General features: G+C 27.8%; 6 protein-coding genes and 1 non-coding gene across 8 annotated transcripts in view; 3 read left to right on the plus strand and 4 right to left on the minus strand.

The window, feature by feature from the left end:
• The window catches only part of LOC101506008 (long chain acyl-CoA synthetase 9, chloroplastic-like), a 7909-nt gene extending 2222 nt beyond the window's left edge, over positions 1-5687 (plus strand). The window contains exons 3-11 of the mRNA XM_004502408.4: positions 10-273; positions 457-588; positions 705-878; positions 986-1215; positions 1992-2109; positions 2671-2802; positions 4237-4371; positions 4445-4651; positions 5325-5687. Of these exons, the coding sequence (XP_004502465.1) occupies positions 10-273; positions 457-588; positions 705-878; positions 986-1215; positions 1992-2109; positions 2671-2802; positions 4237-4371; positions 4445-4651; positions 5325-5492 (1560 nt within the window). The 3' untranslated portion in view covers positions 5493-5687. The remainder of the gene's footprint in view (positions 1-9; positions 274-456; positions 589-704; positions 879-985; positions 1216-1991; positions 2110-2670; positions 2803-4236; positions 4372-4444; positions 4652-5324) is intronic.
• Positions 5688-13356: 7669 nt separating this feature from the next.
• Positions 13357-15700, plus strand: LOC101506327 (uncharacterized). The gene is made up of 2 exons (XM_004502409.4): positions 13357-13803; positions 15132-15700. The coding sequence occupies exons 1-2, from the start codon at positions 13473-13475 to the stop codon at positions 15485-15487; spliced, it is 687 nt and encodes a 228-aa protein (XP_004502466.1). The 5' UTR covers positions 13357-13472; the 3' UTR covers positions 15488-15700.
• A 4090-nt stretch (positions 15701-19790) lies between these two features.
• LOC101506646 (uncharacterized protein At4g08330, chloroplastic-like) lies at positions 19791-21376 on the minus strand. The gene is made up of 2 exons (XM_004502410.4): positions 21112-21376; positions 19791-20427 (listed from the first exon to the last, which is right to left on the minus strand). Exons 1-2 carry the CDS (start codon positions 21234-21236, stop codon positions 20037-20039), a joined length of 516 nt encoding a protein of 171 aa, XP_004502467.1. The 5' UTR covers positions 21237-21376; the 3' UTR covers positions 19791-20036.
• Positions 21377-23812: 2436 nt separating this feature from the next.
• On the minus strand, positions 23813-25418 carry LOC101506978 (photosystem II 22 kDa protein, chloroplastic). Its single transcript, XM_004502411.4, has 4 exons — positions 25036-25418; positions 24851-24964; positions 24233-24470; positions 23813-24154 (listed from the first exon to the last, which is right to left on the minus strand). Exons 1-4 carry the CDS (start codon positions 25246-25248, stop codon positions 23910-23912), a joined length of 810 nt encoding a protein of 269 aa, XP_004502468.1. The 5' UTR covers positions 25249-25418; the 3' UTR covers positions 23813-23909.
• Positions 25419-27230: 1812 nt separating this feature from the next.
• On the minus strand, positions 27231-27315 carry TRNAM-CAU (transfer RNA methionine (anticodon CAU)). Its single transcript is given in 2 exon segments — positions 27231-27266; positions 27278-27315. It is a non-coding gene; the product is annotated as a tRNA-Met (tRNA).
• A 6330-nt stretch (positions 27316-33645) lies between these two features.
• On the plus strand, positions 33646-35663 carry LOC101507308 (uncharacterized). 2 transcript variants are annotated; one of them, XM_004502412.4, is made up of 4 exons: positions 33646-33804; positions 34012-34142; positions 34721-34821; positions 34968-35663. In XM_004502412.4, the coding sequence occupies exons 2-4, from the start codon at positions 34045-34047 to the stop codon at positions 35510-35512; spliced, it is 744 nt and encodes a 247-aa protein (XP_004502469.1). In that variant the 5' UTR covers positions 33646-33804; positions 34012-34044; the 3' UTR covers positions 35513-35663. The 2 variants fall into 2 exon arrangements, with proteins under 2 accessions (XP_004502469.1, XP_073225446.1); XM_073369345.1 differs by lacking the exon at positions 33646-33804 and adding an exon at positions 33835-33921.
• A 297-nt stretch (positions 35664-35960) lies between these two features.
• Positions 35961-38312, minus strand: LOC101507617 (uncharacterized). The gene is made up of 3 exons (XM_004502413.4): positions 37970-38312; positions 36933-37210; positions 35961-36530 (listed from the first exon to the last, which is right to left on the minus strand). The coding sequence occupies exons 1-3, from the start codon at positions 38217-38219 to the stop codon at positions 36213-36215; spliced, it is 846 nt and encodes a 281-aa protein (XP_004502470.1). The 5' UTR covers positions 38220-38312; the 3' UTR covers positions 35961-36212.
• Between the last annotated feature and the right edge of the window lie 33777 nt (positions 38313-72089).

A 72089-nucleotide genomic window follows, 5' to 3' on the forward strand; every position in this document is an offset into this window, starting at 1 on the left:
CTGTGCCAGACGGAGGCTGCAACTGTGATTTGTGGGCGCAAAGAATTGAAATCACTTACAAATATTGCCGGACAACTTGACTCCGTGAAACGTGTGATATGTATTGACAATGATATCCCGTCTGATGCCTCATCTTCTCAGCATGGGTGGACAATCACTTCCTTCTCTGATGTTGAGAAGCTTGGTAGAGAAAATCCTGTTGAGGCTGATTTACCCCTTTCAGCTGATGTTGCAGTTATAATGTACACCAGTGGCAGTACAGGCCTGCCTAAGGTTAGAAGCATCTTTGGGATATGCAGTTTTTCCAGTGGCAACTTTTCTATCCTTTCACTGGATTGAATTTTCCTAAACAGCAGTCTAAATGGGGCTGTGATATTTTTTCTTCCTTTTCCTGATCCCATTTTCTTTATTTATTTTTTCATTGTACTGTAATTTGAATCTCTTTCTTTCACACAGGGTGTGATGTTGACACATGGCAATATCTTAGCAACTGTCTCTGCTGTAATGACAATTGTTCCTAACCTTGGGACAAAGGATGTATATCTAGCATACTTACCAATGGCTCATATCCTGGAGTTAGTTGCTGAGGTATGGGTATCCGGTAATACAAATAATTTGAATAAATATTTCAGCTTAAAAAGCGCTTCGTATGCATTTTATTTTCCTATCTGGCATGTTTTGACAAACTCAACTACTTGTTTTAGAATTTGATTGCATCTGTTGGAGGCTGCATAGGATATGGAACTCCTTTGACTCTAACCGATTCATCAAACAAGGTAAAAAGGGGGACAAAGGGGGACTCCACTGCATTGATGCCAACTGTGATGGCAGCTGTACCAGCAATTCTTGATCGTGTACGGGAGGGAGTTTTCAAGAAGGTATCTTATTTTTGACACATTTGAGAAAAGAATGCACGTACATATTATTCATTTTAGTGTGTGACTGTGAGTGAGCTTGCTGAATGAACCTTCTGATGGTCGTACAGGTAAATGCAAAGGGAGGATTATCAAAGAAGTTGTTTGGTATAGCCTATGCACGAAGATTGCAGGCAATTAATGGAAGCTGGTTTGGTGCTTGGGGCTTGGAAAAAGCTCTATGGAATTTTCTTGTGTTCAAAAAGGTCCAAGCAGTTTTGGGTGGTCGTATTCGTTTTATTCTATGTGGTGGTGCACCCCTTTCTGGTGACTCACAAAGATTTATCAATATTTGTCTTGGGTAAGTACTATAAATCCTTTTTTTTATAAAAAAAAAGACTAAAATATGTTTTTGGTCACTTATCTTTTACGTAATATTCATTTTGATCCTTTATGTTTTATAAAGATTCATTTTAGTCCTTTACGATTTGCATGTTATACAAATGAGTTTGTTTGGCGAAGGCAGGACAAGCATAAGAGTGACATGAGAAATTAATAACATTTGTTCTTTTGATGGTGAATAGGTGGTAATATAAGTTGGCAGATTCCTAGGGAATTAAATTTCTTACAATTTCATAATAGCAGTCTAGTGTAATTCAAGACAGAAGAACTTGCGTCATTCAATTACAAACTTGTGAATAATATGCTTCAAGAGTTCAATTGACCTTGACAATTGATATTAACAATAAATCTCACTTAGGGGATATAAGGTTGGCTTGGTGGTTGAAGTGGAAGAGTTAAGGAGTGGAGTGATAAGGAGGCTGAGGGCTCTATCCCCACCCACAACACAACATCTATCAATTTACTAATATTTACCTTTCAAAAAAAGAAACAATAAATCTTAATTTCTATGGGTTTGCTTACTTCTCTTGGAAAATTCAACTCTGATACCTGTTGCCGGTAGATTGGTCTTCTGAATAACATAATACTAGATTTACTCTGGAATGGTATTTGCTAAAGGAAATATTAATAGGCTACAGCCTTCTAGTTTTACTGATGTACTTATTTTTCTATTTTACTTTCAGATGCCATGTATTTTTTTTTTCTTTCACATTAATATCTGGTTGTAATTTTCAGTGCTCCAATAGGTCAAGGATATGGTCTCACAGAAACGTGTGCTGGTGGGACATTCTCTGATTTTGACGATCCATCTGTTGGCCGTGTTGGACCACCTCTTCCTTGCACATATATTAAGGTAGTGATTGATCTATTTCACCTTCATAGATTTTAAATTCAAGGATTATTTTTCAAACACATGCTACTTATTTTATCAATTTTTTTCTTTTATTTATATTTTGCGGTTTAATGGAATTACCGTACTTAAATAGATATGAAGCAATTACTCCATGCAGTTTATAACATCTCATTTATAGGCACCATTTATATGTAATTCCCCACTAAACATTCCACAAACTTACACCTGATTAATTACAAAAATGCATTGCTCTCTTTTTATTTAGGCTTTTGGAGTAGCTGCTAGTATCATTAATAGTTTTGTAGTCCCGATCTCCAAATTTATTTATTGTAATTTGGTTTTGTGCATAAACATTGTGCCTTTTCTTCTTGATCCTTCAGAATTATGCCTGGTACGAGATAATTGTCGCTGTCTTGTTTCCTTATATAATAGAGCAATATAATAAAAACCTAAGATCAAGTCATAAACTCTACTGTGCCTATCTTATAATGGTGATTTACTTTCCATATCTGCATTTGGAAAAAAGATTTCTTATGCAAGGATTTGACACTCTTTTCTCAGTTAATCGACTGGCCCGAAGGTGGATATTCAACTACTGACACACCAATGCCTCGTGGTGAAATTGTAATTGGTGGTCCAAATGTCACTCTTGGGTACTTCAAAAATGAAGAAAAGACAAGAGAATCTTACAAGGTATAGCTACATCTGTTTTTGTATTCTTTTTCTTGTGTAGCAGAAGGCAATGTGCAATAAGATAGTTCTTTCAATGATTTGATAGTTCTTGTTAGATGTAAATTCATTCACGAATCTTCACCTAATAACTTAAGCTTTTAGGAGAGTTGGTCCTTGACGTGGTATCAAAGCCTCTTTAACCAAATAGTCAGGGGAGTTTGCTCCCGCACCCCCTCCATTCTTTGAAACAAAAGTCAAATTTTAACACAACATTAGATGGGATTGTGCATTATCCATGCTGGGGAGGGTTGTTATATATAAACCATTCATGAACCTTATTGTAACATGTTTATCTTTTAGAGCAGTTGGACTTTTACAGTTCTTGATGTAGATTGGATTGTTTATTTTATTTAGGCTTTTAATTTGGTAATTATGGTTTTTTATTTGGGGTTATTTATTTTGCTATTTTGAGATTTTATTCTATTTTGGATTATCTTATTCCAACTTTTAACAGAAATAGCTATTAGGGTGTTTGTTTTTTTACGTCGATATATAGGCCTTTAGTGTGAATGTTTGAGGTGCTTATGAATTAATAATTATGATTACTAAATGATATTGAGCTTTCTTCATTAAGAGAGTATCGAATATTTGAATTGGAGGAGTACTTCACCCTAGATGAGTATTCTAGGTTTATCAGTGCCTTGTTGAGAGAAGTACCATTAGACTTTATATCCAGGGTGCATTTGGTTATACAACTTGAGTGCTTGTGTACAAGCATTTCTATAACCAAAGAAGGAATATGGTTAAGTTGTTTCATATAAGCTGTAATGTAAGGTATTTTTGAAACTATCCTAGAGAGCTTATTGAAATAAGCTATTTTCATAAACACTCCCATCCCAAACACTTAAACAAGGGTTATGTCATAAGATAAGTCCAAATAAAATTGTAAATAAGATCTTCTGAAAGCACCCCAAATTTGATATAAAAATTTATTTTGATTCACTTACACGTCCCATCCCTTTTTTCGGCTTTCAAAATTTAATCTCACTACTGTGCACTATTCACCACATTAATTTTTATACCTGCTACAAATTCCAAAGTTTCTATGCTGCTTTTTGTCAAATTGGAAATGAGAAAATTTAATAGTCTTCTTGCACAAGCTCTCTGGATGAGTATAATGTATTTGGGTTATAAGCAGTCTTTAGGTGCCCTTATGTAATTTAGACTTTTGGATTATAATATTGCAATTTTCACTTCGTTAGAGAGTATCTGAAACTTGAGTTAAGAGAAGCATCCTACAATTCATTAAGGGAGAGTACTGTGCCAAAAGGAGATTGTTCTTGCTTTGTTTATAAGGATATTTACCCTTCCAAAAGGAGTTTGGTATTAGAGCCGGATGATTCTACATCAAATTCTATTTACTGATATTCACTTTTGCATCTTTTTCTAATAAAGGTTGATGAACGGGGAGTGAGGTGGTTCTGCACCGGTGACATTGGGAGATTTCATGCAGACGGTTGCCTTGAGATCATTGATAGGAAAAAGGACATAGTTAAACTGCAGCATGGAGAATATGTGTCTTTGGGAAAGGTGTGAACGTAGTTTTGTGATATTTCCCATTCTCAATAACTGAAGACTAATTAATTAATTAAATTAAATACAGGTTGAGGCAGCACTTCTTGGCAGCCCCTTTGTGGACAACATTATGTTGCATGCTGATCCTTTTCAGACTTACTGTGTTGCACTTGTGGTTGTTTCTCATCCAGCTTTGGATGAATGGGCTTCAAAGCAAGGAATTGCTTATTCTGATCTCTCAGAACTTTGCAGAAAAGAAGAAACACTGAAGGAGGTGCATGCATCACTTGTAAAGGTATGCCTTTTCTATTGAAGTCGGTTTAGAACTTTGTTGTAATCTTTTGGATTTTTTTTTTTGTTATTAGTTTTTTTTTTTTTTAGTTTGTTTTATTAGAAGGTATATTTGTCTAAATCAAAGTAGAATTTAAACTTGAGGCGTACTTAGTCAAATTTTGTAGTTCTTATCGGTTTTTCATCTAAATTACACTGGAATATACTTGGTTGGCAGTAAGAAAATGGGGAGGTGTAAAATTTTGGAATGAAAATCATTTGATATTTGCTTTGTATACAACAAAATGTGGGATGATGGAAAGCCTACTTCAACTCATTGGCAATCCACCCCTCAAATTTTGGTTACTTCTATTGTATGAATTATTAATCAATGGTGAAAGTGATTTTTCATTCAGAATCTTAGTTTCCATCCCATCTTTTTTTAAAAAAAAAATCCCCATTGTCCATTTTTCACATTGTCGAACTATCATGAATTAACTTAATATAGTGAATACAAATTCATATCGTACCTGGAGGCTGGAGGTGGAGTAGGGAAGTAATTCTTTGGCATGTTAGTATGATAACTTTGGTTCATTGCCTTGTAAATCTAAACATAAGAAAAGCTTTTCTACTGCGAATGATATAAGTATTATTACTTTTCTTACTATTCTTACTACGATAATTTTATGAAATTGCAGGAAGCAAAGAAGGCTCGTCTGGAAAAATTTGAGATTCCTGCAAAAATTAAATTGCTTTCCGATCCATGGACTCCTGAGAGTGGCTTAGTCACTGCAGCTCTTAAGATCAAGAGAGAAATCATTAGAAAAACTTTTCAAGAAGACCTCTTAAAGTTATATGCCTCATAGACAAAGACCAAACGTGGAATGGTTACTCATCCTAGTGAAAGAAGCTATTTCTGTAGTTCTTTTAAATTTTCCTCTGGGAGGGTTCTGTATTTTTGTTTGATTTTTCCATTAGAATTTTTATTTATAATGCATAGTGACGCCAATTTAGTAGATTACCAAATTGTTAAATAATAATAACTTGAGTTTGCTTATGCATATCGGTGAAATTTATCAGACCTTTTCACTATTTTAATAAATTTATCTCAAATAAAAACTTTGATTGTTTGCCAATCCCATGTATGAACAATTCATTTTAACAAATTAAATAATTTTTTCTGAAATAATATTTACCTAGAAATAGACTACACTTGGATGTGTCTCTCAAACATATATATCATCCAACTCTGACTGCAAATGTATAACTTATTAATTAATTTTTACCCATTTTCTTATTTAGCTCAATTCTCTTGACTGTGGTTATATGAATGAAAGGAAACTAATTAGCTGTGATATTCATCACCCACCATATTAGTTTTCTCTATTCTTTTATACTTTGGGGAGTATCAACATCTATCTAAGAAACAATTCACGGGTGCTTAAAATCTAAGTTGCATATTCGGATTTAATTTGGCAAATATTTAGATATAGTTATTTATTCCTTCAAGCCTTCAAAAAGTGGAATAATTACGGATAAGTAATTCATCAATAAAGGCTATGAATTAGGATAAGTATCTTTTTACATACTAGTGTTTGAATTCCAAGTGTTTATACTTTATAATTAGTTGTGACTTATGAGACACTAGTTTAAGTAGGATGTGACTTAAAATGAATGAGGCAATGTAGAATGAATGAGACCCACATCTAACTTTGGTCCATGATGTGAGCATGACTTGAACTTGAAGCCAACCAAATCAGAAAAAGTCCCCACCTCTTCCCATGTGCCCTTTAGTTTGTTTGTTTCCATCACCTTTAAACCTTTTCGGATGTTTCATGGAGACACTCCAAATAGTGTCTATCTAATGCTACTTTCCTTTTTCTTCAATGTAATTTTATGCCTATACTTTTCTTTCCTTTCCACAAAGTACTGATAAATAAAGGGTTACGTTGTTTACCCACTACATGTTGCATTATTTCTTACATACTATTTTATTTGAGGAATGAAAAATAAGAATATATGTTTTTTTCAAAAGAATAAGAATATGTATTTTAAATTCCTTTTTCATTCATCTATTGGAAAAACAGCACAATAATAATAATAATAATAATAACAATAATAATAATAATAATAATAATAATAATAATAATAATAATATTTTCTTTTTAAATAATCTATCAATAAAATTCACACACACTAAATAAAAAGAACTAAGATATTACGAGTTCAAACTTGCCTCTTAGCATATCAAATTTCTCTACCATAGTATTTATCATATGAAGTGCACTTCCAAAATAATACATTAATAACGTTATAAAAATAATCTCACTTTTTCATAATAAATGTTACATTAACAAAAGAAAAAATATATTAAACAAGTATTGTTTTATTTATTTTATTTCAATCTTCTCTCAAATTAATATTATATGCTACATTTTCAAATAGTTAATAAACGTAAATTTGTTTTTTATTTTAATTTATTCACAACTTTTTTAATTTCGTTGTAATAATCGAAAATAACACTCAAATCGACACATAATAATTTGAGACAGATCTATATTATTTTAAATGAAACATATATATGAAAAAGAGAGTACATAACATGTGATGTTAGAGGAAGCAAATGGTCTACGTTGATGTTCTTGAATCTTATGTGCGTGTTATTTATTTCCTAAGTCCTTCAATGTTTTGTTGACTTATCGGACACATATGTTCACCCGGAAGACACGCTATTGGATGAAAGAATTTTCCAAAACTATATGAGGTATATATCAATATGGTAGTAATCGACATGCTATTTTTTTAATTGCTATGCTCTTTTGGTGTAAAAATATTTATACTACTTATTTGAAAATAAATAATTAAATGAAATATTAATAGTTCCACAAGTATTAGCTTGACTACTAGCATATCTTTAACCTTTTGTGATGAAGAAGAATTGAAGATACATGATATTCCTGCTCTTTGACAAGTAGTACTAATATACTAATTTTGTATTACATAAAGTACTAATACCAATTAATTTCATCTACCATTTGACTACTGTCCGTACTTCCCACCTTTAAGTGAAGCAAAAATTGGGTGTACTTATATATTTATAATAGTTTTTCAAACTTCTAGAGTCATCACGTTATAAAATAGCTTGCCTATATTAGTTTCTAGACTAGACTAGACTATAGGGCTTGATAAAACTAATTGTCATTCCATAATAATATCAAATGCATTCTGCCAAGCAACTTTTGTTCTTATAATTGAAGGAAATTTCTTCTTTAATATTTTCTTGTTTGTGAATTTGATTATTGTGGGATGTATCCATGAATCTCATATATATCTTGTTAACATCTCACTAGTTAGTGTCATTGATTTGATGAATGAATAGAAGTTTGTACAAAAAAGAGAAAGCAAAGCAAGCAAAAGAAACCAAATCGGTTAGTAATACTAATTTGAAGAAAAATTATGATAAGATATTTTGGATAGAGTATATCAAAATATAAAGTAAAATAATGATATAGAATGATAGTAATAAGATAAATATTATTTTAAAATATATTTTAACGTGTATAAAAATAAATATGATAATATTCTTTTATTCTATTTTATATTTGGTACATACTTTATGTTAATATAATATATTATATTTAAATAATAAAATTATTAAAAAATAATAATTATTTTTTAAAAATTTATGTACAATATTTTAAAATATTGTAAATTAACAACAACAAAATCCATTACAACTATTGAATAAGCAAAAATTTCAAACTTTTTAAAAATTATGAATAATAAAATAATTTTATTTTATTTGTTAAATAAACAAAATAAATATATAATATATATTATATGTATATAGAATAATTACCCTTATATTACATTTATTTTTAAAATTTAGTTTGATACTCATAGTTCTTTAAATTTTAGATAATAATTTATTAAATTATATAAAATAATAAATGTATCTTTATCATAAAATCATACATATTTGACTCAAAAAAAAAAATAATGAAATCATAAATAATTTTTAAAATTAATTATTAATATTTTATTTTTAAATTTAATATTAAATTTATCATTTTTTAATTTATATTTTAATATTATATATTTTATAAAAGTAATTAAAAAAATTACTATTTCTATCATATATGTGAAGTTATAATTTAAATCATTATTCAGAATAAAAATTATAACTAGAGGAACATAATATATATTCATCAGTAATTTATCTTATTATAATAAATTAATAAATAATAAATTGAGACCTAATATATTTATATCATATTATATATTTTATCATATCTTTTAAACGGATACACAATTTTTTTGCCATGGTAAAATTACAGTTCTTGGTGTTCTTGACTCTTGTAATGTTAATGTGACGGGCCATAGCCCATGAATCCTTTTAGTTTTGATATTTTCAAAGTTCTGAATACCCAAATCAAGTGGCAGTTGCAAATATTGACCTTAGCCAATAGGTCTTAATAACTAAAGAACAGTCTGTCAAAAAAGGGAATAGGTATTGATTTGGAAACTACGATGCTCCAAATTTTTGTTTTCTAATAAGGCACTAATTTGCACACATCTAATTCCAACATTTCAATTTTTTTTCTTTTCAAATAGCCTAGTTATTCAATCTATTATGAACTTGATATAGTCGATTGATTGTTCAATATGAAAGCATTAAAATTAAGGAGGATTTAGAATATGGGGTCTGTTTTCTATAACATAAAAAATTGCATTTAACTACTAGTAAACAATTCTTTAAAAACTAAAACTGCTAGTAGTAAACAATTAATCTTGTTTTTCATGTAAAAGGAATTATTGTTACAATAAGTTTCAAGTAGCATTTAAAAAAAAATTGAAGTAACTTATATTACATATTTTAACTTATATTTGTTTGATCAAGTGTTCAGTAGATAATTGGTAAGTAAACAAACATTACTTTTATGAATCAATATATTTTGGTAAGCAGATCTGAAAACTAATTATTCAAGATAATCGAAATCTATTAATAATCACGGGACTAAAATATTTACTTAAAAAATAGTAAAGTTGTTTTGAAAACAATAAAAATTTAAAGAGGTTAGAATTTAAAAAGATGAATTTGTAAATAAATTCACAAAATATCGATTAATAGTATAAACAACAAAATATTTATAGATGTAACGAAGTTTATAAATATAATAAAATAGAAGTGTTCGGAATAATTATGTCTTTGAAGTAATAACGTTTAAGACACAAAATTTATGGATTAAATCTGTACTGAAACGAAGTTTATATATTAATATGAACTAATCAAACACCGCAATAAGATACGAAAAATCAAAACAATATTATACCAAAACGATCAATAATTTATTTAGATAAAAGAATAGAAACAATTTTAGAGGGGTAATTCCAAACCAAAATTGATCCTAAAGGAAAGATAGGAAGCAACAACTAGGTTTTTAGAAGAAAACACTAGATTAATAACTTTAATTTTGGAGAAAAAGATTATGCCATTTCAGTGTAAATGAATTTTACAGAGTTAATAGAAATCAGGTTTAATTACAATTTAGTTTCTTTATTTTTATTAATTTATGAAATTGGTATATTTATTTTAAAATTTAACAATTTTGGTTAATCTCTCTTATTTTTAAATTAAAAAATAGTAATTTAACATATTTTAAATAACGTAAAATATAATTTTATGATATAAAATTATTTAGATGTATTAATTATTTATATATTATTAATTACATTACAAATATAAAAAATTTATGAAATTGAAAATTAAATTTTTATGGTGTTTTATTTCAATTTTATAAATGATAATCATTTTGCACCATATTATATATAACGTTAAAAAAAAACTAAAATTATTGACTTTTAAAATAAAAAAATTAATTTTATAAATAAATAAGAAAACTAAACCTACAGTTAAATTTATAAACTATTGATTGTTAAATGTAACATTTTTAGAACCAGGCTGTGGTCGTTAAACCTTTATTTATTTATTTTGTAAGTGAGTATAATTTTAGATTAAAAAAATTGAAAAAGGTTAGCCTATTAAACGCGTGTTTAACCTCTCGCACGTAGCTAATAAAAAAGGAACACACAAACTACACGCAATAGATTACAGTTAAACATTCCTTTCACTTTTGGATAATACGGTTTATTAAAACAATAGAGTTTTTTGTACCGAAAATAAAATATAGAGTTCAACTTCAAAATAATAACCGAATAGATACTCAACCCAAAATTGTTTCGATAAGAGTCTTTATTTAATATATTAGTTTGTTTGTTGGGTAGTATAAAAATAACTATATCAAATTATGTTTTAATTTAATATTTGATGAAATAATAGAAAATGATAAATTAATTTTAAAATTTATTATATTTTATGTTTCTAGTTAAAAATGCCATTAAGTTAAAAAAATATTAATAATGATTTTAAAATATATATATTATTTTATCATATAGGTTAAAATTTTAATTATATATTTTAAGATATTAAAAACCAATTGATATAGAATATATAAATAAAAATAAAATTATTATAAAAAATAAAAAGTACAAAATTATGAATATTGATTTAAATTTAATAACAACAAATATAATTTTCTTGTTAGGATAATTTTGTCATTTATATATATATATATATATATATATATATATATATATTAAATAATATTATCATATTTATTATCATACGCGCCTCAAGAACATGCTATAATAAGTGTATCTTGTCATATTATGCCATATCCTTATTAAGTTTCTTGCACTATATTGTCTCTATGATATCCTTGTATATCAAATGGGCCTTTAGTGGTCTCAATTTTGAATTCTAAGTCTTGGTATAAGAAATCTAATTCATGGTTGAACATAAAGTACTTATAAAATATATTGTTCAACTCATTCAAACAATTACACGATAATATACTTAATCTTTGACTCTCGATGATGATGAGAATCAAAAACTGTTCAACTCTTTCTAGTGAAGTTATAATAATAGAGAATGAAAAGGTGTCAAATTATTGAATCAAGATAAACTATCTATGCGAAAGAAGTTATGTGTCATGGCTTTTCGAAATCTATATGCGTTCAATATAAAGGTGTTTGGTAAATAAGGTTGAAAATTCATTACTCGACATGATATTTTGGTGACAAAGTTGTTTAAGGCTAAGTATTTTCTTAAGTATAACTTTTTTAGTGTCTCGATTGATCATAATCTCTCTTACTTGTGGAAAAGCGTGTATTCCACACAAGCTCCGTTGGAGGCACGTGGTCCATGGACTATTGGTAATGAATGTCACAATCCAATATGAGATGAGACCTGGATATATATGACATTATTTTTTCTTGTCCATTGAATATGAACTCTATCGTAGAAAATTTAAAATTAAGAAATTCGTTGAACCTAAGTTGAAGCAATGAAATGAGGAACTAATCGTTATGATTTTCCTCTCAAATATAGCCTAATTTTTTTATCTCTGCCCACTTTTGCAAGGAGTTCACTCGTGATTGTGGAGTTTGAAAAACAACTTCAATCAATTAAAAGTGTCTACCATATACTAATGAATTATCTCGTCATGGACTAAACGAGGAGGGTAGTTGAGTGCATATTTGGAAGTTGAAAATTCCACCAAGACTAAAGATTTTCATTTGGAGGGATTGTAGATATTGCTTACCTTCAAGCCTTCAGTTGCAATGTAAAGGTATTATTTGTCCCACTACTTGTGTCAATGATGATAGTGAAATGAAAAGTTTGTGGCGCCTCTTTATTATGTGTTCACTTAGTGAAGGGTGTTGACAAAGATCAAGCTTGTGAGATCGTAACCATCCCCTTATTTATACAATTGATTCTTTTAAATATCTTTGCTTTGTCTTCCTAGAAAGTAATTAATCCGATATTATAGCTCATTTTTCCTTTACTATTTGGAATAGTTGGCATGCTAGAAATGAAAAATATTTAGAACATAATAGTTTGTCTTCTTATTAAATTGTGAGAATATCTTTGTTATTGAATCAAGGAGAAGAAATAAGTTGATGTCGTGGAATCTTGAGCTCAAAATGATTATTTGGATAGTTGACAATCTCATTTCATTAGTTTTTGTTAATGTAATGTTGATGCAAGTTTCTTCAAATAGTTTGATAAAACATGTTTTAGTACGTGCACATGTGATCACTACGAAAATTTTGTTCAAACTAAAACGATTTGAATTTTTTATTGTTTATCTATTCTTTGAGAATAAACTACATGTTTTATTCATCCTCTTGTTAATTATTTATACAAATTTCTTGATAAGATCTTTAAGTTTTGTGTTATCGTAAGATCTTACAAACTCCCCCTCAATTTGAGTTTTGTGTTATTATTAGATTAGAAAATAGTGTAACTCACTCCTAAATAAAGGCAGCAACATCTATCGTTTAATCCTAATATTTTTACCAAAGTTGATTTTGAATAAAATGAATTGATTTATTAATCTTAAAAAAAGTAGTGTTGATTTCAAACGAGACATATAATATGATCAAATAAAATGGGTTAAATTTATTGTATTTATTACGAGTTAAACCTAGAAACATGTTGTTGTGCCGTATAAATCCACAACCCAAAAAGTAAATTGCACTACACAACACAAAACTTACATATTCTTCTGACTCATACATCTTGAGCTGGTGGGGCCACACACATGATCTTCCATTTAGTTTCACTTATCCACCGTATATATATATACACACATTCTCAATAATATACTTTTCATTCATTTAAATTAGTTCACATCACATTTGGTTAATTTTAAAAACTTCCCTTCCTTTCCCCTTTTCACTTCACCTTGCTCATAGTACCAAAACAAAAAAGCCTAAAAAAAATGAATAGAAATGGATACAAAGATGAAAAATCATGTTGCTATTTCCACCCAAAACAAGTAGTTGTTGGGGTATGTCCTTTATGTTTGAATGAGAGACTCCTCCTATTGGCTGCAAAACAAGGGCGGCGCCACCACCACAACCACCGTTCTAATTCTTCTTCTTCTTCTTCTAATTCACACAAGCTTCAAAGTTCCATAAACAGAAAGCCACCCACTTCTTCTTCTATTCACAAGATCTTTGCTTTTGGTTCTCTCTTCACTCGCCTTGAATCTCGCCAATGCAAATCTCATCACAACTATGATTATGATGATGTCTCTCCAAGTCCAGAAGGTAAAATCATTAATATTACTAATCTATTTTACTTATAGCTAGATAATACTATAGTGTTAAATATTTTTTTTAATAGACAAGTATTATTGATTAATTTGTTGTACAACAAGGAAAATGTTGAGAGCAGTGATCCAATCATAAACCTTTACATAATAGAATTATATTATTTTTTTTGTCCCAACCTAAATACTAATTAAGCTAATCCTTAATTTGGAGAAGATTAAACACTCATAGTTATTTTTAACGAAAAAAATGCATACAAATAATATATTTTTAACACTCATAATTATTGTTTATGAAAAGGATTTAAGGTTAGTTGAAAGTTAAAGATTGAAAAATTAAAAATTGAATGATAAGAAAATGGTATGTTCAATCTTTATTTTCAACAAAATATTATAATATTATTAAGTTTATTAATTACTAATATTAACTTTCACAGAAAAAGAAATTACTGATATTGACTGTTTGAAAAAAAATTATTGTTTATGAAAAAAATGCTTATATTACATTTGTTCATTTTCCAAATTTAATAAAAAATAATTAATTAAAAAAAAGGGGGAAAGGGGAGATTTCCTTTTTTGCGTGTGATTATAATTGTTAGCATTAGTTGGGATATTTTGATGGTTAGGTTGGGTAGGGGGTTGGTGTGTCCATTAATTTGTTTCATTATTGGAGAAGAATTATGAATTACGAGTGCATGTTTGTGTGTCTTCATGTGGAAGATTAAGTTGTGATGATGACGAAATTAAGGTCAAAAAAGTGTAAAGCTTTCGGTTGTGTCATTCTATTCTTCTTGGCGTGGCCTATGAGTGTCAGATGCAAACGCCAAGACCATTATTATTATCACACTGGAAAATTATATTGATTATATGTTCTTAGGATTTGGTAGGGAATTAGGGTACACAACTAATTCGCCAAAAATGTCGTTCATGTTTATCAAAGTTATATGATGCCATTATTAAAAACACATTTATCATATTTTTACTTATATGTCCTTGTGTCAGCGTCTAATATACAATTTCGATACAAAAAATGTGTCTAATTTAATTTAATTCGTCGGCAGCATAGTAGCTACGCAGAAAAATTAGGTGTGTAATTAATTAATTTTCCAAAAAAAATTTATTCTTCAATATATCCAAATTAAATTAGTAGTTTAAGTAAAGGGTACATAAATTAAAAGCAAAAAGTAAAATTAAAAGCAAAAAGTAAAATTAAAAGTATTTTCTTCTTTTCTCTACCTTTACCAAGAAATTTCATTACATTTTGGTTCGATTATTTTTGTACCTAGGAATGAGAAATGAGAACAACTTTTGATTTAAACTTTGCAGAAGAGTCATTCATATCAATCAAGTTTGAAGAGAATGGGGTAGCCTCGTGGGAAAAAAGCACGGTCTCAAAGGTGTCCCTAGAGAATTGCAAAAACAACAACAATGTGTCATGGAAACATCAAAGCATGATCTCAAACATCAAAGACAACAAAGAGACCAAGAGTGTGATAGAGCATGGAAAGTCACGTGACACATTCAGGTGGCGAAAGAGGATTGGTCACATGTTCCAGCTCATACGTTGGAAGAAAAATGTTGGTGTGTGCCACGTAGGCAACAAAGTTGAAGGAGGAGCAGTGAAAGTCAGAAAAGGTTGGATGAGGACTCTGACAAAGAGGAAGTCGACGACCATGGAATAATAAAAGTAGTAGTAGTACCATTAAAGAAAAAGTCACATTATAATTTGGTTTTGGAATTCACAACAAATATTTTTTTCTCTTAAGGATGGATATCTCTCGGTCAAAATTCAAACATCAATTTATTATATTGTGTAAAAATTAAGACGCAATATCTGTGAGTGAATGAAGATGAAGATAATTATTATAAGAATTTGTTTGTACCTTTGGTTCTAATCACTTTGCATTGTGACTAAAGTTATTATAAAAGTACTATTTATATGGTACAGTCAAATATAGCTTTGTTACTTTTTATATAAAAAGAAAATTGGTTACTATCTTAAAAATGTGCTTTAGATTGCAAAAAAGAAAAGAAAAAGAAAAGGGTAGTGCTTTACATGCTTTGAGAACTTGGGGTTGTAATTTTATTTTTAAGATTTCTCCATCGTTATAGACATTACAGGCTGTAAAAGGGTTTGTAGAAAAATACTTAATAAATAAAATGAGCATATGAGTATTCATTTTCAAAGTGAAGAATGAAGGCACTGCCAAAACTGCCCATGTTAGGTACTACTAGTAGTGGGAAACAATGAAGCAAAAGGGACCCCTATTGAATAATGCTACAAGACTTGTCTTATAGTTGTCTTAGTGGGAGAATGTCTAGTTTCAAATTTTCAAATTGCTACTCAAATGGATTTTATGTTTCTTCTTTTTTAAATATAATAAAAAAAGTTGCTAACAAATTTAAGGGGAAAAAAATAGTTTGCTAATTATTTGTTCAATAATGATGAAACCCAAGTTATATTTTTGCTGCATGTGTGATTGTCCGATTAGAGGTTTGTAAGTTGGTTAATTGTTTGATTGGTGTCCTACACATGGCCATTTTGTCACTAAGTTATGGATGGCATTAGGGGGTAGGACATAGAGGTTGCCACCATCATTAGGACCACAGTGAAAGATGCTGAGATAGAGAAAAGTTATATTCGGAGCAGACGAAAATGACATGATATAATCGAATCTTCAACCAATTAAAATCAACAAGTGCATCAAATTAGGGATATGGAGAAAATGTGGCATCATTTGGATCATGAGAAATTATACGATTGAATTAGTACAATATATATTTTGCTTTATGACTACGTTTAGAATATACATGGGCCTATTACCATCATTTTGTACCCAATAAAAACATACATGGATCTCGAGTTATGTACCATACACCTCTCATATATACCTCACACCCTCATCTCTATGGAAAATATCATACTGCCCTTTTTTTACTATGCATAAAACCATCAAAAAAAATTATCACTCAATTTCTCACCCCCACTTTCGAAAATTACAAAATATTCCTAAACATAAAAAATTTCAAACTTTCGAAATATAATTTTCCACAATTTTATGAAAGTTTCGAAACTTTGGATAAATTTGAAAGTTTCGAAGTGTGTTTTTCCAAAAATCATCAAAACTTTCAAAAGTTTTAATAAATTTGAAACCTTTGAAACGTAAAGCTCGAAACTTCCAAATTTTTAAAACACGTAACTTTCGAAACTTTTAAATTTTTGAAGTAATTCAATTTCAAAAATTTCAAAAAATTCGAAACTTTTAATTTATGATAAATTTTCAAAATGTACTTAATTATTTTAATAATAATTAAAATTTTATTTTGAAAAATAAATTTATAATATTATTATTAATTAAATTAATTACTATTTTTGAAATTAGGTATGAGTAAATTTTAGGTTCATGCTTCAAGAACGGTTATAGATTATACATAAAAATTCACCACCGATCAGGTATTATTACTGATAATCCAGCATCGATCAAAATTTTATTATAAATATATATTTGATGTTTTATTTGAAACATGTTTTGTAGGTATTTCCCTATCGAGAGGTTGTATTTGAATGAGCAAAAAACATTGGAAGACAAAATGAAATTTTAATTGTTACTATTCGATCTGATAAAACAACCGGAAATAGGAGAATAAAAGACAAATTAATTTTGGGATGCAAAAGAGGTGAGAGATATAAATCAAAATCAAAATCAACAGTAACTTGTGAATATGACATTCTTTCCGCTAAACAAAGCACCATCAAAAGAGTCTTCTCTTATCTCTTTACTAGCAATTGGATTCGTCAATGAAAATCATTGGATACAGGTAAAATTTATGATTAGTATTATTTAATAAACTAATATTTAATATTTTATTGTTCAGATAAATTAATATTTAATATTTTCTTGTTCAGATCAAATTGAAGTCTCATTGTCCTTTGCCACCTATCTCACAAAAATGGAGAGACTTTTGTAGTGAGTATGCAAAGACATGGGAAATAGCTTATGCAAGATGTATGAAGCATTGGGAACACATTGATCCATCATTTTATCAAATCATCTTGTATTTCATTAAATGAAGATTAGAATATATATTTGAACATTTTATCATTTATCATTTACGTTTTATCATTTATGGATTAACTCAAAATAAATGCGGATTAACTCAAAATAAAAATTCATAAATAACACAAAATATTAAAAATTCATTTACGTTTAGAATTCGGGCTGCTGATCCTGCTCATTGGTATCATGAATATCATCAGCATGTGCAACATACTGCTCCTCAGTCTGCTCCATCTGTGGAGGCTCAGAGACATCATTCTCCATCTGTGCAGGCTCAGTAAGCTCAGCGACATCATCTTGGACATCATGTCTATGGCGACACTGTTTAATTGGACGATTTGCTTCGTTACGTCGTCTGTTTGATGTCGTTGGTGAAATTCTCTCTGCGCCATCACATCTATCACCTATCTCATTGCGAATAATGTGGTCAAATGCACCTCTCATTCTAGGCACTGCAATATATCAATAATTAAAAAAAAATGGAAAAAAAACTAAAAAAGTAAAAATGCATTTCGGAAGTTTCATTGAAGGTCAAACTTTTGAAACAATTTCAGAACTTTCCATGAATTTCAAAGTTTCGAAACTGAAAACTTCATGTTTCTGAATTTTACATTTTCAAACTGTGAGATTGTTAAAAAGTTTCGAAGATTTCTGCATTTCAAAAGTTTCATGTTCATGAAAACTTTCGAAGATTTTAAAAATTTCAAAGTTTCGAATGTTATCTTACTTTTGAGTTTTGAAGGTTTCAAAGAGGGAAATTTTTTGGGGTTTTTTATAGATAGCAATAGGGACAATATGATATTTTTCATGGAAATGGGAGTGTGAGGTACATGTGGAGGTGCACGGTACAAAACTCATGGGTCTGATGTGAAAATATACATGGCCTTGGCCCAAGCCTGATATGAGTAGCTCTATCCAAAATTGGGCTTAGATACTTCAATTTCTTATTTTTCAAATAAGGTTGGGCTTAGATACTTGCAATTGAGAAACTATTTCCATTCCATTCATAAAAAATAAGGTGGCTTCTTTTGCCACCTCCAATACTCTCCAAATTAGACAATCTAAATGTGTATTTCAGAGACTCTCGACAACATCGAGGATAGGAATAGAAGTTACCACAAATAAAGCATTTCCATTCAAGGAAAGAAAGAGAAACCATAAAATATACACATAACATTTTCAAATTTTACTTTGTACGTGGGTAGTTGAAATAACATTTTATTATGGATTTTTCTTTTTAATTGTGAGAGAGAAGATAAAAGCTATAACTAGAGAGAATGTATTTCTTAAAACACTGAAAATAATATTTTTGACAATTTTTAAAATTTTTCAGAAATATTCACTATAATTTTAAAATGCAATTTCAAAAACTTTCATGATACTGTCTCCGATATTAATTTTATAAATAAAAATAGAAAATGGAAATAACGGAAGTAAATGGACTCTTATATTGCTTGGATTTTTGTTTTTGCCAAACTACTGGTACCCTTTTTTGGTTGTAAATGTCCATGAGATGATGATTTTAATTTGACCAAGGTCCAAAAAGTGGGAATCAGCCCAAAGTAAGTAAACCAACTTTTTTTATTTTATTTTATTTTTATATGTAGATGAAAACATAAAGAAATTCGCAGGTGCGAAGTTACGAGTTTGAACCGCAAGATAACAATCTCATCTATGTTGTATTATTTCTCAGTTGACAAAAAAACAAATGTATCATTATGACTTGATACCAAAACATAATTTCTTATTGACTAGGATTGAGTTTTAAATTCTTCGTATAATTAGCAATTTTAATTATTAGTACAATAATTTTAGTCTTAGATTGAATATTAGGAGCACAGAATTCAAAACAAACATACAATTAAATAAAACTTTAGTTGATTGAATTTGAGAGAGACATGAGAATTGAGAAGGGGAAACACAAAAATCCAGGCATAAACAGAGGTTTATGTATATATAATGAACTCAAACATTTTTTTTTTCAAAAGCCAAAATGAATATTTATTCAAGTAATTGTTAAATGGCAGAAGTTATGCCCACACAAATATTGTAAAACAGTGGAAACATCTTACTTTGGTAAAAAAAAAAAAGAAAATCCTTGTTGGTAGTGATTCTTATAATTTAGTATATATAAAGGAAGAAACAATGCAATATCTAGCATGTAAGTAAAATTTCAAGGCAACAGAGAGATTCCATTTCCATATTGTTGGGAAAATATAGGCTGCAAGGCAGAAATGCGAATGCTGTATTGCTTTTCAGTGGAAGGAGATGGTTCTGCTCCATTTGATACTAGAATAAATGATGAATTGTAACCATTGTATGAATAACCGATATGATTGCAACACTTGCGGCAAAGGAGCTTGGATTTTGGACGGAATAAACTCCATGATTTCTTAGAAAAATGAGGAGCACAATGAATTTCATCAGCTTGGGTGAATCTTGTGTCATCAATGTTGGAGAATGATATGATACCTCTCTTTATTGATTTTTTGTATTTTGAATCTATCACTGATATGTTTCGGTTGGATGAGGAAAGGTTGAGGTCATACCCGCACGAACCACAGCTGCAAAAATCATAGTACATGTTTTGATATTGTAATTGTAAAGAGAAAGAGAAAAAAAAAAAAAACAGAATTTGAAGAACAAAGTAACTATTTAATGTAAGTTATATGATGTGATGACATGAACAACATAGGAATTATGAATATGTGATCACACTGTGGCTCCTTTTCAATGCTAATGAAATGGAATGAATTCCTTCCCATTTCAATTTCAATGTTGATGAAAATAATTCTCTCGATTCAAGTGTGCCAGATGTCTAACACACATCGGTGTCTCTGATAAAGACAAACTGTTAAGCACGAATTCTAATACGGACATGACACTAATGCATCCACACCAATAATTTGATAAATTAATTAATTGAATATAACACAATATCAACTAATGCTACCTTTGATCACTTTTATTTATTTTTTTAGACTATTACCGGTGTTTATGTGTAACGTATCTGGTATTGATGTCTTTGTTGGTGGTTCATAGATCAAAATCGTCATCAAATACTGAAAAGTAATCGTTTCATTAACTTAAAGATGTTTTCTTACTTCGCTTACTTTCACAATTAGTGTATTACTCACCCTTCAACATACTGGTTTTAGACACATTAAAAAATGAAGATGGTATTCCTATTTCAAAGGGTCTAGCAACAAAAGAAACACGGAAAAGAGAGAGAGAGAGAGAGAGAGAACCTGTAGCGGACATCCCTTTGACTACGAGTAGAAGAAGAAGAAGAAGAAGAAGAAGAAGAAGAAAAAGAGGATGTTGAAGTGTGGTGAACATCGACGTTGTGATTGTGAAGCACAGAATTTTCCATTATGAGTGTGTGATGAGAATGAGAAAGAACCACACACAAATTATTGTTACAGGGAGCGAAGAAGAAAAGGAAACTGGCAAGTTATTATTGTGAGGGAGCGAATGAAAGTGGCCCATGACACCACACGGGACGACTTTGACTCCACCTAATCCATATCACCTCACTAAATTACTCGGATACGTTCACTCAAGTACCACTCCTACTTTAATTACTATTTTTAATATCTCTTTCTAAATATTATATTTTATTCATTCAAACTGTTAAATCAATCATTTTTATTGAATAAATTAAAAATATTAATTTTTATAAAATTTTGATAGTATTTTATTTTATTTTTTATAAAAAATAAATTAAGAGATACATCAAATGAAATACATTGCTCTACTAAGATGAAACAATAAATTAGAAGGTGAAGTATGTACATCAACAATACTAAAATCTCCACTAAAGTTAAGATTAGTTACTTTGTCAAGATACCAATTTATCTCAGGATAGACGTGATTAATCCCTCATCTTAATTCATCATGATCCACAAGAAAGATAACTTCTTGAAAAAGAGATATGGGACAGAGGTTATCCGCCATCTTCTTTTACCGAATCATGTTGAGCACATTAAAAGAGTCATTTTCCACCAATATAGTAGTAAAACCCAAATTGTAGGCTATTTTGAAACCATGAATTAGCCCTAAAGTTTAATTAGTGCAGAGGTAACTCAACCAAGATTACATGAGAACCATAAATAAAAACTCTTTTATGGTTTATGATGAGAACCAGAGTCGTTTTCATCTCAGGACCACATGCATGAAAACATTGCATTATGTCACTAGATCATTGCAAGACATCTAATAATTTGTAAACATTAATAATGTATATGTAATATTTTGGTGCCCTTAAAATTTTGAGGTCCTATGAAGTATTCTAGTTTGCACGGGCTATGGCCCGGTTCTGATAAGACATCCACAAGCAACAATGTCTCTTGTGTCGTGATAAGAATCATCAATATTAAACTTGAAAGAACCATCAATATTTGATATTTTGTCAAATTAATTCAATTCTATGATATATTTTTCAAAATACAAAAACTAAAATTTTCACTACAAGACTATAATTACTCACTCGTATTCAGTTTTTAAAAAGTTTTGGTATGCATTTTTTATTTGAAACCTAAGTTTTGGTATGCATGATCATTAAATATAAAAATATTGAAAAGTTGTATAAGGGAAATTTAATTTGTCTAAAAAGTTATTAAGTGATGATAACCATCAATTCTGGTCCTTCATTATTTTATTTTATTTTATTTAAATGTGGCAAATTTCCTTTCATATCAGTTTAGCTAAATCTATTTTCATATAATATTTAATGTTTTCAGTCAATTGAAAAATATTTAATGAACTAAAATCGATTAAGTTTATTAAAAGAGAGTAGATTTTTACAATATAATGAATTCACACACACAAACAAAAATAAAACTTTTTAATGTGTTTAATCGTAATTTTTTTTTCACATATAGATCTAAACTCATCTCATTACTTAGACATATAATTAGATATTTAAAAATATGATGGTTGCAGGGCTAAAATTAGAAGTGGAAAAATAAATTCATTGGATGAATATGAATTTTGATTGTACTACAAAAAAAAATTATCTATTGTGACACTCAACTTTTAATATTGTCAGTATAATTACTTTTAGCTACATATTAAGTGCCACCAATTATCATTTAAAAAAAATTGACATATAACTGCGTTCACTGACCGTAGATAAAGGACCTAAGAGAAAAATTCATTCACCCTTATCCCTCATTTCTTTTTCATTTGAGTTCTCACTTTCCCCAAATCAAAATCTCTTTGCTTTTCATTTTTATCAAAATCAAAATCTCTTCTACTTCTACCATTGTTTTACCCCTATTATAGAATCCCAAGCTAATCCCAATCAAACCCTAATCGAGCAATAGAACCCTAGCCATGTCAATTTGAAAATTACAGTGAGGCTGCATGTGGTAGTATGAGCAGTGGAGCTCACGAAGTTGCGGTTGATTCGTGGATAGTGCAATCACCGGAATTGGATGCGAAAACATCGGCGTGATGAGGGTTGCAAACGGAGGAATAGACACAATAAGCATGTTCTTTGAAAGTGCGAATGGAAGTGGGACGATCGAGAGTCCATAATTTGACAGTGTCATCCATGAAGCAAAGAGGAAAGAGTCACGAAAAACGGGATTGAGCGGTGCTAACTAAAACTTTTTTACACTTGAAGAATATCTCAATTAAATCAAATAAAAATTGCAACATATATCATGAAAATGTTCCTTGAATATGCAGGTTGCATATTCCAACCCTCACCAATGTTATCAGAGAAATGTACATGTAACTCCTTTAAATTGTTTATTGAATTTTAAAGTTTTATCTACTTAAAAAGAGACACAATACTCCCAGCATAAATTTATACTCCCTATGATCTTAAATTTAGTCCACACTTATAAAAATAATGAACATAAACTCAGTGAGACATTGGTGTAGCCCAATTCTTTAGTCAGTGTGAGTGGTGTGATAGAATAATCTTATTGTAAGATCCAATTAGAGATGATGAACTGAATGCATTAATGATAGATGAAAAAACATACTAGAAGAAGTTTTGTTTTAAGTACAAAGAAAGTGGTTAGTATATTCTAATCTAATCATCGTCTTCATCTTTTACAAATTGGCCAGTTCCAGGATTCAAAGCAGCAACGAAGAAGAAAGCAACATTGAACAACACTAATGGTTCAATTTCATTGATTGGTACCCCTGTCTCAATGTTGAGTTGTGCTAGAGCTCCCTTTCCAGTAATAATTTCTCCAATCAAAGAGAAAGCAAATCCCAATTGAGCCAATCTTCCAACAAACAACTCGTTCGATTTTGTGAATCCAAATAAAGGACCTGATTAATTAATTCAACAAAATTAGAATTAGAATTGCAAGCAATGGTAAATATGAATGAAATAATTGTAAAAGTTACCTCCTTCACTGAGACCAAGAGCTGATCTAAAGCCTTTACCGGGAGGAATAACACCTCCAGTATTAGGCTCATCATCAACAAATTTACCACGATCACCTAGAGCACCAATGGCTCCTAGCAATGTGAAAATAATGAAAAATAGAAGAAGTGGCTCAGCTTCATAAATTGGAATTCCAGTTTCCAGATTCAATTGTGCTAGAATTCCTTTCCCAGTTACTGCTTCTCCCAATATTGATGCCTGCAATATGTAACAATCACTCGCTTAACTTCTAATCTATTACTTACTTTTCTAATTTTCTCAAACTCTATTTTTAAACGCTATTCTCAAATCTCAACAACCTTTTGTGCATGACTTCTCATCTCAATGATTTAATATCATTTTTGCACGTCATTCTTTTTTTAAAAACTAATTAATATTGTTTCAATGAAAGATGCCTTCAATATTTTGAGCATCATTTAAAAAAATAATAATAATATTAAATTGGACATTACGTTCCCGAGTTTGGTATAATAATTATATCATGACATCTATAAACAAATTATATGAATTGCATTGAAAATAAGACAAGTTAATGTATCAAGAAACAAATATGATATAGAGAGGTAAAATTTACTCACTGCAAAACCGATCATAGCAACACGACCCACAAAGAGTTCGTTCTGCTTAGTGAAACCAAATCCTCCAGAAGTTCCAAACACACCATCTTCAACCTTTGGTTTTGGCTTTACAACCTAAATGAAGCTTTGGATTAGACAAATTTGTATTAGAAATTATAAAATATATAAATATAGAAAATGAGTACCTTAGGAGGGGCTTTGGCCTTTGATTTAAAGAGAGCGAGAGTTGTGAATGTGCGTGACGAAAAAGACTTAGAATTAGAATTAAGTGGGTTGAAAGAAATATCAGAGAATTTAGGCCTCAATCTTTGACACTGTAATTGGAGCAAAGGGTCTTTCTTCAAATCGACGGAATAGGTACTAGAGACACTAGACATGAGCAACATGGTTTGAGCCATTGCTATGCTAGCAGAGTTGTGTGTTGTGGTATGAAATATCTTTTACTAAAACATTAGAAGAATTGAAACACTTATCTATAATAAAGGGAGTGGATGTGTAAGAAAGGTTCAATGACAGGCAAATAGCGTGCCCACGTCTCGTCTATAGTACTATATGTGGTTTTTGTGGTACATTTTCATTTATCAATTATGAATTATGAACATCCTTTTCTTCTCTGCCTCAAGTGAACAGATAACTTATCATAGTTCATTTCACATAAATCACGCAATTACCCAATTATTACATACATTAAAAAATTCAGTAAATAAGCTAATTATTTCATTAAATTGGAGAATGCTCATAGTTTATATTGGCCATTTTATTGTAATTTTTTAAACTGTTTTTTTTTTGTTCTTAAAAGTAAACAAATTACAAACTTTGTTTTTTTAAACAGAAAACTATTTTTGATAAGTTAATCAAACATTCTTTCAATATATTTCTAAATTATAGAGATTAAATAATTTATATTATTTTTTAAGTTTGTGCTTTGAAAGATAATTAATTTATCTTTCTACCATAACATTTATTGCTAGTTACAATAATAATAATAATAATAATAATAATAATAATAATAATAATAATAATAATTAAGAATATTTTTGTAAAAAATAATTAACGTGGTAGAAAAATTGAAAGATGTTCTGTAAAAATAGACAAAGAAAATTCTTAAAATGTCATATATTTAGAGACATAATTGGTAATATTTTAAAATAGTCTCTAAAATAAAATAAAAATATCTGAACATATTAATTTTTTGCATCTCATTAATCTAATGCGTAAAATTGTATGAATGGACTAATATAATTAAGTATTTTTATGACACAGTATAATTCTGAATTATTAAATTTAAATATCATACTTTAATCGGTTTACAATTTTACTTACAAAAAACAACTTAAAATTTTAGAAATTAAATTAATTATCGTTAAAAAAAGTTACACACAATTAAATGTGAATGAAAATGTGTTTAATAAAATTTAATTAAAAATCAAAAGATTAAGCAAAAAAAAAAAGTTAAGTAAAAAGACAAAACAAATATGTAGCCAATTTCAATAAATTATTGTCTAAAAAAATATTCCTTAAATATAGAACTAGCTTGAGATTTTGTGTCTTTTATAAGATTTATTTTCATTTTTCTATTGTATTAATTTATTTTTTACTTATCTATCCTTAACTATATTACATTTTTTTACGTAATATATTATAAAAGAATATAATAACAATGTAAATTAATTCTCTCTTTTTAAAGGAAAATTAATTAAATAGTTTAAATTATTAATAAATTTAATACTAAATTAATTTTTTTAATTATCGTAATTTTAACATTAAACTCTTATATATAACGAGAGAAGTATAAGTATAATTTTTGTGTCAAAAAATGAACAAAATTTAATTCTGGCAGTAATTTTTTTTCTTCTTGCGTGCATACATATTTTTTGTTTGTACCTCGGAAAGGCGACGGTGCTTAGGAGTTAGGACAAAGATACGTGTCCTATACCACACACCTTTTACTATCGATAGGGAAATCTCATGTCGACAAATACTGGTTTGACACGTCCTCCAAGTGCAGTGGATATTCCAAATACATAAAAAATAATATTTTACGATGAAAAATATAAAAAAACTCTTAGAACAAAAAAAAAAATAGTGGGTGTTGATTGAATTTGGATTCTATGTAGTGTAGATACATGTATTTTGAATCGCCCTGTTAGGATTTTATGTTTTTTTTTTAAATAATTAATATTAATAATTAATAGTTAATTTTGTTTTATGAAAAAATTGAACTTATGAGACTCATCAATAAATGAAAAAAAGGTTCGTATTGTTTATTAGACGGAGGATTTGACTGGGAAAGCCTACGTCAGCTGAAAAGACAAAAAAGGAATGAATTGAAGGAAGACAAAGAAAGCAAGTATAAGAATACAACAAAAGCAAAAAAGAATGGGGTGAGAGAGGCTCGAACTCTCGACCTCAGGATTACTCAGAAGCTATGAGACCTACGCGCTAGCCAACTGCGCCACCACCCCTTTGTTGCTATGGATCATTGCACGACATAAATACTTTCTCGTAATTTAATATTAATTCTGTTCAAGATATAGATGGATCGTAAGTGATAAAAGACAAAATCAGTTTTCTTAATGAGAAAATGGACTGCATAGTGTTAGTGTAAACAGCTAACAAGAGCCATTGATTTTGCTATATCATAATATTATTATAATTGCACGATAAAATAATCATACAATCAATAGTTTTTGACTGTTAATGTAAAACTATTTGATACTAATAATGTATATCCATTAAACTTTTTTTAATATTAATATTGATATATTTTGATTGAAAATATACATATTTTTCTACAACAATTGAGAAGATATGAACAGAGTTGAACTGATTTTTATTAAGAATTTTGAATTTCATATATATATATATATATATATATATATATATACATGTAAATAGTTTATACTATCTAGCATATCTAATAATAATTTGTAACATAATACCCAAAAATAATACAATTTTTTATACTAATTGTGCATCAAATATATTTTTCGATACTCTAAAGAATCATCCTTTAACTTTAGAACTAATTATAAAAGATAAAATTTTAATTTTTTTAAGTATTTTTTATCAATCCTACATTACATCTAGTACTTATGAACACAAAACGGGCGAAAAACTTTGTTTTTAAGTAGCAATTTGCAGAGATATATAATGGACATGTCCAACCAAGCACTGCATATGGGATATTACATCATTTTTACAATCTTTTTCTTTCAGTAAAGAGGGAGTGGCGAAAAGAATAGTACGTGAAGCTTCTCTTCTATATCATTCATGATGTTGATGATAATTAGCTTGCTGGGGCTTCCATTCTCTCTTAAAAGCTTTTAAGAGATCAATGCCAAGACCAATGTTCAGAAAATTCATTCCAGCCATGCCAAATAGAGCCAGTGGTAATATGTATAGTTCCTATAATAAATTATATGTGGTCTTTTTTCAAATGTGGTCTTTTTTAATATGTATAGTTCCTATAATAAATTATAATTGTTGTATCAATTTTTTTACACAAGTTATTTTAAATATGTTACATAACTTATTTTAAATAAACATATTTTAACGTAAATGATGAGAGTGAGAAAGAAAAATAGTAAAAAAAGATGAAAGAGGGTGAAATAGAGAGATAACTAAGTAAATAATGAAAAATGAATAAAGAAATAGAGTAGAAAGGAATGAGACACGAAAGAAAATGTGATAAATGATGCAATAGAAACGGTCAATTTTTGCGAAGAAGTTATTCACAATTTTGATGAGATAATACAAAAAAAAAATCAATACATGTTAAAATGAAGTTTTTGCTAGCTATTTATGATTCTATATATATCAAAAAAAAAAATATGTGCATCATGGGTTACAAGTAGAGCTGTCAATTTGACAAGGAAAAATTTACCTTATACCTCTAAAAAGTTTTCAAAATATCATAAATACAATAATTTTATTTTTACTATTTTACACAATTTAAAGTAAGTTTTTTTTTTACCATTTTCTCATTTTTGGAGCTGTAAAAAAGTTTTTCAGTAACTTCTAAAATACTTTTAATAAGATTTTTGGGACACAATATATTTTCGAAAAACTTAAAACGAAGTTTTCGAGTACAAAAGAGAAAAGTTGTGTACTGAAAAACTTAATTGGCAAGCTCTCCAATACATAATTGGCTTTTGGAAAACTTCATATACAAGTTTTCCAAAACAAAACAATATTTTAAAATTTATTTTTTAAGTTTTTTGAATTTTATTAATTTTTTAAAATATTAATAAATATAAATAAACCACTACGATTAATAGATAAAACATATATCGATACTACAAATATTTTTTATACATATCAAGTATAATATTATTGTGATTAATTACAATTTAGTTAAAATGAATTAAATTTAAAAAAGTGGTGTGACATTAAATTATTTGAAGTTGGGTGGCATGCCCAACAAAACACAAGGTTGTCAAAAGTGATCACCTTTATTTAATAATATGTACAATAACTCAATATATGTGGTTAATTAATATAAAAATTTAATGATATTACCATTCAAATAATTCTTTACAAAAAATTTCTGATTAGAGGATGCATGAAATTATTTGTGCTATGACGTGATTATGGCGCTTATCAACACTTGTTTCTTCGTCCATCTTCAAAAGGATTAACCACAATTATATATATATTAAAAATTAGATCTGAAAAATTCTACAGATAAACACAAATAAAAAATACATCTCTTAAAAAGTATAACTCAGAATATTATATAATTAATTTATTTTTATATAAATAGACTTTAAGATTATATATGTTATGATTATATATATATATATATATATTATGTCTTATGGTCGTTGGAAAAAAGTAAAAATTAAAAAGAATGATTACTTTTTAACTCAATTGTTAACAACAACTCATTTAAAAAGTATAATTTTTAAATTATGCTTAACCTACAAACCAGACTTTAAAGTGTCTTTGCAAAGATTAAAGATATGTGTAATACAACTTTTTTTCAGAGTCAATCAAACACATTATGAGATCTAAAGCGAAACTATTAGAGAGGACCTTTTCAAAAATTAATAAATAAATTATTAATATTTTATTTAATAACTATAGAAATTTTCTGTAGTATATTAATAGCATTTTTAAATCTATTTTCTCTATATTTTTCAAAAAGTAAAATAAGACATTTCAACTGTTCTACAACAACATCAAGAACTCATGTAAAATTTTTCATCTTTTAGTTGAAGAAGAAAATAGTGTGTACACTATCACTTCAATAATTCATGTTAGCAATATGTTCACTATTTGTCTCGTAATTTCTCACTTTATAGCTAATATTTCTCATGAGCAATATGTGTTCACTATTTGTCTCAAAATTTATCAATTTATAATTAATTTGCAACAAAAACATTTTTATTTAATTTATATAAGATTTTAAGACGAATGTTTCACTATGATATTTTACAAGACTGAAAAACAATACTGACTTTAATACAAGATGCTTTAAAAAATGGTGTCTTTACTATCAAAATATGTTTCTAACGCCGCTAAATACTATATCAATTCAAATGAAGAATGATTCTGCCAAAAATTTAAAATTAAATTTTTTTTAGGTCTTTTTTATTGACACGTGTAGGAAAATATTTTTTATAATATATTATTAGACTTTAAAAATTAAAGTAAAAAATAGGTTTTGGCGATACCAAAGGTGCATCTCTCTTGAGCTGGCTTTTTTTTAAATAAAAAAAAATCTAATTAATTTTATTAAAAATCAACTGCTCAGTATAAACAAAAACATCACTAAAAAGTTTGGAACACGAGTTAGAGATAGGCGCCTTAATTAAATAATTAATAACTACATTAGTTTGTCTCTTACCGAATCTCCTATATACTGGGCAATCGGAACCAACCTTAATGACATTTTACCTGAGGATGTTTAGAGCATCTCCAACGGTAGCCAAAATGAGTTCGTCCGCCACGTGTAATTACGTAACTTTCAGTTTTTGGCGAGTTCACTGTTGGAGATGTGTCAAGCTGTCGTCACCGTTCTCTCACGAAGGAACGGTACTTTTGATACGGTTATCTTTTTTTATTATTAATTTATGAATACTAATAAATAAATGATTTGTTAGTGGTAGACCATATCTAATGAACATGTGAGTTAAGTAGAAAATAAATGGATTATTTCAAGATGATGTGACACTGTAGACCCCACTTAATAAACCCATATTGAATTCACCATTGGAGATACTCTTAGATCCATCTACAACCCACTTGGCATCCATCTCAAGCCAAAACAAACCCAACAAATATCTAAGATTTAATGGCGTGTTGTTGTATTATTTAATGAGTATCATAAGTCATATTTTTTTAACTCATCAAATGACTTGACAACATACTATGTACTGAATGAATGTGTAAAACTTTTTTTTATATAAATGGTTTTACATAAATTAAACTTATTAACTTAAAACGGACAGCAAAAATTAACATTTAGTTTGTTGATATGCATGAACACTCTCTGTATTTGTAAGTTTTAACTATGCATGAATAGCCTGCAAAAACTATATATGCATGAACATTTTATACTTCTACCGTGATTATACATTCATTTATTAATTGTACTCTTATCATTGATTTTAATTCAAATTTTCTATGTATGAACACTATATATATATCTCCCTCTCTATATATATATATATAGATTTTTTGTATTAATCTCTCTAATTTTCAGAAAAATTAAACTACGATAGTTTGAGTTTGACCTATAGGTAAACGAACTATAGTTAAAGATTATTTTAATTAGCATTCAAAGTTTAGTACGCTCAAACAATTTATCAACACCTAAAGTTTATTAACCATGTAAATTATATATATATATATTTATTGTTCAAAGTGACGAAACCCTATAAATAATCTAAGAATCAAATTATGGATAATAGATAATAACTAATTGTTTAGCTAGGTTGAAAAATTAATAAATTAAGTTGACTAATAACCGATTATCAAACTTAGCTAATCGATTAGGATAGTCTCATAATTTGATATGTAGTTAAAAGTTTGTGATAAACAATTAAGAATATTGGCTAGTGGATTGAGTAATAATCAAAAACTTAAAATGATTAATAGAAGATAACTAATAGTGAATTAGGATTGATATAAGAAGTTAGTTAGTTATTAGATTAGTTAAGGTTAATCAATTACTGGTAAATGATTATTTAGATTAGTAATGATGACGAAAACAACAAATACTATGGTAATGTATTTAGTTACAGATATGAACAAAGATATGTTAGATAATAATGTTGATATTGAATAATTGTTATATGCGATTTGTTGTATCATAAGAGAACATGTCGTAGTAGTATCGTGGTAGAAATGAGATAGACTATTGAAAAAATGTTGGGAGTATTATTGGTAAAAAAAAAGTCTTATGTGAAGGAGAAATATATATTATTAGGATGTTTTTGTTGAAAATTAGATTACTCTTAATAGACTCTTCCATATGTAGAATAGTATTTGGCTTTTCTACCTATATCAATCCAAAGTTAGTCCAGGTGTTAGAGTTGGTCTATGCGTCCATCATTCAAAAAGTTATTTGCATTATTAGTACTTTGAGTGATAGATCATATGCACTCTATATGCTATGAATTATGTTTACATGAGATAAAGATATAAGTTAGTTGTGATGGTGTCATGAATAATGTGATTATGTGTTGTTGGTGAGTATATAATATTATAGTATATTTTCATTGTGCGTTTGAATCGTGATTCTATTCATACATACAAAATATGATATACTAAGTGAAAAAAACTAGTTGAAGTTCTCACGGTGTGACATCATGATTTCGAGTATTTAAAGTTTTTGAATTTTAACTTACAATAGGCTCTAAACATGTGACTTAAGATTCATGGTTATTTTTTGAAGTTTAATTATTGAACTTAAACGTTGTATCAAATAATATCTTTAATAAAGTAAGAGTGTTGAAGTATTTTTTAAAATTATTAATTTTTGCAAACTTTTTCGCATTTTTTTTATGTTAAGTTCAAATTATTGAGTAAAGGGTACCACAAGTACTTATGAGTAATGGGACTCCTACAGTCCTAGTCCTCTAATTATATATATAATTAATTTATATACACCGTAAGTGTAAAAAAATTATATTTTTAATTAATCATAAATATTAATTTATTAAAAATATTTAATTGTTCTTATAATTATATTAAAAATCGTATTATGATGTATTGACAATGTAAAAAAATAAATTGTATAATTAGTTAATGATATATATATTGACATGGCTAATTACTAGATACCTTTCTTTCTCTATAAAAGTTGCTTTTCTAAAATCATGTATAAAATGACCTTTGTTAATTTTTTCACCCAATTAGGTGAAAATCTATGTTGAGTTTGTAAAAAGAGAAACTCCGCATAGTTGCCCATTATGAAGGATGCAACGTTCAATGCTTACTCTCAGTTTGGTTCCTGTGTACTTTACTGATTTGGGCAGGTATTATTAAAAAAAGTTGTGTCCGAGAAAATGGGGAATCAAATCGAAAAACAATTATGTGTGAAAAATAATAAATATATTATGCGCTGGTCTATCATAATCTCCGATTAATCCAGCACAAAACTCTTTCAAAAAAATTTAAAATAAAAAATTTTGTTAAAATTTAAAATACCATTTAAAATTTTATTTTATAATATATAAATCACAAATTAATCCTTTTAATTCTTACAAGTTTATAATTCTAACGTTTAGAATTTTAACCTTATATTAATTTTATTGTTATAGATAGCGGTTAAAATTGACCAAAAAAATAAAAAGATAGCGGTTACCAGTTTTTACCATTGTTGTGTTAACCTCTCAACTCCGAGAAACAAATAGAAGAAGACAGTTAATCTCAGTAAATTTCCCAGCCTTTCTTCTCACTAACATTTCTCCGGCGCCGCAGTTGCTATTCTATTCTGTTACAAGGTTCTGAACCATTTTCCCATTTTTCATGTCTAGTTTTTCCTTCATGCTCACTTTTGTGTTTTTCATTTTCTCATTGTTATAGGACATTGCTTATTTCATATTATTAATCTTCTCTTAGTGCGTCCTATTCCCCTTTCTATTTATGAATCTAACTTTTGTTGTAGTGTCAAAGTACCAATCTTATTAACCTTTTTCTTTGTGTTTTAGGGTCACTTATATTTGTTACCGAATATTTCCTACATGGGCAACGTCATTGAATCGTTTGCTTCTGGATTCGGAAAAGTTGTTGCAAATATTTTCAGTTCTCCACTTGAATTTCTTTCCGGAAAGTCTTGTAGGTAACAAATAAATACCATTATAAAATTATCAATATTTATAATTTAGGTTATTGCCTTTTTAGAAATTAGAGATTGTGTTATGTGATGTTATGCTTTAATAATTATATTTACACGACTATTGCAAGGGTATGTGACTATGTGAGTTTTAAATTTTGAATAATGCTATTGAATCATTGATAACTCATTCTTACAAAATTGGCTTGTAAAGGGAGTGTGTCTCTCTTTATTAACTCATTTTAGTGCCTATCTTTATTCAATGTGAAATTTGAGTTTTTCTAAATGGAAGTTTTAAATGGAGTAGTTATATAAGTTCATATAATTCATGAGAATATTGTCAAATAGCGGCATTATAATATTTGAATTTATTGTTATTGTTATTGTTATGTGATATAAGTTATTTAGTACGAAATGTTGTCGAATAGTGACTATAACGGCGTTATTTATAACATAGTAGAATTTGAACAAACCATTGTTTTCTACTATTTGTGGGCAGTTCAAGAGTAGTTTTGTTTGGTGTGCAGTGTTCTTGAGGGTCTATCTTCACTTTTTGACTTGCTAATTGGTACATATGTTTTCAGCTCTGTATGTGGACCAACGTGGGATCTCTTTTGTTATATTGAAAATTTCTGTGTTGCTAATCTATTGAGGCTAGGAGTGGTATTTGTTCTATTGTACATTGGTGAGTTCACTTGTTTTGTTGTTTCATCACAATATGTTTCAACTTCACATTGTGACATCTTTTTTGTTTTTTTGTTTATATAAACATAGTTCAATTTTGGTTAACGTTTCTCAAATTGGGTATGTGTGTATTCTGTTTTGTTTCAGTTTTGTTGTTCTTGTATCTGCTGCATAAATTGGGCATATGTGGATGTCTTTGTCATTCTGCTTGCAAAATGATATGGGCATGTTTCTCTTGTTGTTTTCACTTTTGGGAGTATTCATGCACTTTCTTATGTGTTAAACTACACAATGTCAAGAGGAGGAGAAGAAGAAAGGTCAGAATGGGAATGAATCAAAACTTCTACGCTACAACTGGAGAAGAATACATTGATGAGAGCCTGTCATACCATTTTCAACCACCTGCAGAATTTAGCAGATCGTTTTCACGTCGAAGGAGAGACTTTAAAGGATCACACTTAAGAAAGTCTTTGAAGCCTAGGAGAGGTCATGCTCAAGTTGAAATTAGTAGAGATCTTAGTTATAAAAATAAAGGAAATCATAGTAGTAGAGATCCTAGTCACAGAGGTAATGTCATTAAGCATGGTAATTTCAAAAGTACAGTACATGATATTAAGATAACACGTACATCAAAGTTTGCCAGAAAAGGTATGAATAATAGGAAAAGGGTTATTAGAGTGAAAAGGAAGTAGAATATTTCAGAGGTTATGTATGTTATTAACCACTATATAATGTTTGCTTGTATTTAAACACATTTTTTATTTCCTTCTTATTCTTTGATAATAACAATGACAATAGCATGAAGAAGAGAAGAAATGACTTTTGACCAATGCTCTTACAAAACACTTCCTATTTTTTATTTTCTAGATCTTGACATGAATATTGAAAATATATATTCATGTATATATGTTTTGTGTCTCAAGAAATTGACAAATATAAGCATACAATATATAGTGTAGATACATGTATTTTGAGTCGCCCGATTAGGATTTTATGTTTTTTATTAAATAATCAATATTAATAATTAATAGTTAATTTTGTTTTATGAAAAAATTGAACTTATGAGACTCATCAATAAATGAAAAGAAGGTTCGTATTGTTTATTAGATGTAGGAGTTGACTGGGAAATCCTACGTCAGCTGAAAAGGCAAAAAAGGAATGAATTTAAGTATTTTTTATCAATCCGTACATTACATCTAGTACTTATAAAAACAAAACGGGCGAAAAACTGTGTTTTTTAAGTAGCAATTTGCAGAGATATATAATGGACATGTCCAACCAAGCACTGCATATGGGATATTACATCATTTTTACAATCTTTTTCTTTCGGTAGAGAGGGAGTGGCGAAAAGAATAGTACAAAAAGAATAGTCCGTGAAGCTTCTCTTCTATATCATTCATGATGTTGATGATAATTAGCTTGCTGGGGCTTCCATTCTCTCTTAAAAGCTTTTAAGAGATCAATGCCAAGACCAATGTTCAGAAAATTCATTCCAGCCATGCCAAAGAGAGCCAGTGGTAATTCCACACCCTTTTCAAATTTGTGAGCATCCCTGATGAGTTTGACTGTGATGAGTACGTGAGATGCACACCTTGCCACAAAGAAGGTGACCCAATTCAGAAACCATTCTAACTTGACAATAACGCTCCTTGCATTGCGAATACCAGCCATTCGTCTCAGCTTTCTCACATGCAGAAATATTGAATGCAGCTGTCCCATCACACAAAAAATCCATCCTAGTTTAAACTCTGAACAATAATTACTAAGCATTATGCAGAAGTGCTCTATTAAAGCACGAGCCCTGGCACAGGCATTTGAACTAGCATAGCCATGGACAAGTCAACACTGGTAATAATAAGAGAAAATAAACTAATTGAAAGTAATGTAATCACATGTATCGGTGTTGTATCAGATACGTCTTTGATCAAAAGTGTTAGTGCTACAGAGACATTGCTTAACAATACATATACATACTGCTTAACAACACATATACATACACATGTTAAAAGGGGGAAGGGACCTTTAGTTCTGATATTCTAGTTTGTTTTGAGCAAACATGTCATTAGATATAGGACAAATTACATAAAGGGAGGAAGAAGACTTTGTGCTTACCTCACAGATGAGAGTGAGAATAAGATAGTTGATGGTGACATTTCGATACAAAGCAAGAGTGAAGCAAATTAGGAGAACCAGATGATGCACAAGGATAGAAGGGATCAAACCATTATATAAGCGGTAATGAAGCATATCCCACTGATCATATGCAAAGTAACCACATGAAAAACACAATGCTTCAAATGCCCACGGCCAAGTGCCTTCAACCAACTGGGAGTGATCGAACATTCCGCTCGACCCATTGCTTAACCACTGCTTGGACAAGATGAAGATCACTGCAAAAGATAGACCATAGCAAGATCCCAATGAGAAGAGGAAGTATCTAGGACAATCAATTAGTGTTGACAAAAAAATGACAGGATTTTACAGATTCATATTAAAATTTGAAGTCTTCCTCTCTTGTAACATACACTAACCAAGTAATACTCTATTAAAATTTATGAACATTTATATATAAAGCTATACACGTGGCCTTTTACACTACCCTCCTCAAATATAAGCATTTGTTCCTCCTAATCCATCCCAAACTTTATGAGGCCTTAATAGATATCCATGACAAAAGGAAATTACCGAAATGGTCAACGGTTCTCTACTAGCAGCCAACAATTGCAATCGAAACGGGACCTTTGGTATTGCAGAGAAAATCCTGCTTTGGAGAATTGCAATTGATTGCAGCCTGAATTGCGATCACATTGTTGTGGCAGAAACATAAAAGAAAAACCATGATATCACACAGTGGCGGACCTCTTTTCAAAACCCTGATTTCGACGGGAGTGAGTTACAGCCTAACAAGCAAATAGGATGAACTGACCAATTTGGTCATCAACCACAATAATCTAGCAGCGTACGTTTACTTATGAAAGAAACAGTTTGACTTCACAAAAATGCTAAATTCTCGAAAAGATAAATAAATTAGTAATTTAATTTTACAAAAGAAAAATAACCGAAAATGAAGGATGCAAACGTTATAAAAAAGACAGAAAGACTTGAGTTAAGATAGGGTAAAAGAAGAAGTGAAAGAGAAAAGAGAGAACCTGAAGCGGAGGTGACGATGGAGTGGATAAGGGAGACGGAGGTGTTAACGAAGAGAGGGTCAGTGAGTGTGGAATTGGAGAAAAAGAAACGGAATAGAGAGTTAGAAGTTTGGTAGAAGATAGAACCGGATATGACGTAGAGAAGTTCCGTACGGTGTGTGAGAAGAATCTGGAAAGAAATGGAGGAAAGCCAGAGAAGGAGAGTAGCAAAGAAAAATAGTTCAACTTTGCTCCGCTTATGCTCATCCATATTCGTTCCAATTCCAATTAAACCGGAAGGAATCCTTCACTCTATCTCACTCTACCGTCTCGACTCTCACCACCGTTAACCCCTAAATTTAAACACCGCCACTTTTATCATATAAGTTTTTTTAATTTTATTTTATTTTATATAATTAGTGAGATAATATAATTATCATTCAGGTGAGTTACATTTTTTTTTAAATTACATTATATTTTTGTAAATAACTTTTAAATTTAGAAAAAAAATTAAAATTTTATTCTGATTTCTTAAATTTTATTTATTATATTTTGATTTTTTATATTATAAATATTGGATATTTTAGTTTTAAAATGATTTTTGTTTTTGTAGTCCATTAAGTTATAAAAATTAATCATTTTGATATCTTAAGTTATAATATTAGACAAAAAAAAAAATCAAGATGTATGAAGTTTACTTATGAGACTAAAATTAAACAAAAATAATTTGACGAATTAAAGTATCTAACATTTGTAATTTAAAAAATTAAATTAAAATTTAAAAATAACTTAAGCGACAAAAAATATAATTTAATCTTTAAAAAGATCATTATTAATTTTCAATATAATATTAGTTATGTTATTAAAAATTATTTTATTAATATATTAATTAATAATTTTCAAGTAATTATATTTCCTATTGAATTTATGATACTGTGAAGATTTTAATGTTCAATAAGAATAATCTGATAAAAAAATATGTGGTCTTTAGTAATATGTATAGTTCCTATAATAAATTATAATTGTTGTATTCATTCTTTTACAAAAGTTATTTTAGTTATGTTACATAAGTTATTTTAAATACACATATTTTAACGTAAATGATGAGAGTGAGAAAGAAAAATAGTAAAAAAAAAAAGATGAAAGAGGGCGAAATAGAGAGATAACTAAGTAAATAATAAAAAGTGATTAAAGAAATAGAGTAGAAAGGAACGAGGCGTGAAAGAGAATGATAAATGATGCGATAGAAACCGCCAATTTTTGCGAAGAAGATATTCACAATTTTGATTAGATGATACAAAAAAAAAATCAATAAATGTTAAAATGAAGTTTTTGCTAGCTATTTATGTTTCTATATATACCAGAAAAATATATGTGCATCGTGGGTCACAAGTAGAGTTGTCAATTTGACAAGTAAAAATTTATTCGGTATCTTCAAAAAAATTTCAAAATGTCAAAAATACTGTCATTTTTTTTATAACTATTTCACACAATCTAAAGTGATTTTTTTTGGCTAAATATCACCCGTGGTCCCTTCACTTAATTTCAGTTAACGTTTTAGTCATTTATCTTTTTTTTTTCATGATTTGATCCTTTATTTTAATTTTAAGTGAAATTTAATATTTTATGTTTTAAAATATCAACAATATGATCCTTATTTTTTGCAAAAAATCATAAAAAAAATTCAAACAAAACTCATAAAACTAATTATTATCCTCAATATAATGTAATTTCATCAAATTCATAACTTAAATCTTTAAATTGACTCATGTTTTCATCTCCAACAACATCAAATAAAGAGTGACAAATATGAGTTTATTTGAAGATTTGAGTTACGAATTTGATTAAATTTGTTTTATATTATAAAATATAATTAATTTTATGGATTTTGTTTGAAATTTTTTATGAATTTTTGTAATAAAAAAAGATAACATTGTTGACGTTTTAAAACATAAAAGATCAAATTGTCACTTAAAATTAAAATAAAAGACTAAAACGTTAACTAAAATTAAGCTAAGGGATCACAAGTGGTATTTAACCTTTTTTTCTTCACCATTTTCTCATTTCTGGAGCCGTAAAAAAGTTTTCCAGTAACTTCCGAAATACTTTTAATAAGATTTCCGGTACACAGTATATTTCCGGAAAACTTAAAACGAAGTTTTCGAGTACAGAAGGAAAAAGTTGTGTACTGGAAAACTTAATTGACAAGTTCTCCAGTACATAATTGGCTTCCGAAAAACTTCATATACAAATTTTTCGGTACAGAACAATTTTTTTAAATTTTTTGAATTTTATTAACTTTTTTTAAATGGTAATAGATATAGATAAACCGCTACGATTAATGGATAAAACATGCATCGATATTACAGATATTTTTTACACAGATCAAGTATGAATAAATATAACTATTATTAATATTATAAAAATATATTATTGTGATTAATTATAATTTAGTTAAAATGAATTAAATGTAAAAAAATGGTGTGACATTAAATAATTTGAAGTTGGGTGGCATACCCAACAAAACACAAGGTTGTCAAAGTGATCACCTTTATTTAATAATATGTATAATAACTCAATAGATATAAAAATTTAATGATATTACCGTTCAAATAATTCTTTACAAAAAATTTCTGATTAGAGGATGCATGAAATTATTTATCCTATTATGTGATTATGGCGTTTATCAACACTTATGCATGAAATTAACTACAATTATATTTATATATATATATTAATATTAAAAATCAAATCTGAAAAATTCTACAGATAAACACAAATAAAAAATACATAAAAAGGTATAACTTAAAATAATATATAGATAGACGTTAACAACAACCCATTTAGAAAGTAGAATTTTTAAATTAGGCTTAACCTACAAACTTGACTTTAAAGTGTCTTGGCAAAGATTAAAGATATGTTTAACACAATCTTTGTTAGGACCGAGGCTTAAAGTAAAATTATTAGAGAAGGTTTTTTAAAAATTAATAAATAAATTATTAATATTTTATTTAATAATTATAGAAATTTTTTTTAGTAGAACTAATAGCATTTTCAAATTTATTTTCTCTATATTTTTTTAAAAATAAAATAAGACATTTTAACTGTTCTACAACAACATCAAGAACTCATATAAAATTTTTCATCTTTCAGTTGAAGAAGAAAATAGTGTGTATACTACCACTTCAATAACTCATGTTAGCAATATGTTCACTATTTGTCTCATAATTTCTCACTTTATAACTAATATTTCTCATGAACAATATGTGCGTATTTGTCTCAAAAATTTATTAATTTATAATTAATTTTTATTAATTTATAATTAATTTGCAACAAAAACATTTTTATTTAATTTATATAAGATTTTAAGACGAATGTTTTACTGTGATATTTTACAAGACTGAAAAACAACAATAACTCTAATGCAAGATGCTTTGAAAAGCAGTGTCTCTAATATCAAAATATGTTTCTAACGCTGCATACATTAAACCCTAATATCAATCCAAATAAATAATGATTATGTCAAAAATTTAAAACTAAATTTATTTTGAGGTCTTTCTCGTTAACAACACGTAGTAAAAGACTTTTTTATACTATATTATTGGACTTTTATAATTTATAAGGATTGAAGTAAAAAAAAAAATGTTTTGGCGAGATCCAAAACAAGGGTGCCTTGTGAGCCGACTCTGCTTTTTTTTCTTTTTCTACAAAAAATCTAATTAATTTTATTAAAAATCAACTGCTCAATATAAACAAAAACATCAATAAAAAGTTTGGAACACGAGCTAGAGATAGGTGCCTTAATTAAATAATTAATAATTACATTAGTTTGTCTCTTACTAAATCTCCTATATACTCAGCAATCGGGAACCAACCTTAATGACATTCTCTGGATGATGCTTAGATTCATCTACAATCCACTTGACAACCCTAAACAAACTAAACAAATGTCTAAGAGCATCTTCAACGGTAGTAAATTGAGTTCGTGCGCCAGCGTGTAATTATTTAAAATTTAGTGGCGAGTTCATTGTTGGAGATGTGTCAAGGTGTCATCACGGTTCTCTCAAGAAGGAACGGTACTTTCATTACCTTTTTTTTTAATTAATCTACGAATAATAATAAATGTATGATTGTTAGTGGTAGACCATAGTTGATGAATACGTGAGTTTACCATTGGAGTAAAAAATAAATGAGTCATTTCAAGATGATATGGCATAGTGGACCTCATTTAATGAACCCATATTGAATTCACCGTTGGAGATACTCTAAGATACAGAGAGCAATACCCACTTAACTAAGTTGGATAGATAATTGGTTAGTTTATTCGCTTGTTTGACCCTACATATATTACTTTGTTCAATTGGCTTTCTAAAATCAGTTTGAAATTAATATGATATTTTTATACATACCCTAATGAAAAGGTATTAAAATTAAATTAAATTTATATATATATATATATTGTTTGTGAGTGTAAACAAATTTTAAAATGTATTTAATGACGTGTTGTTGTATTATTTAGTGAGTATCATAAGTCATATTTTTTTAACTCATCAAATGACTTGACAACATACTATGTACTGAATGAATGTGTAATTTTTTTTAAGAGGCATGGAAATACTATGTAATATAACAATTGTGATTCCGGACTGAACAAATAGTAGAAGGTGAACTGAATTGCTTTAACTCTATATTTATATATAAATTTCTCTTTATTTACTATCAAAACCCACCTATTATATATAGATATAAATATGGTATCGGATATTGTTATGAGTGTAAAATACGCTATTTAAAAAAATGAAAGTACGAGTACACATTAATAAAAATATATGAATCTTTATGTATAATTTAATTAAGAGAGTTAAATTATTCGATTCACAATTATAAATTGTGTTTAGTTATAACAACAAATAAACTTCAATATATAGGTAATATTATATTAATATAGAAGAAAATAACAAATTTTATTTACAATAAAATAATAAAAAAATTGAGTATTTATATATCCCAATATTAAATAAGTATTCAATATAGGTAGTTCACCATTTTAAAAAGAGGACATTGTATTTATTTTCTATGAGGTTGCCTTAAATGACACTCATACTCCATTTAATTTTGAAAAAACATTCATCTTCAATACATTCACTAAAAAATTATACATAACATATATTTTATATATTTTATGTCACTCTTTCAACTTTATTTGTCAATTATAAAAAAAAAATATTATAATATATATTTCAGCCGTACTACTAAGAACATAATCATACATTTCAAAATTATAATTATTATATATATAATCATACATTTATAAATTAAAGCAAAAACTCTAATTGTGTCATATAAATGTGACAAAAAAATGTTTTAATGCAAATTTTTTTAATAGGTATATGAAAGTTGAATATCTTTTCAACACTAAATGAAGTGTAGGTGTCTTTCAAGATGGCCTCTAAACAGGTAAATGTAATTTATTTTTTTTAAAATATTTGAGCATCTTATAAATGCATTATTATATATGATATAAATTTCAAAATTTAATGAATTAAATGCAATACTTTTTCTTGGGCTGCATATATATTATAATACTAAAATATTTATTGCTTTTGACAAATATGATACTAAAATAATTGCAACGTTGATTTTAAAAAGGAAGATATAAGTTATTGAAATGATTTCTTTAAATGTAAGAATATTTAATGACATCATTTTACATATATCATGTTTTCAACAAAGTAATATATATTTGAAGATACTCTCTTAGGTCTACTTCCTAGCTATAACAAGTGACTTATTTATAACAACAAAAATTTATTAAAATGAATGTTTTTTTTTTAAATTAATTAATTTTTGTTTTCAATTGTTCTAGATAATTAATTTAGATTACTTTGTTAATTAAACCAAAATAAGAACCAAGAGAGAATATTATATTAAGAACCAAAGTTGAGGACAATGTGTATAGTATTAATTAGAGTACAATTTGCATGAATGATAATGATGAATAAGCAAACAATTGATAGCGGAAATTCAGTAAAGGATCAATAAAAAAAAGGGAAAAAAAAATTATTTACAAAAAAATTAATTTTTAAAATATTAATGCAACGAATGCATAACTTTCAAAAATATATATTTCTTCTTTTGACCTCTTAACAAATGCTTTTAGAGTATTTATTAATATTTTTCTCTTTAATAAAAGTAATTTTTTTTAGTTATTCTATTTATATATTTTTTAATTTATATAAAATATTAAATGAATCATTTATTATAGAACGGATAGAGTATAAATTATATGAAATTTAATAAAAATAAATTGATCATAGTTAATTTTAATAAGTGGTTTTTTTATATATAAATACTTTTTACCGGTACCTCATAACAAAAAAAATTCAAAATCAAATTTTGTTAAAATGAATTAAATGTAAAAAAGTGGTGTGACATTAAATTATTTGAAGTTGGGTGGCATACCCAACAAAACACAAGGATGTCAAAGTGATCACCTTTATTTAATAATATGTACAATAACCCAAGATGTGGTTAATTAATATAAAAATTTAATGAAATTACCATTCAAATAATTCTTTTCAAAAAAATTTCTGATTAGGGGATGCATGAAATTATTTGTCCTATGATGTGATTATCGCGCTTATCAATACTTGTTTCTTAATCCATTTTCCAAAAGATGATTGTTTGACATATCAACCATGGGGGCGTATCAAAAAGATGATTGTTTGACATATCAACCATAGGGGCATATCAAGTGAGAACTCATATTTATTGTGACAAACGAGAACTCTTAATAATAATCATTGGATTTAATTAACGCGTAAGATTAAATTACTAACTAAAGATGTTATGTGATTGTATCTCCACCCAATAACTCTTTGATTTATAATATCTCTAAACTTATTCTTTCCATTTTCGTAATAACTCGAATTAAAAGTTCATTAATAAAGATATTATTTTTATAATTTTTTTACTTAAATATTTTATTTTTATTAAACCTGCATTTTTTATTGTTTATTATAATATTATTATAACTTCCAAATTTCAATCCTTATTATTGTATCTCCCAAATTTATTTTTATTTCAAGTTTATATGATTTAATAACTTTTTTTATTTAAGTATTATTAATTTAGAATTAACTATTATAAACAATTTTATTAATAAATCATTAATTTGTTTATTGTAATAAAACTGTGAGTGTGGCTAGTTTGAATTATGATATTTAAAATTCGATTTTTACAAGTTCTATATTTCATTTTGAAAATTAATTTTCAAGGGTTTTTTGGAAATACAAAAAAAAGTCATATTTATTTTTATTAACAAAAAACGATGATTGAATAGTAGTTTTTTATTTTGATAAACAATAAAAATGCAATTTTAATAAAATTAAAATTCTTGAGTAAAAAAAATATATAAATAAAAATAAAATTATTAAATAATTATATCTCACAATTACTAGACGGAGTTATATTCTTTAGATACAACATTAATGAGTTTTTAATTTGAATTATTACAAAAATAGAAAGAAAATAAATTTAGAAAAAATATATCATATAGTATTCAAGAGTTATTGGATGATATATAATCACATAACATAATTTAATTTTATGCGTTAATTAAATCTAATGGTTATTATTAATAGTTTTCATTTCTCATAATAACTATCAGTTCTTATCGGATAGGCTCCCTATCAACCACAACTTTATATATATATATATATATATATATATTTTAAAGTTCAGATCTGAAAAATTCTACAGATAAACACAAATAAAATAAAAAAATACATCTCTTATAAAGGTATAACTCAAAATATTATATAGATAGACTTTTGTACAATCAATTTCCTTTGATATAAATAGACTTTATATAAGATTATATATGCCGTAATTATATACTTGTGTATGTGACTTGTATAAAATTGTGATTATACTTAATTGTATGCGATTAGATCTATTGTACATTTAGAAAATTGAAAGAATTTGGGTTAATATGTATATATATATCACAAAAGTTATGATGTACTAACGATATAAAAAAATTGTACTATTAGTTACTGATATGATATATATATTGACATGGCTAATTACTAGATACCTTTCTTCCTTTCTTTCTCTATAAAAGTTGCGTTTCTAAAATAATGTATAAAATGACCTTTGTTATTGTTTCATAAGACAGTTGTTGTCCCAATTAGGTGAACTCAACATAGTTGCCCATTAGGAAGGATGCAACGTTCAATGCTTAGTCTCAGTTTGGTTCCTGTGTACTTTACTGATTTGGGCAGGTATTATTAAAAAAAATTGTGTCCGAGAAAATGGGAAATCAAATCGAAAAACAATTTTGTGCGAAAAATAATAAATCTATTATGTGATGGTCTATCATAATTCCCGATTAACCCAACGCAAAAATTTTCAAGTAAATTATCTGTTTTGTTTAAAAAAAATTAAAAATTTTCATAAAATATTCTATTAAAATTTAAGTAAATTATAACACCATTTAAAATTTAAAATTTTTTATTTTATTTTACAATATATAAATCACAAAATAATCCTTTTAATTCTTACAAGTTTATAATTCTAACCGTATATTTAATTTTTGCACGTTTAGAATTTTAATCTTATATTTATTTTATGTTATAGGTAGCAGTTAAGATTGAGAGTTTTTTATTCAAATAATCCATTTTTGAAAAAAAAAATTATCAAACTACCCACATTTTAAAAAAATTAACCAGAATACTCCATTTTTTTTTTAAGTTATAAGTCTCCTTTTGAAATGGTGACTTAGCAAAAATATGATACACATGATTAATGAATATGTTTGTTGTTTATTTTGTTTTATGCAGAGGGGTAGTTCAAGAGGAAGAACAATTAACAATAAATGTACAATCAGGATGGACGAAAGGAACAAAAATTACATTTGTAGGAAAAGGGAATGAGAGACCTGGTGCATACACAGGAGACATAATATATTATATATCAGAGAAAAAACACCAATTGTTTAAAAGAGAAGGGGATGATTTGGAATTATGTGTAGAAATTCCCTTACTAAAGGCACTTACAGGGTGTACAATATCAGTGCCATTGTTGGGTGGAGAGCATATGAATTTGACATTAGATGATATCATACACCCTGGCTATCAGAACATTATCAATGGCCAAGGTATGTCAATCTCCAAAGAACCAGGGAAGAGAGGAAACTTAAGAATTAAATTTCTAATAAAAAAACCCATTTTTTTATCCCAAATTATAAGCAAAATATCAACTTTTAACTTGATTTAATTATAATGTTCGAAAAAATATATTTATAATATTTATTGAGTTTATCATTTCTATAAGTGAGTTTTTAAATTCCTGTACAAAAAGTGGGTTTTAAATATGCAGTTATTTTAAGTTATTCTATTTTTTATTTTTAAGGATGGATAAGAAAAATGTCAGTTAATAACAATTTCCGTTTGATTAATAAAAATATCCTCTATAACGCGTAAACATCAAAATTCAAGTGATTCAATATAGACAAACGTGTGTTGAACTGTAAACACGATGAAGCTTTAATTCTAATTGTGGTCGTTATCATTTATAGAAAAAATTAAAAGCAATTGAATGCTACACCTTCAAGTCACTTTCACTATTATAAGAAGAAGAAAAAGGACATTTAATTTTGGTCATTCATTACTATAAAAAAAAAAAAAAAACTTAATTAATGTTAATATTTTTAATATACCTTTATTTAAATAGAAAAATATTTAATATTAGTAAGTGTGTTGCGTGTTTGACATCTAAATAATTTACATAAATTTTAAAAAGTCAATTATCCTTATCTAATTTTCTCAATAATCATAAAAGTAATAATATTATAAATTTTTATAATAATAATAATAACAATAACAATAATTTTAATAATAATAGAAACAATAATAAAATACATTAATAAATAATAATTTTAATAATATTCTAAATTTTAATAAAAATAATAATAGTAATCTTCTATACATTATAATAAAGCAAACATGATAATTTGGCAAGTTTGACACGTGTCAATTAAATAGAGTTTTAGTAAAATATCAAGTTTCTATTAATAGAAATAATATTTCATTGTGCAGATTTTTTTTTTTACAATAGAATTAAAGTTTCATTACATCATGACTCTATATGATGCATCCGTTTAGAAGTTAATGGATTAAAAAAAAATAAGAAGAATGAATTCAAAATAAAATACAATACACAGCACGACTTGACATTTCACCGTTGAGAATTTAGTGGTCAATTAAAAAATAAAAATAAAATACAATACACCACTACTTACAGTTTTTTGTGTGGAAGGTAATTGTTTTTTAAACACTACTTTATCAATCAAAAATTTATTTTATTTTACTAATTCTTTTAGTGTCTCCAAATTTCCTTCTTAATTTGCCGTCCTCAGTTAATAGTCTTTTTCAGTATTCTCTTTTTTTTTTTTTTCTTCAATAATCTCTCATTTTGTGTGCCTCCCTACTAGATATCATTCATATTATCTCATCTATACACAATTATCTTTTAATTTTTTCTATTCCAAAGATTCGTTATTTAATTTTGTGTATATCGTTCTCCGATGTTTGGAAAAATATCATATTTTGTTTTCAATTTTTCCAAAAAAGGAGTTATGGAATTTGGTTGTTAGAGTTGTGCTGATCATAAATTTTATGTGATGGAAATGGTATTGATGGATGACAAATTTACTTTTTTTATTTATAAATTCAAAGTTTTAAATTATACAAAAACTTATTTGTTATGATATTAATTTAACAAATTTGTGTTTCATATTGTTAGGGTCATAAAATTCAAGCAATGATACAAAAAGCTCTTATTTCTCGACTTGAGACTATTATTCGTGAGAGAGTTGTGTACAATTTGGTGTTGCGTCTAACTCTGAAAGTTCGAAACGTTGACAGTTTTTTAAAGTAATTATTTTTTAATTACTACTTTAGCAACCGCTTTAAATAATTTAATTAAAAAATTTATTTTATTTTTACGAATTCGTCCATTAGACTTTCGTTTTTAATTTGCCGTCCTCCGTTAACTGTCTCTCTTCGATAATCTCTTGTTTGTTAAAGTTGTTCGAGTGCGGTTTAAACATAAATTTTATGCGATGAAAATGGTACGAATGATCAGGTTTAATTCTTTCTTTTATAAATTCAAAATTTAAATTATATTATCTATTTATTAATAATGTTTTATATTTATAGGTCATAAAATTGAAACAACCGTGAGCTTTATTGATGATTTGACATTAATATTCTCGAAAGAGTTGTATACAAGTTGGCGGGGTATATGGAACATACATAATTACATTTGGTAAATATATTCACAGGAATTAAATTTATTTCAATATGTCATTGTTATTTTATTTTATTTATAAAAATATTACTATTTTGTTATACAAAATGGTATATACATAAATTTTGTCTGAAGAAATTGTATATCGATGTAAAACAGAAAAATGGTACATAGAGTGTTGACACATGGTTATATTGAAGAAAAAAATAATAATAAATATAAAATTTATTGAGCACACATGCTGCATTAAGTTGAAGTAAAAACACACTAATTAGAATTGTTTTGCAGATGATACTTTCTTTTGAGCTTCCATTTTCTTTAATTCCACTCCTTAAGTTTAGCAGCAGCAGTACCAAGATGGGACCTCACAAGAATTCTATGATTGTGAGTTGTCATTTACCCTTCTCTATATGTATGCTACTTAATTTTGGTTGTAACTTTAAGATGGGATTAGATATTCTTAAATAAAGATTGAAAAAAATGTGACAATCTTTGTGCAGATAATTACTATCTCATGGATACTAGGCGCTGGGATTATTGGTATAAATGTGTACTACCTCAGTACTGCTTTTGTGAAGTGGCTAATTCATAGTAATCTACCAAAGGTGGCAAATGTGTTCATTGGGATTATAGTGTTTCCTCTAATGGTAATTTATATTGTCTCAGTTATTTACCTTACCTTTAGAAAAGACACTGTTGTGACATTTATCGAGACGAAGAACGACACGGTAATGGCAAGCAACGTGGAAACATGAATTATTGATAATGGTCCGTCAGAGTTAAACCATGTTCCTTATAGACAAGACTTAGCTGATATTCCACTACCAGAATAAAGAAGGCTATGAATCAAATCAAATGCCTCACCAAGCAAGAAATGTCAACATAGCTTGTGATGATTACTAGTTCTCAAAATGTTAGAAATTGATTGTAGTTTTAGGATCCTGAGAATCCTCTTTTGGAGTTTACACTCATGTGCTAGTAGTGTGTAGTAACTTTGAGGTGTGAGTTTTGTAGTTTTGGCAAAAATATACATAAATTCGACGTTTCAACTAGATTTTAATATTTATGATAATAATTTGAGAAAATTTTCAAATTTAAAAGATCAAATGTGTAATTTGATATAATCTTAAAGGTTAATGGTGCAAATTGAATGTAACTTACAAAACCAAATTAGAAAAAAATACACTTAAAGGACCTAAAAAAAATTGAGCTAAACATAAAGGACTAAAAATATATTTTTGTATATAATTTTCATTTTGTAAAATGAAGTTCATGAGAAAACTAGTTTAGTGTGAACCTCATGCATAGTAAGTAGTTATTGAATTTCTCCAGTAAAGTAATAAAAGACACAACTGAAGGTATATCTTACGTTCTGTATCCATTGTTATGCATTCATTTTCTCTGATAATGTAAAATTATTCCTGTCTTCAGTTTAAGTACACTTTTTCAACAAACATTTATAGAAAAAGACAAGTTGAAATGATCTTACGGTTGTTACTGTCTTCTAAGTAATAGCTCCTAGTTGCTATTAGATTATGAATCTTAATTTTTAATTTTTTTGAAGAATATTTCACATAATAATTTAATAGTTTAAAATTATAGTCTGCAACCGCAATATAAAAGTTTTTGTGGAAGTTTCCACAATATCAAGATTCCCAGGGTAACCACAACAACTACAATTTTGAACCATACTCATCTAACTTCTCCACAAGCACCTATGAGTTTATAAAAAATTTATAACTTAGGGAGCAAGTACTTATCTTAGTTGATATAAACAGCACAAATTGGACCCTTAGAAATGTTGGATACAAGTTGAAGGTTTGAAAAGAACATAGAAGCATGATTGAAAATAGAATACTTATATTTTGAGAGAAGAAAGTTCAAGGGAATTCTCCTTTAAATGTTTCTCAATTGAATTAAGAAACAGCTCCTCCTTCTAATTCTAAACTCAAACTTAATGATGATAACACAATCAAAGATTCATAAGTAACAATTTGAGGTATATGAATTTCTATATTTCTAGGAAATTCAAAAATCTCTATGAACTCTCACATATAGCACTAATTTTGCAGATAATTCAGCAGAATAAACATGCATGTTACTATTGTTTGTAAAATGAACATACCTCAGCAATGGCATTGAATTGAAGAGATAAACATGTTTGTCAACTAAACATTTATTGGGGGTGCCAATATGACTGGATTCTGAGAAGTGAATCTGGGCCACAGAAAAATAAAATGGAGGAGTAGCTTTAAATATTGAAAATAGGAAAGATAACAGCTTCAAAAGTCTTCTATATAACTTTTTTTTTTAGGCAAAGTCTTCCCTACCCTGTCTCTCAAAAGGTTCCCTACCGACATTTTTTTAAAGAGAAACTATTATTGGACACAAATTTTGACGTAAAACACTCGTTTAAATATATAGTTTTAGTTTTGGTTAAAATATAATTTTGTTTAGTTATAATATTTATTTTGGTCTTTTATTTTTATTTTGATGTTTTGTCTTTGTTTATTAGTTTTAACTTTATTGTATATTTAAATATCATAAATGTTCATATTAAAATTTTCTTTTAATATATGTGTGTAATATAATGTGGCTTAAATTTTTTGACAGTTCAGATCTAACCTAACTCGATTCATCTATTTTCACCTCTATGTGTAACTAATAAATTATTCATTTATTTGTCCCGTAAATACAATTCAATTGATAATACATTTAAGAATCAAAACTCCAACCTATAATTTCTCACTTCTCCACATTTAATATAGCCACTAAACTACTTGATAAAAAAATATTTATTTATCTTTGTAAAACTTTTAATTTTTACATTATCGTCTCACAGTTATAAAAAGAATCTCATTTAAAAAATTGAATAGTTGAATTAGTTTAAACTAAATGTTAAAAAAATTGAAGATAAGAATCAAAGTTTAGATCTCAATGAAAGAGAAACATATTAATATATTTTTATTTATTTATAATTTTTATTTTGGCTAAATTACATTTGTGGTCCTTTAACTTAATCTCAGGTAACGTTTTAGTCCTTTATCTTTTTTTTTTCCCGACTTGGTCATTTATTTTAATTTTAAGTGACAATTTGATATTTTATATTTTAAAATTTCAACAATGTTATCCTTTTTTATACAAAAATTCAAAAAAAAAATTCAATCAAAACTCATAAAATTAATTATATTCTTCAATATAATACAAATTTTATCAAATTCGTAACGCAAATCTTCAAATAAACTCATATTTTCGTACTTTATTTGATATTGTTAGGAATAAAGGACTAAATCGGGAAAAAAAAAAGATAAAGGACTAAAACGTTACCTGAGATTAAGTTAAAGGACCACAAATGTAATTTAGCCTTTTATTTTTATAAAATCAATAAATTTTATTTTAAGACTCCAAATATGTTGAGTGGGGTTTGGTTTCATGCATTTTTTTTCCTTGCCATTCAATACAGCTTTCTGGAACAATTGGATGAATATGTCGATTATGAAACATAAATATGAAACCTATATACATCATACTAATTAGATATCACATAATTGACAACGACTTCGCAATGAGATGGAATTTTCGGAGTTAATTTATCCCTTTGTTTTTTTTTCTTCTTCATGAAAACGACTCTCAGACAAATTTGTGATCAATGCCTCTAAACATGATTATATTTGCTAACAATATAATAATTAAACGGGATTGAAGGCTTCACGTTAAAAAGAGAAACAAATTTCATGAGTTAGTTAATAAATAGACAAATTTCCAATCAAGAGAATTGCCAAAAGTACTTACGTCAGAAGCTTAATTATCGCAACTAGATGCTAACCCGCGTATTGTGTGAGTACATTTTTATTTATTTAATTTAAGTGGATTTTAAAAAAATAATATGAAGTTTTATGTCCAAATTTAGTATTTATATCAATAATATATATACAATTTTACCAATATAATTCATAGAAGAGAATTACCAATTTAGACGAATGACTTGAATAAATAAAATAACGTATTAATATTGAGATCGATGGATATGTCAAATATTGAAGTAATGTATTTGATAATTGAAATTAAGAGATAGACTAAATTGATATACAATTGAGTTACAAAATATATTACTTTATTGCTGAAACTAAAAATGATTAAAGTGAAATAGTTGGAAATACATTCACCTTGTATTTTACTTTATCACTTTTGTGTTATTTCACTCGATCATTTTCATCATCCATCTTTATGGTAATTGTGAATTTTTTTATTTTAAATCAAATATATTAAAATTTTAATTTACAATTATTTAAATTGTTATTAACATTAATAGAGTAATCATAATGATTAACATTTTGCGTTCAAAATCGAAATCCAAAATTTATAACAATTACAAAATATTAATCGTCAAACAATTATAAGTGTACATCAAATACAAATAATTGCAATTGAATTACATTAATTTCATGCCAATTAACACTATAAAAAATAAATTTAATTTAAATAATTTCAATAAAATAAAGCTGATCAAAATTCAAAAAACATGACTTTGTCCATCATTTATAAATATTTATATATTATATATATATTTACCAATATTCAAAAATGAAAATCGAATATAAATATTTTTTGTTCTCTCACTTGATCATTTTAATCATTGATCTGTGTAGTAATTGTGAATTTTCTTATTCTAAATCAGATATAATAGAATTTTAATTTACAAACATTCAAACTATTATTAATATTAATAGAGTAATCATAATCATTAATATTTTGGTTTCAAAACCGAAATTCAAAATTTATAACAATTTAGTTACAAAATATTAATTGTCAAACACTTATACAACAAATATAAAAAATTGCAAATAATTAATTTAATTTCATGTCAATTAACACTGTAAAACAACAAATAAAATTTAATTAATTTCAATAAAATAAAACTAACCAAAATTCAAAGAGTCGTGACTTTGTCCTGATGTAGCTAAATATCACTAGAAGGGGGGTTGAATAGGGATTTTGCTGTTAAAAATAGTTTTCAAGTGTTTCAAAAACTATCCTCTTGCTGAGGATGGCAAGCCCGATGATGGGTTTTCAAAACTTTTAAATTCAAAACGAGTTAAAGAGTTAAGAAGCAATATAAGATTGACACACACTGTTTTTATACTAGTTCACCCAAAGATGGCTACTTCCAGTCCTCACACCCTTGTGAGATTTCACTATTCTTCAAACAGATCAACCTCTGACCGAGGATGATTACAACTTGTGTATTCTCAAGCTTCACCAAGCTTACAATCAGATTTCAAATATTTTCCAGTGTACCTCACTTGGAAATTACAGTGTGATAAGAGAGTGATTGATTCTAAATACTTTCTCAAAAGATAAACAAAGATCTAATGTAGGATTTGTAGAAAGTATGAAGATATAATGTGTTGCTTCTTGAAAGCTTTAAGATCAATGATCTTTTTTAATGCAATGTGTTGTGTTATTGATGAAGATCAGCTTGCTGCAATTTATAGAGGTCTTGTAATGTTCATTTCATATGTCAAGCCTTTTATGACCGTTGGAAAATCCATTTTAGAAATGCCAAGGTTTTTCTTTATATTTACGAAAATGCCATTCAGCTCATTTGAAAATATGCATTCCATGTTCAAGTACGAGGTACTGTTTTCTTGGCACTTGGGGACATGTGTTGTCCTTTTCTCTTTCCTTTCTTTAATGTTTGAATATTGTGTGGAGTCCTTTTCATTCTCTTTCTTCAAGACCTTCATAAAGCTTCACATGTGAACTTTTTCTCTTTCCTCCATTTAATGCTTTGTAAGAACATGTGATGTCCTTTTCATTCATTTCTTCAAGGCTTTGTGAAGGCTTCACGTGAAGACCTTTCTTCTTTCCTTGCCTTAAGACATGTGATCAAGTTATTTAAGACTTGTTTGTTGTTGTCTTTTTGAAGATTGACTTTATAATCTTATTTAATCACATAATGGTACATATAGCCTTTTTGCCTATGACATGATGAGTTGCTTTCATAAAGTCTTGGAAAGCTTTTCAAGATATTGACTATAGGCACATGCTAGTATCATCATTCCTCGTACCTTTCTCTTGTATTTTTGCTACTTTTCTTCAAAGGCCTTTCTTTAAACATTTTTAATAGTATTTTGCTTTTATTGAATGAATCAAACAATTCATTATTTAATACTATTTTGTCCTTGTTGAATGAATTCAAATAATTCATTCTTTAATACTATTATGCTTTTGTTTAATGAATTCAAATCTGCGAGGATGCAGAACTGCAGTTTCACCAGCTCGTGAGGCCATCCTCGACACTTTCATACTTAGCATTTAACTCAGAATTTTCTTCTTTTTCCTTAATGAATGATAACCTGTTTACTTATATAAATACACTCAAAAACACAAATTAGTCATTAACATAATCATAATCTTTTAATTAATTTTGTTATCATTAAAACCAATTTAGAGATTTTGTCTCAAAATCTCGCAATTAAAATATCATAATAATAAAATAAATACATTTAGACTACGCTACAATATAATTCAACATTAATATTTTTTAAAATAAAAAATATTAAATAGTAAATCATATTTATAAATTTTTACATCTTATTTTTGAATTTGTATTTTACATTTTATTTGGTCAAATAAATAGAAATACTATTATATGTTGAAAAATAAATTAACAATCAAACTACAATGAGTCAAACAATTATCCTATATATAATTTGAAATATTCAAAACACAATTTTCAGCTTTACAAAAAAAATTCGAAAGTTTCGAGCAAAACAAAACTTTTGAAACTCACTTTTTTAGAACTTTCGAAATTCATTTTTTTTAAACATTTGAAACTTTCAAATAAAATGAAAATTTCGAGACTTTTGAAAATTTCAAATCTTCTTTAATTTTCATTTTCTTTATAATAAAATTATTGATATGTTAATTTTATAATGACTAGGATCAGAGATGCGAAAATGAGAAATTATCCGCATTATCGCCGTAACGTAAGCGAAAGAGTTCCATCCACCGCATCTTATCGAAAAATGAATGAGGCCAATGTCCACCTCTTCAACATAGTCGTAGACGTAGTTTCAGGTCTCATGAACTTGACGAGAGTGTTCAAGAGTCTGAATATATGGACTATGATATGAGGAAGCTGAGGAAAAGACTATTGAAGAGCAGTAGCGTGGATTCTCTAGAGGGCCCTTGGTGACATCGGTGTTGACAAAGTATAAACACCACGTGGCTCAAATTACAAAAAAAATTGTGGCAGCAAAATAGACATACATGTGCAACAACTAGCAACCACTCAAATAACAAGCAGTAAACAAATAAAATATAAGGGCAAAGAAACACAACCTCATAAGAAAACGAGTCACAAAAAACACCAAGGCACAAAAGAAAGGGCAAACCCAAATCATGTGAAACACCAAAAATAATCACAACACACTGATGAGGATATAGAAAGCATAACCAGTGAATGAAACATAGATGATATTCAAGGTCTTGGAACTCAAATGGCAAAAGCAAGGTTAAAGAAGGCAAATGATGCTCTAAATAACTTGATAACCACTTTATTTGAAACAAGTCCAACTCATGAAGTTTTGAAGTCCAAGATAGTAATTTTGTTAATCCAAATTGAAGAAGTCAATGAATGAATTAGTAATAGAATGAATTAGTAAGAACATTTGGATCTAATTGTTAAAGTTTGAGTTGGGTCAAATTTAGAGAACTTGTGAGGTGGTGTCACTATAAAAGGCAAACCTCTAGGTGATGCAAGGAAGATTTGGAACATATTGTTATTTTGTGAGACTTTGCTCTCTAGAGTTCTTGAAAAAATTCATTTTGAACTTATTTAGGTTGTTAATCCTTGTGGCATTCTTTTTGACTTATCAATCCCTAGGTTATGGCGCTATTGTGTTCTTGGTTCGTTTGTTGAATTATAATTTTTAGTTTCCTTTACATCAAACCTAATACACAAATTTTACCAATATTGGTGTTCAATAACTTGCGATCATATTTCGAGTTCTACATACTCTATTTCAGTTATTCAACAGCCTAACCTGCGTTTCAGAACGTCATCTTTCACCTCGTTTTGGAATCATCTGATTCTAAATTTTGTAACTTCGGTTATTGCATTCTCCAACAATATGTGATTTTGACTGCAATATATAAGTTTCCAACCTAGAACGATCCTTAAAGTGATTGATGACAAACAAGATCATATTACACACCAATGCGGTTGAACAGGAAATGCAATACACAAAAACGTTTGACGACCATATATGCACAAAAACGTTTGACACAAAAACGTTGTAAGAACATGTGATGTCCTTTGCATTCCTTTCTTCAAGGCTTTGTGAAGGCTTCACGTGAAGACCTTCTTTCTTCTTTCCTTGCCTTAAGACATGTGATCAAGTTATTTAAGACTTGTTTGTTGTTGCCTTTTTGAAGATTGACTTTATAATCTTATTTAATCACATAATGGTACATATAGCCTTTTTGCCTATGACATGATGAGTTGCTTTCATAAAGTCTTGGAAAGCTTTTCAAGATATTGACTATAGGCACATGCTAGTATCATCATTCCTCGTACCTTTCTCTTGTATTTTTGCTACTTTTCTTCAAAGGCCTTTCTTTAAACATTTTTAATAGTATTTTGCTTTTATTGAATGAATCAAACAATTCATTATTTAATACTATTCTGCTCTTGTTGAATGAATTCAAATAATTCATTCTTTAATACTATTATGCCTTTGTTTAATGAATTCAAATATGCGATGATGCAGAACTGCAGTTTCACCAGCTCGTGAGGCCATCCTCGGCACTTTCATACTTAGCATTTAACTCAGAATTTTCTTCTTTTTCCTTAATGAATGATAACCTGTTTACTTATATAAATACACTCAAAAGCACAGATTAGTCATTAACATAATCATAATCTTTTAATTAATTTTGTTATCATTAAAACCAATTGAGAGATTTTGTCTCAACATGTCCATCATTTCTAAATATTTATATACTATATATTTTCCAAAATTCAAAGTAGAAAATTAAATACAAATATTTTTTATTCTCTCACTCGATCATTTTAATCATCAATCTTTGTGATAATTGTGAATTTTTTTTTTTAAATTGGATATATTAAATTTTAATTTACAAAACTTCAAATTATTATTAATGTTAATAGAGTAATCATAATGATTAATATTTTGGTTTCAAAACCGACACTCAAAATTTATAACAATTCAGTTACAAACTATAAATTGTTAAACAATTACAAGTATACATCAAATACAAATAATTACAATGAATTACTTTAATATCATATCAATTAACACTATAAAGCATAAAATTAAATGTAATTAGTTTCAGTAAAATAAAATTGACCAAAATTTAAAGAGAAATGACTTTGTCCATCGTTTCTAAATATTTATATATTATATATATATTTACCAATATTCAAAGTAGAAAATCAAATACAAATATTTTTTGTTCTCTCACTCGATCATTTTAATAATCGATCTTTGTGGTAATTGTGAATTTTTTTAACTTTAAATCGGATATATTCGAATTTTAATTTACAACCATTCAAACTATTATTAATATTAATTGAGTAATCATAATCATTATCATTTTGGTTTCAAAATTGAAATCTAAAATTTATAACAATTCGGTTACAAAATATTAATTTTCAAACAATTTCAAGTATACATCAAATACAAATAATTGCAAATAAATTACTTTAATTTCATGTCAATTAACACTATAAAACAACAAATTAAATTTGATTAGTTTCAGTAAAATAAATCTGACTAAAATTAATCGTCAAACAATTATACGTCTACAAATAATTACAAATGAATTACTTTAATTTCATCTATTATATATATTTAAATATTTCATCCACTTGTCTTTAAAACGGGAAACACTTTGGAAAGAAAATGCAAACCTAACTAAAGAAATTAATATTTTAAAGAATCAAAGTGTTGAAGTTAAAACAAAAAATGAAGAAGTATCAATTGAAAATATCACATGTAACTCTGATAAGCATGAAGAAGTATTTTAAGATTTCCTTGCTAATGGTATGGAAAGAAACAAGTATGCTACTATGATTTATGGAGTTAGTATAAACTGTAAAAAAAGGTCTTGGATTTAAAGAAACTTTAATTGAACTTAAACATATTCCCTCTGATATGTTGTGTATTGTTTGCTCTAAGAAAGGTCACACCAAATTATCTTGTCCAATGCTAAATACAAGGAAAGAAAAGAAACCTTTAAAGACTAACAAACCAGGACCCAACCAAATTTGGGTACCTAAGAACAAAATTATCTATGTTGTAGATGTCCTTAGTAATCAAGTTAAAACACGAATCATGGTACCTGGATAGTGGATGCTCGTGACAAATGGCGGGAGAAAATTATATATTCCAAGAACTAACATTGAGAAAATGAGGCACAATGACTTTTGGAGGAAATAAAAAAGGACAGATCATTGGTCAACGTATAATTCGTAATGGTATTTTCCATTCTATTAAAGATGTCTTGTTTGTTAAAGGTCTTGAGCATAATTGATTAAGTATTAGTCAGTTAAGTGATAACAATTATGATATTATATTTAATCAAAAAATATGCAAGGAAATTAGTCAGAAGGATGAATCTGTACTCTTTACAAGTAAGAGGAAAAACAACATTTATAAAATAAATTTGTTAAGTCTAGAGAAATAAGAGGTTAAGTGTGTTATGTTAGTAAATGAATAGAAACTATTTTGGCACAAAAGATTAGGTCATGCCAATCTTAGATTAATTTCAAAACTGAATAAACTTCAACTAGTTAGAGGTCTACCTAAGCTTAGTTACAAAACTGAAATCATGTGTGACACTTGTCAAAAAGGAAAACAAATAAAGAACTCTTTTACTCCTAAGAACTTAGTCTCTACCTCAAAGCCCCTTGAGCTCTTAGATATTGATCTCTTTGGGACAATGAAAACAACCTCTCTAAGAAGAAAGAAATATGACTTTTTTATAGCAGGTGATTACACTAGGTGGACATGGGTGAAATTCTTAAGAAGTAAGGATGAATCCCACAAAGTGCTTACGACATTTTGCAAACAAGTAATAAACGAAAATGGTCTTAAGATTGTAACAATTAGAAGTGATTTTGGAGGAGAATTTGAAAACAAGTTCTTTGAAAGTTTTTTGATGAGAATGAAATCTCTCACAACTTCTCCTCTCCTAAACCACCCCAAAAAATGGAGTTGTAGAAAGAAAGAAAAGATCACTCCAAGAAATGGTCAGAACCATGTTAAATGAGATGAATGCTGCAAAACACTTTTAGGCTGCATAAATTAACACTGCATGTTATATTCAAAATAGAGTCTTAATTAGGTCTGTATTGAATAAAATACCATATGAATTGTGGAAAGGTAAAAATTCTAACTTTAAATAATTTGGTTGTACTTGTTATATGTTGAACATTAAAAGTAACCTTGGTAAATTTGATTCTAGATCTCAAAAGTGTACCTTCATTGGATACTCTAAAAGATCCAAGGTTTATAAAGTATTTAATAGGGAAACTTAGATTGTGGAAGAATCCTTACATGTTAAATTTGATGACAAACAACTTGACCTTGAAAAGTCAAAGCAAGATGATGATAGTGCATATTTACCAGAATCCGAGGAAGCAGTACAAACAAACTAGAAGAACTTGAAAAATCAGAGAATACAAGAAAATCAGAAAAAGATGACAAATATTCAGCGGATGAATCTGATCAAGTTAGAAACAATTAGAAGTAAGATCTGGATGGAAGTAAAAGTCATTTCATCCTGAAACTCTAATAATTGGAAGTGCAATTGATCATTTGAGGATCATATCATCACTAAAAGATACCACTTTGTTTGGCTTACTCTCATCAATTGAGCCTACCTATGTCGATGAAGCTTTGGCAGATGATGGATGGATTCTTGCAATGCAAAAAGAGTTAACTGAATTTAAGAGGAATGCTGTTTAGGATCGAGTATCTAGACTAAAGAAGAAATTGGAACCAAGTGGGTTTTAAAAAACAAGTGGCTTTATGATGCATTTTGTATTGTTTCTTTTGGTTAATGTCAAAATTCTTTCAGGATATTTCAACACTAGCAGCATCTTTTGGAGCCTCATAGCAATCTTCAACTATGTCCTTGAGTTCAAGATCATGATAGATGTAGAAGTTGTTAAGCCTATCTTTCCAGTACTCGAATCTTTCTCCACTAAAAATGGAAGGCCTGTTAATGTTTCCACCTATAATTTATTCACCACAATTAGCCATAGAAAAAATAGATCTTTACTCAAACACAATTAAGTGCTCAACTATGAGACTGAGATTTGATATCAAATGTAGAATGAAAAACATGAGAAATGCGAGGTTTGAATTTTTTTTTTTTTCTGATAAAAAACTTTTTCGTGTGGCTATACTAAAGTAAAGAAAGAAAAATAAGTAAATGAAAATAGAGCAGATAGACACAATCAATTTATTCTAGTTCATCATCAACATTGTAGCTACGTCCAGTCCCTTCAATTCTGAAGAATTTAATCCACTAGTTCACCATGGAATCAAACTTACACTTGACCACCTACTAAACACATATATTGTCTTCAATCTTCTCAACCTTTTAGTTTGTGAAATATCTCTCTCAAAGAATGCTTATAAATTTGTTCCTTCAGAACTTTTTCTCAGCACTAAAGTGAAACATAATGATAATGAGCAAGAATGCATATTTGCTTATAGCATATTTGTTTCTTGCATTTGCTTTGAAGAGTGCACATCCTTTTATAGAGAACGGTTAGGGTTTCTGATTGTTGTCCATATTACAAGAAATCAACATAGTTCATGACGCTTGGAATCGTATCTTGTGAGATTGATTTGCCATAGAAGCTTTACAAAACTATTCTTGTAATTTATTTTAGCATATCATATTTAAAATAGTTGGATAGCATATGATAAGATATGCAAAGAATATCTTAAGATCTTCAAACCAATAGCAGATTTAGGATGTTCATCAGAGGATGTGTAAATACTTTGTCTTCTTTGGAGCGATTATCAGAGCTTTGACTTCTTCATAGCATTGAATTTCATCAGAGGATACATAGTAACTCATATTCAAATGATCAAACACTTGATGTGATTTATCGTAGGTAGAGGCAACCACTTGCTTGTCACACTTACCAGAGGTAGACGATCTGACACTTGTTGAATTTATCAGAGGAAGATGAACATAAACTTGTTGAATTCATCAGAGGAAGATGAACATGTGCTTCTTGAATTCATTAGAGGCAGATGAACAAATCCATATTGTAGTCATCGGAGGCAGACGAACCCGAACATATTTCCATTCATCAAAACTCATAAACAGAACGTTGCTTGCATTACAATAGTCAACTGACACAAAATGTTGCTCACGTAACATACTTAGAGAGAAGGAATGAAACGAAGTCTTGTTGTACCTTTGACTTCTTCTAGTAATCAGAGGCAGACGAACCCGAACATATTTCCATTCATCAAAACTCAGAAACAGAACGTTGCTTGCATTACAATAGTCAACTGACACAAAATATTGCTCACGTAACATACTTAGAGAGAAGGAATGAAACGAAGTCTTGTTGTACCTTTGACTTCTTCTAGTAATCAGAGGGTTCAACATACAAATCTATATAATTCACTCGATCTAAAACCTACACACTTAATCTAATTTTTAGTGCATTAAATTATTCCCACAAAATATTTTGTTATCATCAAAACAAGTAAGAGATATATTTCTTCAAACCAACTTGGTTCCAACAGATATGTGCAAATGTTAAATAAACATAATGCAAAAGTAAATAGTCACACCCTTGAATGGTTGAGACTTAACGTTGTAAAAAATCAAGAGCAATATAATGTCCACCAAGTTGTTGAGCAAGCTCTGAAAAGGTTTGGATTATATGCAAGATATTCCAACCAGAGGTATTTTTCTTCACCATTTCCTTAAGGAGTAAAAAATAGAAGTTCCTAAGGGGTAAAAATCCTAAAACTCACCAAGTTTGCTAGAAAACTGGTGAATCGACAACTAAATACATTTGTAGATATACACCAAAGTTAGGATAATTTGTTACTGACGAATGACTTAAAACAATTTTTTAAAACAATTTTTTTTTAGTTCTTTTGGTAGTGGGAATGAATAAACGGTAGTACTTAATTATCTCTCAGGTACCGAATGTGATTCCCACAGATTTTTATTTAAAAGATCAATATGCAATTAATAAAACATAATCCTATCATCCATGATACATGTCGTGACAATTTCTCCATTTTTTTATCTTATCAAATATAAAAATAAAAAAGATGTTCTTTCAAATTACATATTTATCCTTCTATTTTACATATCAATTCAACAATAACTATTTTTCTATTATATAGATTATCTATTGTTGTTGCAAGGTAAAAAGCACGATGAAACACTTTTAAGAGACCCATACAAATTAGTTTGCCATTACAAGTAAATTCGAGGAACTAAGATTTCCTACAACAACTATAAGATACAACATATATACAGACGATAATTAGATCTAGACCGTCTAATTTAGAGAGATCTAATTGTCCTCACAAATGTTACAATATGCAACTACTGTTACAGATACAAACACATATTAGTGACAAAGACATTTTGGGTAGTTTTAAAGCATGTTTTTCAACTACAAAGTTCAAACTTTGATGCATTCCTAATGAAAACATTAAGTAATGGAAATGTTGGGCTTACTTTTAGATCACAACAATGCTGCTTGATATACGGTGGTAATTTTGGTACCTATCAAAGCCTTCAAATAAGAGAGTGAAAAAACAAAAGGGTGTGTATAGGGGGGACCAAAAGCATATGCTTTTTGTTGTTCCATAAAAAAAATACATTTTGAGTCTTGTAAAGTGTCTATCATGGGAGGGAAGGAATTTTTAAAATTCACTTTTATTTCCATTTTGTCTTTCCATGTTGCACGCTGCATGCTTGTGTGTGGCCTTTGTAATGTCTTGGTGTTTTAATGCCATTTGGCTTACCATTTTTTACTTCATCCATTAGAATTCTATGAGCCTTGTGCTCTTTTCCTCACCTTATCCTTATTATCTTCAAAATTATACTACTAATTAAGCCATCTTTTGATTTTGACATAAACAACACTTTGTATCGTTGCACGTACATCAATAATCATTGTATGGGGCATCGTTATCTAGAACTATGAGATTTAAAAAAGAACATTATATCTCTTAATCCAACAATTTTAGAGATCGTTGCACAATGTAATAGTTGTAAAAGATCTCTATACCAAAAAATAAAATGTAAAACAAAACATAAAATTAAAATTCACTAGTACAATTGTTTGGTGCAACAACCTTTAGATAGTTAGATTTTTAGAAAAAAATGTCCTTCCTCTAAATCTAAAAATTATAGAGATCGCTCCACGAGTATCATTGCTCTCTACATCAAAAGATAAAACATTTGATGCATGTTCCTTTGCGCTCTTTAAAAATATAATCTAGTAGTTCATCATCATGAGGTTGATAATTAATTTGACATTATAAATTTCAATTTCAAAAAATGTTTCACATAGCTGACTAATATTCAAAGAACATTTATTAGCATGTTTATAGTGTTTTAAGTTGCATACAAAAATATACTTATATTAAATAAACATATTTTTCATCATTTGCTCGAAAATGCCTCATTCCATTGAAATCTAAATGATTTTGCTCAATATAAAGTCACTTTCATGCCATGACAGCATTACTATTCTGATTGCCAGAAGGGTTACTATTATAATTGCAAGAAGGGTTGAAGGAGACTTAACAACGAACAAAACGTGATGACTGAAGAATTGAGTGTGACAAAAGAACAACAAATACTGTATTCATATTTTTTTTTAATTTCTTTTTAGAGAATAAAGGACATGTATTCCTATTATAATTGTATATATTATTTTTTATTTATATTCTTTATAAAAAAAATTACACCGCCATTTAATTACAGTTATATATTTTGCCATTTTTTTTAATATATCAAATTATATGACATGTACATTGCACTCTTTTTTTTATTACTTAATATTCTATAAATATGAGTTTAATTTTCGTGTACTGTCTGAAAAGTTTTACACTGTCGATAAGTCATAGCCAATCATGTACGTGACATTAGAAATAGTTATGTCAAAAATTAAACATTACTAATGATCTAAAATTGTGATCGATTGACGGTGTAAAAACTATTTACAACGATGATGTATATAAATTAAATTCATATTCTAATGCTTCTTTCAAATTCGAATTCTTGTAGTAAGAGTTCTTGAATTCATACAATCAAAATTACGTAAATTGTTCAATTGAAATAAGACGATCCAAAATAATTCAGATTATTTTAATTGTATTATTAAAAAATGACAAATTTGAATTTAAATTAACGTGTCTCATCTCGATCGAATGACTACGACAGAGGAATTCGAGTTCAATTCTTTCCATCAATTTTCCATGTGGAATTAAATGTTTCTTAGAACTTTTTACTGTTAAACATTCAGTCCCCTGTGACACAATTAGATAACCATAGATAAGAAACATAAGACAAATTAGATTGTTACAGATAATGTGACAAAAATGCCATCATCTCTTTATGATTAGTAATTATATATCCCTCTGAATCTATTACATATCGATCAGTTCAAAGAAAAGATGGGACCAAACATGTGAAGAAAAAAATATGTACATCAAAACACTGAACATTGGTTAGGTTTGATTTTATGTAAAGTATAATTGATCATTTAGATATATGTTATCGTATCTAGATTTGGTTCTTTCTGACATTTCCATTTGACATGACTAAAAATGATTTATGTCATTGGATACTAACTCTAAATAATGTATTGAAGATATAATTAGTTGGTAACTAGGAAATATTTATTAATAGTTAGTGAATGCCTATAAATAAACTTGATGTAATCATCTTAATCAACTTTTTTCAGTTGTAATATTCTTTTTAAAAGAAAAAATAGAATGTAAAGTCATAACATTATTAACTTAAAATCTTAAATATGTCAAGATCTCAAATCAATCATTTATCATTTGAAACACTCTAAAATATTATAAAAGATAAAATAAAATATAAAATTCTTAATAGAGTATACCAAAATCTAAATGAATAATTAATATATCTAGATGGTTCTATATCATGAGATTGTATGTCACATCATTTTTAATATGTCACATCATCATTTTTTTAGTTAAAAAAATATGAGGGATAAATCAAAACAATTAGATTTTAAAATAGAAGAACAAATTTCATGAATTAATAAAAATAAAAAGATAAAATCTGCAATTAAATTAAACCTTTAAAATGTTTTTACTATTTTCAACAATAACCAAAAAAATAGTAAAATAGATACAAGTGACTAGAACTTTAGCTACATGAATTGACTAATTAAGTCTCTTCTTGTAAGCAGAAAATTATATAATTTTATAGAATTTAGAGAAGTGTATTATTATTTTTGATGTCGCTAGATATATTCATGTACTGCTTTGTTCCAAAATAATTGAGTAATTTTATATCTTACAAATATTAAGAAAAATGTATAAATTAAAGAGAGAAAATACTACTTTTATTAAATCATTTTTGTTAAGTATTGATGCATATAAACGCATAGTAAAATATATTGAATTAAAAATACTGTAAATAGTATTAATTTAAAAATATAATTAAAAAAATAATTGAAAATTAGAAGAATTAATTATCTTGAGACAATTTTTTATAAATAAGTTAATTATTTTAAAACAAGGGAGACTTTATTTAAAAATTCACTTGTGTCTCATCTCTTTCATATCATAAAGAAGAAAATGAAGAGAAAAAGAATCCAAATTCATTTAAAATTGGTTTAATTGCAGTTTTGGTCCCCCTATTTTAGCTGAATCGCGAAAGTAGTCTCCTCATTTTGTTTTTCCCCATTTTTGGTCTCCGAAACATAATTTTGGTCTAAAACTTGATGAAATTTTATTTTATTTTTGCATTTATTTAAGTCACACAATGCCTCAATATCTCATGTGCAACAATTGTATCTGAAATCTATGATCATAAATGGTGTAGAACGGCTTTAAAAAATGAAATTTCATCAAGTTTTGGACCAAAATTCTGTTTGGGGAACCAAAACTGGGGACAAATAAAATGTGGGGACTACTTTCGCGATTCAGCTAAAATAAGGGGACCAAAACTGCAATTAACCTTTAAAATTAGATAGCCACAAACATTTAGTGAAATTTAATCATAGCTTTAATCATATGTCTATTCAAACCTTATTGCTTCAAACCGAAGAATTGAAGTTTTCTTTGTGGTTGGAAAGAAAGCAATTAAAAATGACGGACAAAAGAAAAAAGCAGTTAAAAATTTAAATGTTCCATGTATGTAACGGCTTCTTGTTAAAACCAAATTTTCACATAACATTGTTGTTTAGTTATAGTTTTTAGGTTTAATTGCAGTTTTGATCTCCTTATTTTAGCTGAATTATTAAAGTAGTCCCCCTATTTTATTTATCCACAGTTTTGGTTCCTCAAACAAAATTTTGATGAAATGTCATTTTTTTAAGTCACACCATACCATTTATGATCATAGATTTAAGGTACAATTGTTACACCACGAGATCTTGAAACATGGTGTGGCTAAAATAAGCGCAAAAAATGACATTTCATCAAGTTTTGGACCAAAATTTTGTTTGGAGACTAAAATTGAGGAGAAATAAAATGAGGAAACTACTTTCGTGATTCAGCTAAAATAGGGGAACAAAAATTTCAATTAAGCCTAGTTTTTAAGAAGTTACATGTTGTAGCTTTATAATAAAGGTGTGATGACATTTGTTCTTACTTAAAAAATAAACATATATTAAGTGTCACTTTGAGACAAAATTAATTGTTGAGATGAAAACACGGAATTAGTTTTGATATGTTTAATTATTTTTTTAATAGAATTGACTTTGTTTTTGGAACTGATTTTAAACTTAAACTTGAAGTTACATTTAGAGTTTTAATTTTGTTTTTAAAATTGATTTTTAATCTCAAATTTATTATTCAACTCAATTTTATATTAATGTATCTGAACATAAATTATATTACTTTTGACTAGATTTTAATCAAAATCAATGTTATATAATTAATTTGGCCAAAAATAATTATCATCACCATAAAATCAAACATACACAAGATGTAGTGGGTGTTCGGTTATGCATTTGTAGGAGCAAACATTAATTCTAGAAGTCTAAAATGGATTTGATATGTTTGGATGATATCAAGTAGAATTAATTTTGAGTTTTTAAGATATTATTTTTATATTAAAATTTATTTTTAACTCATTTTTATTTAAATGTATCTAAATATAAATCACTTTACATTTAAATCATTTTTAATTAAAATTAATTTTATAAAACTATTTATTCAAAATCAATTTTAATTATCACATAATTATGACACGTAGGTTTAGACTTGACAGGCTCCACCACGTTTTCAACTTGAAAACAAATAGACACCAAATGACAATACGTTGTCTTTACTTAAAAATAAATAAATGAAAGGCTCTATATGTTCTAGTAATAACTATGCTTGCAAAAAAAACGGTAGAAAACACTACATTATTATTTTTAATGGTGTCTAATTCTAAGAGGAAATATCATTAATTAAAAAGTGATATTCTCATCAATAAATAGACGACAATAATTCTTGCTCTTTAATTCACAAAGGGAGCAAGAAAGAAAAAGGTGAATTTGGATAAGAGATAGAAAAATCATTGTTTCAAATTGGTAGGAAGTAAAAAAAAAAAAATGCAAGGACCAAAGAATGAATTATTGTGATGGAAGTTCACATGTATAAAGTAAGGTGATCAGTTTTTGGAATCTTTTAAAGATGTTAAACCATCATTCTCACAAAGTAGGGAGAATATGGGACATTTTGATGTGAAAATAGCAAAAGTAGAAAATACGACAGGTTGTTCCCTCAATCAATCTTTTCCTAAGACATCTTAGCTCCATCACAATATCTTTTATCTTATGACATATGAATCACATCAATCTTTTCCTAAGACATCTTAACTCCACCACAATATCTTTTATCTTGTGGACATATGAATCACTTTTACTTTTTTGTCTAGGACACTCTTTTGTCATATTTTTCATGTACTTGATCCCCTAATATTATGGAATTTTTTTCTATTTTTAGTTCACTTATTAGTTCTTTGTGTAGTTAATCTACTTTTAATATAACATGTTGATATATACAATCAAGTGTAAGTCACTAAGACTCTAAGTCACTAATAAGTGATGTCAAAATTGTAATACATCACTTTTGTCCATCAAATAAAGATAATTCAAATAAAAAGTATATTTGTCTAAAAATTGTAATATAATTAATATTACAGGTACAACAACAAAAAAAAAAAACAATACAGAAGGAAGTCCCGCTCTACTTTTCCATGTTTTGGTGCACGTGTGAGGTGTGTGCAGCAAACAATGCTTCACGTCCTTTCTCCCCACTCTATCTGTTCATCTTGAATACTCAACCAAAAAAACCAACCCCTCCATCCTTAACTGGTTGATGTGGTTGTCAAATCAGTGTAAATCTAGAACTTAAGTTATATGATGAACATAACTCTTTCCGTTAGTTGTATCAGTTTGCTTGCTTGATGTAGTTGCCAAAACAACGTAAAATCCAGAAATTAATTTATACAATGAACACAATCCTTCCTCGTTTTAGCCTATATATTAGAAGAAGAAAAAAAAAGCGAGATAAAAAAAACAATCACAAGATAAAAATTGGGAGATTTTCATTTCTTGCTTTTTCTGTTTCTATTTCTAAAAAACAATAGAAAGAGGGAGTGTTACCACAAAAAATAAAGGAAGATCTACTAGATTGCTTCCCATCAACCATAGCCTTCAAGCCAGTTCTAACAACAAACGAAAAGTGTATTTTCTCATTCTTTGCTCTCTTGTTCAAAGCTATGTGTGATCAATTAACTTTTTCTTCCTCTTCCAAATCTTCATAATATTTATTTCATTTAATCATAATAACTCTAATTAATATAAGTAATTATAGATATAATTAAATGGCGATAAATATAATTTATTTTATATTATAATAGATTTTTCTTTTTTGGGTGGTGTTATTTAATAATAAAATAATTTTTATTTCTTCACTTATTAAATTAAAAAAAAAACAGTTTAAAAGAGGATTACATTTGTAATTAGTTTCAAAATATTTTTTAGATTAAGTTAAAGTCCATATATTTTTCTTTTTGCTATTTTTTCTCGTATTTATTACTAATTTTATTTCGAAAAAATAACTTGTTTAATATTTAGTATTATTTTTAAAAAGTAAAAATAAAATAATAACAAATATTTCATTAAAAATTAACTAGATGTGACATCTTTTTAATCTTTGAGTTATTAGAACACAAATTGCGACAATTTGATGGTTCTAAATCTCATATTCACAAATAAATTAAAAATGACATTTTAATCCCTGAGTTGCATAATACAAATTATATATTTTGATAACTTTAAAATTTATTTTTATAAATGAATAGATTAAAAATCAACTTTTTAAAATTTAATTAGATGTGTTTTTTTTAATTTTGGAATTGTTAAGACACAAGTCGTACTACTTGGTCTTCTTGAAACTCTATTTTATAAAAGAATAATAAATTTTTTTAAAGAGGGTTAAATTAGATGTGACGTCTTTTTACTCCTTGAGTTTTGAGATATGAGTTGTACAACTCGATCGTTTTAAAACTCATATTTTCAAATAATTATTCAAATCAAACAAGTTTTTTTTTTTATGTTCGTCAAAATTAACTTTTTTAAGTAACAAAATTACAATTTATTTAAAAGCAATCAATGCATTCACATTTTCTACCAAGAACTATGTAGCTTTGATTTCTCCATCGCACCGGGAGATACGTAGGAGCAAGATCATACTCTTGTCAAGTACACTAATAAAAACTTTCTTTTTTCCACTCTTTTTTAACACACTTTTATCTCAAAAATCACATTTATAAAAAACAATTTATATTCATATTTAATAATAAAGAAAAATAAATATATTTAAGTTGATATAATTTTGCACAATTAATTAAAGGTAACCGTATTTTAACGGATGTCATAGGGTGCTAATACCTTCCCTACGCATAATCGACTCCCGAACTCAAAATCTGGTTTTAAAGACCATTTTTACATTTTTAAGGGTTTTCCAATATTTTCCCTATTTTAAAATAAATTTTGGTGGCGACTCTATTGAATTTGATATAAACTCGAAATTTTAGGCCGCGATAAGCTAGCGACTCCACTGGGGACTTTTAGAGAGTCAAGCCTAACAAATTAATTGTGCATAATTTATTTTAACTTTTTCTATATTTGTGTGTTCTTCGTTTTCATTTTCATTTTCTTTATGTGTTTATTATTTCTTCATAAGTGTTAGCTGCCATTATAATATTCTTTTAAGCTAATAAATTATTTTTATCTTATTATATTTTATTTTACTTATCTATTTATTTTGTATATGTATATATGTTTTGTTAGTATTATGAAGTTATTGAATTATGCTTATTCAGCACCTACACTTTTACTAAGACACACACTTATAAGTGGAACCTTATACCCGGGTTTGAACAAAACTTAAGTTTAGTTTCAAGATTGCATAGTGGTAGCCTTCTGGATGTACATCATGTTTGGTTAGCATGAAGATCTCACCTAGAGTTTGATCCTATTGAGGTTATTGTCACTTCAAATAGTTTACCTATGGTTGTTGACAATATTCTAAAA

Source organism: Cicer arietinum, chromosome 5 (genome assembly GCF_000331145.2).
Source record: "Cicer arietinum cultivar CDC Frontier isolate Library 1 chromosome 5, Cicar.CDCFrontier_v2.0, whole genome shotgun sequence".
NCBI classification, from domain to species: Eukaryota; Viridiplantae; Streptophyta; class Magnoliopsida; order Fabales; family Fabaceae; genus Cicer; species Cicer arietinum.

Coding starts and splice junctions, on each gene's coding strand:
- LOC101506327 (XM_004502409.4), top strand. CDS start 13,473: ATGAATAGAAATGGATACAAAGATGAAAAATCATGTTGCTATTTCCAC. Junction 13,804..15,131: donor TGTCTCTCCAAGTCCAGAAG/GTAAAATCATTA, acceptor TAAACTTTGCAG/AAGAGTCATTCATATCAATC.
- LOC101506646 (XM_004502410.4), bottom strand. CDS start 21,236: ATGGAAAATTCTGTGCTTCACAATCACAACGTCGATGTTCACCACACT. Junction 20,428..21,111: donor CAAAGGGATGTCCGCTACAG/GTTCTCTCTCTC, acceptor TGATTTTTGCAG/CTGTGGTTCGTGCGGGTATG.
- LOC101506978 (XM_004502411.4), bottom strand. CDS start 25,248: ATGGCTCAAACCATGTTGCTCATGTCTAGTGTCTCTAGTACCTATTCC. Junction 24,965..25,035: donor AGGCCAAAGCCCCTCCTAAG/GTACTCATTTTC, acceptor AGCTTCATTTAG/GTTGTAAAGCCAAAACCAAA. Junction 24,155..24,232: donor TCTTGGTCTCAGTGAAGGAG/GTAACTTTTACA, acceptor TTAATTAATCAG/GTCCTTTATTTGGATTCACA.
- LOC101507308 (XM_004502412.4), top strand. CDS start 34,045: ATGGGCAACGTCATTGAATCGTTTGCTTCTGGATTCGGAAAAGTTGTT. Junction 34,143..34,720: donor CTTTCCGGAAAGTCTTGTAG/GTAACAAATAAA, acceptor ATATGTTTTCAG/CTCTGTATGTGGACCAACGT. Junction 34,822..34,967: donor ATTTGTTCTATTGTACATTG/GTGAGTTCACTT, acceptor GTTTTGTTTCAG/TTTTGTTGTTCTTGTATCTG.
- LOC101507617 (XM_004502413.4), bottom strand. CDS start 38,219: ATGGATGAGCATAAGCGGAGCAAAGTTGAACTATTTTTCTTTGCTACT. Junction 37,211..37,969: donor CATCGTCACCTCCGCTTCAG/GTTCTCTCTTTT, acceptor TATCTTTTGCAG/TGATCTTCATCTTGTCCAAG. Junction 36,531..36,932: donor TTCTCACTCTCATCTGTGAG/GTAAGCACAAAG, acceptor GTGATGGGACAG/CTGCATTCAATATTTCTGCA.